We start from the raw sequence: 72,089 nt of genomic DNA, 5'->3' as shown, positions 1-72,089 counted from the left end.
TACCGGTCCTACCAAAAGAGCTTCTTTTGGAAGATGGACAACCAGATGCACCATAACATCAAAAAATGATGGTAAAATTTTTTTTCTAACTTACAAAGAATTAGTACGATATTCTTCTCTGATTTTTCAAGTAAGTTAATCTTCAATTTTTGGCAATATAGTTCTCGAAAGAATACTCCCAGCTCAATCAATGCAGTTTGAATATTACCATCCAAATAGCCATGCATAATCACAGGAAGCAAACGTTGCATCATCATATAAAACTCATGACTGTTTGTGTCGTAGATATTGCCATTGTTGTTCCCAATACACTGTGATATATTTGAAGCATATGCATCAGAAAACTTTACAATTTTGAATCATCTACAGAAATTCTTCTTTTTTTCTCCAAACAGCGAATAACATACGGGTGGTATAAAAAATCTCTCACCTTGACGAACTAAATGCAACTCCAACTGGATTTTCATTTTCTACAAATTAAGATGAGCTTTTGTACCATCTTTTATTTTTTCTGAATATTCAATACAGTGCCGATGATATTATCACAAATATTTTTTTCAATGTGTATTACATCTAGATTATGATGAAGTAGTAGCTGCTTCCAATATGGTAGATCAAAAAAGATGCTTCACTTCATCCAATTCAGCTCAGTTTTAGTACACTTCCGCTTGTGAGTATCCGATATTTTTTTCAAATCAGAGATTTTCAATGACTTCAAGTTATTCTAAAATTTTTGCTCCACTTAACTCCTTGGGTGGTGGACGTTGATCAGACTTATCATCAAAGAATTGGTTATAACGGGTCCTTCAAGAATGATTAGCAGAAAGAAACCATCGATGATCCATGAAATATATTTTTCATTCGTGCTTTAAATGTAAGGTGGATATATCTCTATTGCATATTGGACATGCTAGATATCCTTTGGTGCTCCATCTAGATAAGTTTCCATATGTTGGAAAATTATTATAGTCCATAAAATCGAAGTATGCAACTTAAAATTATTTCAACTCACAGAATTATATGTTTGCACCATTTTTTCTCATAACTCCTTCAGATCATCAATTAAAGATTGTAGATATACATCAATTTCGTTACCTGATACTTTCGGATTCGAAATCAACAGTGACATAAAAATAAATAGTGCTTTCATGCACTTTCAAAATGATATATTATATACAACTAGCATCACAGGCCATATACTGTAAGAGGTACTCATATTGCACTACAACAAAAGAGGTTATTAGCGATGAAAAATTTTCATCACTAATAATAATTAGCGACTAAAATTTCATCGCAAAAAATACCATCGTTGATAATATTTTATGATGAAATTTTTTTTTCATCATAAATAATGATAATTTGCGATGAAATATTTTCATCATAAAAAATAAAAAAACTTATTCATAAAAAATTTAATTTATGATGAAATTAATAGTTGCTAATATAATTAATAGCAATAAAAATATATTCATCGCTATTACTAACTTTGAGCGACAAAAATTTTCATCGCAAAAAATTTTATTTAATAAAAAAATAATAATTAAAAAACTTTAGCAACTAATATTTATGTCATAAATAAATATTTTTTTGATGAAACTTTACGTCGCTAATAATTATTTACAATGAAAAATTTTTCATCACTGTTAATTATATATTTTTTAAAAAATTAAATTATTTTTATAAATTTTTTATGATGAATATTTCATCGATAATAATTTCATCGCTTATTATTTTTTTAAATTTTCAATATATTTTTTAAAGTTATATGTATAATATTTTTTATAAATTAAGAAATTTGAATAAAAAATTTATATAATAAAATGATAAATAAATTTTATTATTTTATTATATTAAATTAAAATTATAAGAGTTTTAAAAAAATACATTAAAGAGCTGTCACATATCGGCATGTGGAGAACGAGGTGGAGATGGAAATTCTCGACGGAACTCGGACCGATGATAGAGCTCGGATCGGTCTGCTGCTGCCTCAGCATCTGGATCATCTGCTTTATCTGTGCCATCCGCTCCATCATGTCGATCTGAAACTACTAATACTGATCGATGCATGCAGTCATCTCCCGAGCTCGCTGCTCAGCCTGCTGTCGATCCTCGACAACCTATCTCTACATCTCCATCAACCAAGCCTGGCACGTTGAATGGATCTCAGCCCTAGATGATCGTGAAGATGAAAGAGCAGTGATCCTATATCCTAAACCTCTAACATAATAGAGTCTCGTACCGAGCACCTGATCACAGATCTCATCATCTGTGGGTGCAGTCGAGCCCTCAGGGATAGGCTGAGATCTCATGTCAGTCATACGATTTTGAAAATAAAAATTAAAGTTATTTTAATTTTCTAATAAAGATCAAATTATGAATAAATAATTAATTAAAAAAACTTACAAAGAGCTCTTGGCTTCCCATCGTCCACTCCTCCGACGTCGCTGGTGGGTCCGCTGGTAGATATCGATCCTACCAAGAAGCTCGCCACTCTCAGCATCTCTCTGTAATTTGAGAATTATTTTAAAAAAATTAAATAATTAAAAAAATATCATAATTAAAAATTTAAAAAATACGTACCATATGCTCCATGTGGCGAGCAAATGATCTCGAACCCGCATAATGCGGCACGGTCTGTCTCGTCCGATTCATCGTATTCTGAGCACAGCGTTTCTGTAAAATTAATAGTAAAATTAGTAGATAACAAATATAATTTAAGAATAAATAATTAATTCATTAAAATTTTAAAAAAAATTTAGATGTGTAACCTGATATGCCGGATCCTTGTAATGCCGGCATATAGTAGTCCAAACGTCGATGGTGTTGCTATCGTAGGGCTGCAGCCATGCTGCCTCCCGCCCATCAGCCTGCACCACCTGGTACCAATGCTGATGCATGCGATCATGATAATCTTTGAAGTGCAAAGATAGATGGGTATCGATCGCTCGCACCACACGATCATCCTCGAAATCGACGATGTCAAATACATCCTACCAATAACAAACATTAGAAGAATACTATGCAAATTAAATATTCGTAATATCATTTATTTTACCTATAAATGGGTGTAGAAAATCTGTCTCTGAGTCGGGACAACATGACGCCAGTCGAAGAGCGTCACCGGGGCATAGCTGCGGCATATGATGTCCAGCTCGGTTTGCCATGGCTCACACCTTCCCCTAATGGGTCTGGTGTAGCCGACCGATATCTCTATCCGGAGATGCTGTCTCGGGTGCTCATGTCTCCAATGCTCTAAAGCGAGGTTCTTCGATGGACCTCGCCCTCGTCTGACCATCGATGTAGACTGATCTGAAACAACAATAAATAAATCATTAGTATGATCCAAATAAAAATCAAACAACATTCTAATAATAATAAAAATCAAATAACGCGACTGCCCTGCCCCGCCTCGACCCGACCCCAATCCGACACGGACTGGACCTGACCCGGCCAAGTCACGGACTCGACCCACCCCAACCCAAACCGACCCAGCCCGACCCGCACCAACCCGGCCAGGCCCAGCACGACCTGAAAACGGCCAGGCCCAGCCCAACCTCATCACGGACCTGGCCCGACCCAATCACGAACCTGACCCAGACCCAGACTCGGACCCAGACCCGGACCCGACAATGGCCACGGCCCGACCCCACAGAACCCATCTCCGGCCAGTCGGTGCTGGACTGCCGTCCCCGGCCCCGACCTGTCGGATCCGACCCGCGGCCCCGGCCAGCAGACCCCATAGCTCCAAACCGCAGGCCCCGTGGCCCCGGACAGCCATCCCCGACCCCGACCAGCCGGCCCTGTCACCGTCCCCATCCCCGGCCCCGGCCCGAACACCCCCCCCAAAAAAAGGAATAAGCTCACCTCGATGGCGGTGCTTGTGACAGCTTTACGGATGGCGAAGGCGACGATGGAGGGAACGGAGACGGCGGTCGGACACGGGGAGAGACGCGGGACGTCGAGGGGGGAGGGAACGTGAGAGAGAGAATGCTGAGTGAGGGCGGGGGGGAAGAAAATGGGTTTCAAATAGGACATGACGGGACGTGGGATATTAGCAACGAAATTTTTCATCATTAATAATTTATTTTTATCACAAATTATTTAAACAAAAAAAATATTTTGCCACAAAAATAAGCTTTTCATCGCTAATAACCTAACTAGTGACGAATAATTTTTCGTCGCTAATATTTCCTGCCAAAAAAAAATTCTTGCATGAATTTTTTTTTTCAAATATATTATTTACAATGAAAATATATATTTTCATCGCTAATAGCCCCAAAATTTTATTTACAATGATTATTTTCGTCGCTAATTACATTATTAGTGATGAAATTTTTTTTCCATCGCTAATAATTACTAAAAAAGATTTTCTCATTTCTAAGTTTTTAATAAGTAATTATATGATGCTCGCATGATAAAATTTTTTCAGATTCAACTGACAAGATAGATGGCAGAACCATATTGACTCACTGAAAGCAATTTCAAGGATATTGACTGCAAACTTTTTAACTCAGGACTTCCTGCGAAATATAATGATATTTGAGAGGTCAAAAAATAGAATTAGGTCTCTTTAGCACCAGAGCCCAGATATAGGGTGCAAAATTTTCCCTTGATCTACTGTCGTATTATTTTTTTTTTCTTTTATTTATTAAGTAAAATAGACGGAAGACCAACCAAAATCGGGCAAAAGCATGATTCAAACTAGAGGTGTCAATGGGTCAAATTGTATTTGGTTTACATGCAGGTTGAAGTAGGTTCAACCCATACTCCACATATATTTTTTCTTCATCCATATCGGGTCATCAACCTTTCTAAATTTTTATTCATTACTTATGTGTATAACTAAGAAATAAAATAAAATGAGGTTTTCAAAGATTACAAGCAATAAAATCAAGATTTATCTTTAAATATGTCATTAGAAATATAATAAATATAAAATTTTGTATATATGATAATTATGAACTAACTAATGATAAAACTAGATAAAATACACTCATATATTCTAAAATATCTTAGCCCACTATGTCCATCATTCTTGTAAACTTTTAATTTTAATATTTATTATTTTTTATAAATTATTTATAATTTTTTTATGATAAAATTTTTTATTATTTTTTTTTTAAAATTATATCTAGCATTTTAAGTATGATTCCAATAATTTTTTAAATTTTTAAAATTTTTAAACCATTAGCGATGAAATTATCCATCGTTAAAAATCATGTTTATAATGGAAAATTCATTTTCTGTCACTAATAGTTTAGTTTTTGAAATTTATTTATTTTTTTATTTTTTAAGTATTGACGACGATCAAAATACATCATAAATAAATAATGATTTTGTGATGTTAATTCATTTTATGGTCATAAATAGTTCATTATTCACGACAAAAAATTTTCATCGTAAATTATCTTTTATTTGTAAATTTTTAAAACATATTTATTTATGATAAAAATTATTTTTTCTATCATAAATAATAATTATTAGCAATGAAATTAGTTTCATCGCAAATATTATGTTATTTTAAATTTTTATTTTTTTTAATTATTTATGACCAAATAATTTGATCGTAAAAAATATCTTATTAGCGATGAAAACTTTTTCTTAGTCACAAATACCTTACTTTTGGAATTTTAAAATTTTTATAAATTTCTTAAATTTTAGTGATGAAAATTTGCATCGTTAATGTCATTTATTAGCGATGAAAAAAATATTCCATCATAAATATTTTAATTATCTATGATATTTATTTTTTTATCATAAATAATCTTTATATTTTAAATTTTTAAATTATCTAACTTTTTAAAGTATTAATGACAAAAATATTTGTCATTAACAAACTTTATTTGCGACACAAGTTTTTTTTATCACAAATAATTAAATTATTTATGATTGCTATTTATGTCATAAATAATCAAGAATATTTAATTTTTTATTTTTCTTTAAATGTTAGTGATAAAAATTTTTAATCATAAATTATAGATATTTGGCGACAGAAATGTTGTTTTCGTCGCAAAAAACTTAACTATTATCGATGAAGCATATATCATCGCTAATAATTGGATATTTATAATTTTAAAAAAAATTATTTATGATAAAAATATTCATAAAAAATAATCAATTAATTATGATAAAATTATTTTTTTTAGCGCTAATAGTTTTTTTACGACAGATTTCTTTAATCATCTTAAATATTTCTTTATTTTCGACAAAAAGTTACTTTCATCATTGATATGGTTAAAAATCACTTTTCTTGTAGTATTGCCAAAGGGATTAAATCCATCTGTTGCTAGACCAAGCCTGATATTGCATGGGTCACTCACAAAGTATGGATACTTTGCATCAAAGTCTTTACATACCAAAGAGTCGGTCGGGTGGCTAAGTATATTCTCCTCCAGAATCTGCCGCTCATAATGCTATCTTATTTCTTTAGCTGTCTTTGTGGACATATACAATCTTTGAAGTCTTGAAATCAATAAAAAAATATCTCAAAATCTTTTGAGGTATCTTCTTTCCTTTTCTATTATCGATTTTGTATCTAGACTCACCGCAATTCGGACATTCAGTTGTTTGTTCGTTATCCTTATAAAATAATATGTAGTTATTTTTGCAAGCATGTATAAGAGTATAGCCAAGTTTCATTTTCCACATATATATTTTTGCTTCAGAATATGATTTCGACAGTCTCTCTCCATCGGGCAGAGCTACTTAAATAAATGTTAAAATTTGGTCAAATGGCTTCCGACTCCATCAGTTCACGATTTTAATATGATGCAATTTTATTAAAAACTCTAACTTGAAAAATTTTATATAATTTGGATAAAGTGGCTCTCATGTATCCCTTACAAGTTTTGCAAACTGTTCAGAGGTCTCTTTTATCTTAAGCTGGATATTATGCTTATGATCAGAATTGCTTTCAGATGCAGCAGTATTCATGCGTACATTCAAACAAGCACCTTGATGTAAATCATCTAATAATTCTCCTATACCACTATGTTCGACAGGTCTATCAGCATCACTATCATCTTCAATATCATCATCGTCGCGCACCACCTCATTCGGATTACCCTTCCTATACCATGTCCAACAAGTATACTTCTTATCCATACCATATTGTAGCAAATACTCCTCAACAAGTGTTATGTGACGATATACCATATTGACACATCTCTTACATGGGCACTTTATCCGACTAGCACTGTCAGTCTTATACCATGCAAAGTCAATAAAATCTCGAACTCCTTTTTGATATTCAGATAAAAAAATATCTCTAGCATTCATCCAACTTTTGTTGATATTCATCTAACAATAAACACAAAATCATTAACAACCAAAAAAAATCCATGATATTCGGGATCCTGATCCGAATTTCGGACTGAATCGTATTCTGAATTTCAGTCAAAATCCCGATCCGGATCCAGATATACAGACTGAACATGCAAAATAACATATATTAAAAAAGACATGCAGATTGAACATTAACAAAGAAAATGTGTGGCCCTATCCCTTTATGAAGTAAAAATGCATGATTCTATCCTTTTCAAATCATTACTAACAGGTGTGGTCCTATCTCTTTCAGAAAAGTAATAATCTCATTCTTGTTATTAGTAGATATTTTATCTCATTTTTATAAAAATTTTGACAGTATCTTTCCATGGTTCTCCAAGTATATGATGTGGATATGATGCCCACGTATCCTATCCACCATATACCCAGAGACAATGGACAGATAACTACTGAATACCACATAATGAAATAAAATATCAACTATTAACAATAATAATATTATTATTTTTTCAAAAAATCTGAATACGAGACATCCAAGTTTCGATCTCGATGAAGATCGAAACTTGAACGAAAATCTATGGCTCAATGTAATTTAAGTACTGTTGTGGCCAACTCCCTCATCGCCTGTTGTCGGGGACGAGCACCTGCAAAATGAAATCCACACTGATCGAAGTTATCTTCGACAGGGACCTTCCGATGCTTAAGTCAGAGAGAGTGACTGGGCAACAGTAGAATAAATGAGAACAGTGACAGAGCTCAGCATGAAAAATGGCTTACCGAAACTTGTTGTCTTATCTCCTTTTTATAGAGTAGATCATCGTAACTGTCGGATATGATCCCGCATTTAGCAACGTAGACTCACAAGACGGTAATCTCGTAGTGGGTTATTAATCTCCATGGATTACGCCACGATATCAGTGGAGTAACCATCCGTGACGGTTATAATATATTTGAATGAGTCGGCCGACTGTACGTCAGGAGTCGGTTGTCGGTTACTAACTCTGAAATACTGACGATCGAAGTAGTTTATTGTTTGTAGAGTCTGAACATCGGTCGCCTACCGATCTTGATTCGATGAAGGGTGTTCGGTTGGTCGGTCGAGAGTAGCGTCAGCCTGTCGAGTTAGTAATCGCTTTCAGGATCGTCTTTGTTTAATGGGCCTGAATCGGGTGTCGAGCAGATTGAGCCGGAGATTGGTCAGCGTATGGAGGTCGATCGGTTTATCTCAATAGTTGCCCCCCACTCCTAAGTCCAACAGCGAGTTATTGCGTGCGTAGCCATGTGATCAGTTGCTTTGGACGAGAGGAGTTGTTACTTATCATGTCGAGTCTTGGTTCTACTGCCACATTCTCCAAAATATGATCGATCATCCACTTTGTCATCCTCGAACTATCGCATCAGCAGGGAGATCTGATGTCAGGCATCATTTGTGGAAGGTGAGCCGGTGCCAGCTGTTACATTGGGAAGGCGAACCGGCATCATTCATTTTAATTCTGGCTTGTGGATTTCTACCACGTGTCGGAGTGTCATTGGGTCGGAGTTGTTCATGTGGATGGAGGTAATGTGGTTTGATCTAGTACAGGTGCGTCGAACCATCCGATCCATGGTTGGTCCAGATGTTGCCACGTGTCATCATCCGATGTGATCTTTAATTCGATCGCTTTCATCTCGATCGTTGAGGGATCCTATATATAGGGTTGCTTTCTGCCAAATCTTCGCTTTTCATTATTTTTTGATGATGGGACTCTGTCGGATTGTTGCTCCAATGCCCAAGGTTGTTGCTCCAGCTCAGGTTAACTTTACTTTGAAGTTTTTGTCTTCTTTAGAGTCATCCTCATGATTAGGGTTTCTCCTTTTCGGGAAGATCAGCCAGAGAATCCAACTGATGAATCCCAATCGAGTCCGAACGTGGAGGCCTCTTCACTTTTGGAACCAAAAGTTGAACGGCTCCGGGGGCAATTTTGTATCCTAAAACAGTTTCAACTTTGAGCTCCTGGGGCCGATGGTCAGGTGAACAACCCGCCATCAGGCCAAGTAGCCTTCTACGTCAAAGATCTCCGGGCGGATCTTTGATTTTCGATTCTAAAATTTATCCAAAATATTTTGGATTACTATGGTCTTTGTCTGGCTTAACTGGCATCGAATTCGGTCTGACTAATAATCAGCTTTATTTTGTTGTGTCAGATGTTGCCGACCGTCCCTCGTCCTTCTCTTTTCTGGGCTTTCTTCATCCTCCGACCTCATCTGAAGGTCCGAGGGTGGTGGTTCTTCAACCTCCGAAAAGGTCTTTCATTTATCACCGATCTTCCATCGTCTATTCATGGATGGAAGAATCAGTTTTTCTTCATCTCTTCTTCTCTTCTTTAGGGTTTTTCTTCTCGTTGAGGCAATCTCCGAACTGATCCCAATGATAACAGCCGAGTAGAAGCCGACGATCAGGAAGACTTTCATCAGCTGAAAGATATGTCGGTCCTGAAGCAAAAAGAGCATGTAACCGAATAGGCCCTTTATGACGCTGGCCTTAGTTCAATTCCTCGCCTAGGTATAGTACGGTTAGTCGGTTACTTTTAATTTTTCTCCTTGCTTGCTGTCTTGCACTGACCTCCGTTGTAATTACAGCTATGCAGTAGAGAGTACGTGTATTGAATACCGACATCCATCAGTATGCTGCCGAGAAGAGGGCAGCATCTGAGGTCGGGCCTTCACGTTCGTCGTAAAGGCACCAAGCTCCAACCCCGATCGATGTTTCAATATCGATCACAGAACCTGACGTCCTATCGATATCGGGTTCCGAACCTGTCTTGGCACTATTGACTTCGATAGTGCTCTCTACTGTGCCGTCCAAGGAGAGGATGGTAAGGGGGACCACCGAAGCAACATTAGTGGTTCCGCCATCGAGAAGGTTCGGGCCGAGGCAAGAGAGCCCGAGCAATCTGCGGCTGCACCAGTTGCTCTTTCAGCTGGGGTGTAGTCGAGCTAAAGTTTTTCCTCACTCTCGAACATGGGGCCACCGATAAGAGATCAGGAGAAAGCTCCGACGGCATCGGCGGATGATGCCGCATCGAGGGCCATGCAGTGCACTTCGACCTCCAAGTGCCTGAGGGTGAATCGATCTTGGCCAATTCTGTATTAGCCAAGCGTTTGTGCCAAACGACCCTTCTTCCAGTTGATCGGGAGCATCGGAGGAAGCGATCAGTGGTCGATATGTTCTCGTCCTTTTGCCTAACAATCATCGAGATAAATTTCTTTGATAAACTTCTTTCTTTCTCTCTCCCCTTTTTTTTTTAACCGACCAATCCTTTGTTTGAAGTTGATCCATGATATGTCTGACTTGGAGACCAGCTACACGAAGTTCGCTGACATCCGGAGTGCGTGGAAGAATAAGGTGACAGCCACTGATGCCGAGAAAGCGGCCGCACTTGAACAACTCAAGTCGGCGGCAGAGCAGGAAGCTAAACTTTTAAAGGAGATTTTCTGACTCACCGACGAATTGGCATCCTTGGGGGCCAAACTTAAGTTGGCTCATGAGGCTATTTTGGCTCTTGATGCGCAGGTCAAGAGTAAGAGGCATTCTCTCCACCGGCTTCAACGAGAGTGAGATGGGTGTATTGAAGAACTCAAAATCGAACGTGGGCGTCATCGGACCAACCTGGAAAGGCTGGCGTTGGTCGAGGAAGAATTATCATCTGCTCGAGCCGATGCTGATTTGGCAAAAATGGAAGCAGAGTCGGCAAGAGAAGCATTGAGTCAGGCAGTCGAAAATTTTCGAGATTTGAAAGAATTTAAGGAAGAGATCTTCAAAAGTGGCTTTGCTTCATACTGCGTCGGGTATGAAGACGGTCATGATGCGGTCGAAAAATTATATCCGGATCTCGATTTGAGCAGCATCGTCCCTTCAAGATTAGAAGATGGAGTTACTGAAGAAGAAGTTGCCCCGACATAGGAAGAAGTACCGACCAGATCTAAAATCATTCAAGTCGATGACGCTACTCCCGAACAAAGGGAGAGGAACGATGACGAAGCCTAGTTGGTATTTTTTATTTTTTTTTTGTAAAGAAAGTCATAATCGGACTTCGATCTAATTTTATAATCTTTTCTTTTTGATAATGAAAGAAGTGCTTTTGTTCAAAAATATTTTACTGTATCGTCGAGTTTGCAATATCTGTTTGTAGGATAATTTCTGAATGTAGATTGTAGATCCGACCATTTCGCAGTCTTTGTAGAATCTACTGGTCGTGTAGTTTCTGACGTATTTAGCTAGGACAACGATAGTAAGTCGAATATCCATTATTCGGATCTTGATCGGGTTTATACGTCGTATTGTCTGATAAACGATGGTAAGCCGAATATCTCTCGACTGACCGTGGCTATGTCGGTATAATTTCAATCCGACCTTGATCATTTTGGTATTTTGCTTTTCTTAGTTGATACTAAGTTGGCAAATTAGTGAGCCACTTCGATGGACAGCTGACTATGGAGGCAATGCGGCTTTTGTAGAGAAGATCTACGTCGCCAGCACTGGACTCCCGTTGAAGTTGATAAGTTGGTTCTGCAAGGGAACCAAAACGTAGTTGGTGTCGAGATAGTCGATTCTCTGGCTTTTACAGTGGAAGCCTTCATTCTTGATGTCGCTTTAAAATTACAGTCGAGACGTTAGTTTTTACAAGAGGACCGAAATATGATCGACATAAATACAGTTGATTCTCCGAGCAGTTGCATTTAGAAGAAAGTTGAGTAGAATAAAATATTCATCATAGTTTTATTAGCTAATTGTCAGAACAATAATAGCCTCATCGTGAGAGATTTGGATTCCCTGAACATCCTCTTCCGAGAAAGTTATTACATTTAGTTGTTGTCGTTTCACTGACTCTTCTTCGGAAGTCGCCTCTCGTTTCGGTCATCCGGAGATCATATTGATGACCCTTACAGTCGGCTGATTATTTATAGCCTCCTCAGTTGGCTGAGGTCGTCGATCGGCAGGATGTTGAGTCGGTGGATCCCTCCGATATTTTCTGAGGTAGCCTCATCGTATCATGGCCTCTATTTCATTCCTGAGCTGGATACATTGTTCGGAGTCATGACTATGATCGCGGTGAAATCGATAATACTTTCTTCGATCACGGTTCCTCATTTTCATCGATGGAGGGTGCCGTAGATATTTCGCCCCTTCAATTTCTGTGAGGATCTGTGCATGAGGAGCGGAGAGAGGGATATAGAAATCATACCTGTTATACGTCGGCCTTGGACTCCATCGTCGGGGTGAGGGTCGCTTATCATACAGAGGCCTATTTGATTCGACCGGAGCCCCACTCTTCTTCTACTTTTTCTTCTAATCTTTGCTTTCTGTCTGGCGCCAGTCAGAAGCTCCTTCGTCCACACGTATGTATTTGTACGCACGCTCTAAGAGTTCAGCATATGTTCGAGGGAGGGTCTTATCCAGTGAGTACATGAATCGAGACCCCCTCAGATCTCTTTTCATGGCCGATATGGCTATGTCTTCATTAAGGTCGCTGACTTCAAGTGTGGCCGTGTTGAATCGGATCACGAAATTCCAAAGTATTTCGATCTCTCCTTGTTTGATCGAAAAGAGACTATCCGAGATTCGTGCCAACCTCCGACTAGTGCTGAAATGGGCCACAAAGGAATGTTCCAGCTATCCGAAGGAGTGAATACTTTTCGACCGAAATCTGGAGTACCAAATCCGAGCAACTTTCCAAAACGTAGCCGGGAAGCCGATGCATAGGAGGGCATCGGTTGCTCCTTAGATTGTCATGAGAGCCTTGTAGCTCTCAAGATGATCGATTGGGTCGGTGGAGTCGTCATAGGACTCCATGTGTGGCATTTTGAACCGAGTCGGGATCAATTTGTCCAGGATTAGTCGGGAGAGAGACTGGGTGGTATGAAAATCGAAGTCATTTGAAGATTTCTGACTGTCCGTCTGGAGCTGGACGAGTCGGTGGTCGATTTCCACGAACTTATGTTCGTAGTCTTCAAGTCGTCGGTGGTGGGAGACTCCAAGAGTTGATCCTCCCGATGAATTAAAGGGAGAGGCAGACGGTGCTCGCGGTCGCTTTTCCTTCTTTGCTCGATCTAACTAGGAAGGAGAAGGGTGCCGTGAATGATGGGTGGCACATCGAGAGTGCCGCGAGTACCACTGCTCATCCCGCTGAGAGAGTCGAGATGGCCATTCTGAGAGAGGCGGCGGAGATCATCGCGGATGGCGGTGGCTGTGTCTGGATGGCATTGAGTGTGCCATCGGTTGCTCCACCGGCAGTTACGGTTGCTGGATTTGCTGTTGTTGGAGGCTTTTAACTACCTCCATGAGTATGTTCATTTGCTGCACGATTGTAGCAATTTGGGCGTCTGTAGTAACCACAGGATATGGAGAACTGGGTTCTGCTACTGAAGGCAGGGGAGGAGCCTCTTTCCGACAGGAAGAGTGTCTCGCCGATTCGATCGCTGCTGATCATTGAGCTCTGATTTTTGTCATTGCGAGTTTCCTTCTAGCTCTCCTCCTTCCTGATGCGCCAATCTGTTGCGGTCAACTCCCTCGTCGCCTGTCGTCAGGGACGAGCACCTACAAAATAAAATCCATACTGATCGGAGTTATCTCCGACAAGGACCCTTCGATGCTTAAGTTAGAGAGAGAGACTGCGCAACAGTAGAATGAATGAGAATGGTGACAGAGCTCAACATGAAAAATGGCTTACTGAAACTTGTTGCCTTATCCCCTTTTTATAGAGTAGATCATCATAACTGTCGGATATAATCCTGCATTTAGTGACGTAGAATCACAGGGCAGTAATCTCGTAGTGGATTATTAATCTCCATGGATTACGCCGTGATATCAGTGGAGTAATCGTCCGTGACGGTTATGATATATTTGAATGAGTCGGTCGACTGTGTGTTGGGAGTCGGTTGTCGATTAATAACTCTGAAATACCAACGGTCGAAGTAGTTTATTGTCTGTAGAGTTCGAACATCGACCGCCTACCGATCTTGATTCGGTGAGGGATGTTCGGTTGGTCGGTTGAGAGTAGCATCGGCCGGTCGAGTTGGTAATCACTTTCAAAGTCGTTTTTGTTTAATGAGCCAGAGTCAGGTGTCGAGCGGATTGAGCCAGAGATTGGTCGGCGTATGGAGGTCAGTCGGTTTATCCCAACAAGTACCATCTTTGAACGTGCATTCGAAGATGGATTTCTAATTTGTCAAAAAGGAATAACTTCGTTTTAAAATTTCTTGATCAGAAATTTCAATAGAATTTTTTCTAAAATAAAAATATCTTTTTTATTTATAATTTCAGCAGAATACAAAACAGCATATAAAATAATTTAATTGTAACAAGTAATAGCAATATGCATTGTGTTAGTAAAAAAATAATTAGTTAAATAATTAACTAACTTCAGTAGTAACCCTAAAAAATAATATGCAACAATTATAATAATTTAAACATCATATTTCATCCCTATGAAGACCTAACCTGACCCGCTCCATCCCGACCCCACCTGCCCCAGCCCGACCCGACGGGGACCCGACCCGACGGGGACCGGACCCGACCTGACCCGACCCGCCCCAGCTCGACCCTACCCGGCTCCACCCGACTCACCCCAGCCTAACCTGACCCGGCCCGACCTGCCCCATCTCGGCCCGAACCGGAGCCGACCCGGCCCGAACCCCACCATCCCCGATCCGCCCCATCCCGACCCGACCCACCCCAACCCGACCCGACCCGGCTCCACCCGACCAGCCCCAACCCGACCTGACCCAGCCCGACCCGCCCTGCCCCGGCTCCGCCATCCCCGGCCCCAACCCGACTCGACCCGGCTCCACCCGACCGCGCCAACCTGACTGGATTCGGCCCGACCGGCCCCATCCAGGCCCGACCCACCCCAATCCGGGCCTAACCCACCCTAACCCATGCGTGCCCGACCCGCAGGCCCCACGGCCCACAGGCCACACATCCCCGGCCCGTAGGCCACGCGTCCCCGGCCCGCCGTCCCCAGCACAGCCGCACCTTGGCTCGCCATTGCTGGCTCCGGCTCTAGCTCGCCAACCCTGGCCCCGACCCCTCCCCGGCCTGCTGTCGTCGGCCCGCAGGCCCTGGCACAGCAGTGACCCGATCCCATCCCGACTCACCATCGCCAGCTCCAGCTCCGGCCCCTCCCCGGCCCGCTATCGCCGGCCCCTATCTCGGCCCCTCCCCGACCCACCGTCATCGGCCCGACTCGCAGGCCCCGGCATGCAGACCCCATGTGGCCGCGGCTTACCTCCCCGGCCCGTCGTCACCGGCCCGCATGCCCTGGCACAGCCGTGACCCGATCCCATCCTGACTCACCGTCGCCAGCTCCAGCTCCGACCCCTCCCCGGCCGGCAGTCGCCGGCCCCTATCTCGGCCCCTCCCCAGCCCGCCGTCGTCGGCCCGGCACGCAGGCCCCACGTGGCCGCGGCTTGCCTTCCCGGCCCAAGCACGCCGTCCCCAGCACACCGACAGTGGCACGCCGGCCCCGTGCTGTTCCCCATCCCCGGCCCGAACCCCCCCCCCCCCGAAAATAAAATGAAGAGTCGATGTCGCCGGCTCCAGCTCGTCGGCCTTGGCCTCGACCCCTCCCCGGCCCATCGTTGCCGGCTCGGCCCGTAGGCCCAACGTGGCCGCTGCCCGTCGGCCCGCAGGGGAGAAGAAGCTGGACTGTCGGGGGGGAATAAGGAAGCTCGCGGGAGGGGGAGAAGAAGCCGGACTGTCGGGGGGGATGAGGAAGAAAAATGAATTTTTGATGGGAGTTGATGGGATGCGGGGTATTAGCGATGTAAATTTTAGTCGCTAATAATAAATTTTCATCACAAATAATCTGAATGAAAAAAATATTTGTGATAAAATAAAAAATTTTATCGCTAATAAGGTTATTAGCGATAGAAATATTTTTCATCGTTAATAGTTTTCGTTAAAAAAAAAATCTCACTAAAAAAATTCACCCCTCAGAAAAATATTATTTACGATAAAAATATAGAATTTCATCACTAATTACATAATTAGCGACGAAAATTTTTTTCCGTCACTAACAATCAATAAAAAATAATTTTTTATTTAAAAAAAAAATCTCCTGACCAAGTCTTGTTCACCGTATTATTTTTTTCCATTCATTTTTCATTCATCTCTTAGCCACAATAATGCAATAATATATGTATATATATGTGTGTGTGTGTGTATATATATATATGTATATATATATATGTGTGTGTGTATATGTATATATATGTATATATATATACATATCTTTTTCAAACTGATTTTAGGTTCAAATTGATTTTACTAAAGAAAAAGGAGTAGCAGTTCCAACCAGATGTAGATTGGATCATGCAAAAAGCATGAACTCCGGTACCCAATGGGCTATCATGGAAAAAGCATAGAAAACTTAATCAATGAGGCCTTATGCATCCCATTAACATGTTCAATACCATTTGTTTGTATGCAATGCACTCTACATAGATACTTAAAGAGGACAAAAAGTATAGAGGATAATTGAACAATACTGTAACAAGATACATAAAAGAATCAAAATCTAATTGCCAACCTGTGAGTGTACTCCTCCTCCTCCTGCATGCTGCCATCTTTGGATCCGAAACAGACTCAAATTTATCATGATGTATATATATATATATATAATAATGCAGACACCCAAAGGTGCAACTCTACCATCCTCTAGGTTTACCATCATCTTTATTCTAGGACTACCCTTCCATCTTCCCATGCCCCAATATTTGCGACAATATAATCTTCATAGGCCATGACTTTTCACGTGCCTTTTATATACACATATCTTAATATTCTACATAACTTTATTTTACACATATTATTTTTTAAAACTATCTTATAATTTTTATAAATATAAAAAAATTTATTATAATATATATCCTTCAATATAAAAGCTTTTTTAAATTTTAAAAAATTTTAAAATATTAGCGATGAAATTTTTCATCGTTAAAAAAATCTTTTAACGACGGAAAGCTCTATATCCGTTGCTAATAGTTTAATTTTTTAAAATTTAATTTTTTTTTATTTTTTTAAATATTAGTGATGAAAAATTTATGTCGTAAATAATTGATGATTTGCGATCATAAAACGATTTATCATCGCAAATAGTTCATTATTTACAATGAATAGTTTCTATCATAAATTATCTTTTATTTTTAAATTTTTAAAATATGCTTATTGGCGATGAAAAATATATTTTCGTCGCTAATAATTGAACTATTAGCGATGGATATGCTTTTGTCGCAAATAGTTTGAAATTTATTTTAGTTTTTTATTTTCTAATTATTTATGATTAAAAATTTTATCATAAAAAATATCTTATTAGCGATGAATATTTTTCTTAAATCGCAAATATTTTATTTTTTAAATTTTTACTTTTTTCATTTCTCAGTTATTAGCGACGAAATATTTCGTCGTAAATTGTCAACATTTTTCGATGAAAAAATATATTTCTGTCATAAATATTCTACTTATCTATGATGTTTTTATTTTCATCATAAATAATTTTTATGTTTTAAATTTTTAATTTATCTAATTTTTAAAGTATTAAAGATGAAAATTTCATCCTTAATAATTCTTATTTGTGACACAAAATCATCTTTCGTTGCAAATAATGAAATTATAATTATTTGCGACGCAAACTTACATCGCAAATAATTAAAAATATCTATTTTTTAATTTTTTTTGACTTATTAGTGATAAAAATTTTTAGTCGTAAATAAAGATTATTTATGATGAAAATACTATTTTCGTCGCAAAAATTTTGACTATTACCAACGAAAATACTTTCATCGCTAATATTTGTAGATTTATAATTTAAAAAATAATTTTTTATTTACGATAAAAATATTCATCGAAAATATTTTATTTATTACGATGGAAGTTATTTTTTCATCGCTAAGTTTTTTTTATTTAAGATAAAAATTTGGATTCATCGTAAATATTTTATTATTATCGATGAAAATTTTTTTACGTCATTGATATTTGTATTTACAGTGAAAATTATTTCCATCGCAAATAAATTCACAGCTAAAAATCCCTTCTCTTGTAGTGGAGATTTAAATTTTTTTTTTCCAAAAGTGATAGTTGCATCATCTAAAAATTGTTAATAACAAATATGCAATCCTTGTAATAGACAGAACCAGATGTGCTTTCTTGAAGCATTATATGTGTTTAGCATGAACCGGGTATTTCATAACCGATGAGGCGCCGTCATTTAGAACATTCCTAAACAGACCTAAAGCATGAGTTGATGAAATAATTCAATTCTATTTTGGCCCATCATTCTCCACATGATGTCAAAATTCTCCGATTAGGCTAGCTTTTTGCAGACCTCATCGCATAAGTAGCAATCCCATATATATCAAAATATGGTCGCTTATGGCGACGAATGACATCGGATGTTGAAAGAATACCGTTTCTAGAAATGTTACAACAACTAAAATTAGAAATGTCCAATATGCTTCCAATCATGATCATGGCTTGAGAAGAATGACCACACGCAAGGTCCATCTTGGATGTAAAAGTAGTTACCAAGCTTCCAAGTTCTCGTCAACCTTGCCACATCATATGATTCGTGGAAATAACCTTTGGTTTCTAGCAATGAAACCGCTGGAACGTGCATGTCATGTTAGCAAGTGAAAAGGACAGGATATGGTTTCCCATGAATTCCCGCTCGCTTCAACCCCTAATCTTATTTTTTGGATCAAAAGGTTGGACAAAAAAATTGAATTTTTTGGATAATGAGATGATGACGGCATAAAATTTGACGATTCTTGAAAAAAACTACGTGAGACACCAAGCAATCTACATCACTAAAAAAAACATGAACTTCAGCAGCAGAGCAACACGGGAAAACTCTTTATTAGAGGATTGGATATTAGTCTCAAGTATTTTTCCAGTTCTATGTGATCATATGATTGCTCCGGATCTTTTGCATCACCATTTGATCCTTGGCTCACTAAAAGTTAGATCCGAAAGAGCTATAAAAACACCTAGTTTACCTGTTGATGTTTTGGAGCCTTATCTTTTGAGCTGCATCAAGCTGAACATAGGCTAGTTGAGCCTAGCTTGTACTCAGCATGTTTAGTTTCGGAACTCAGGCTCAAAATTCCGGCCCCAGCTGAAACCATCTATAAAATGAGCGAGCTAGCATGAAGCTAGATTTCAAGGCTAACACGAGCTATCATTCGCAACACGCTCATTCATTTGACAACCCTAGGCTTTGCTTCATAAAATTAAGGTGGTCGATACTATTAATTATGAGGAGGGATAAATTACAGGGCTTGAAACAAGGACTCTTTTCATTTGGCATCTTAGACTTAGATTTATTCGTAGGCCACGGTCTCATTCATGGGATTGGGCTTATGGATGAGCGGAATCTGGCCTGAGCCATTGCTTTCCATAGTTGGTCCTGATTTAAATTCAGTGGGCCATAAGCCCAAAGAGGATCGACCCTTGTACGGCCCATTATCAGCCCTAGCGACGGTAGGGATCTTTCCTTCTTTCATCGGAGTTGAGCGTTCGACCAGGCGACGACGGAATCCATCCTGTGGTTTCAAATGGTGGCATCCCCTTTTGTCAGAGATCTGGGTTCCATGTTGGTGGTGCAATCGAGGTACTAAATAGAGGACATGCAGATCTTCGTTTGGTATCGGTGGTCTACCCAAGATTAAGGATGATGTGGATGAAAGCAACGAGATCACCATATTTGATTATACCATGATGATCCTATGTGACAGTGATTTTAAATCACTCCCAAATTCAGTGATGGGATATCGGAATCCAACATCACCCCTAGATACTGATATTGGACTAAAAATATAGAGACAAAAATATCCCTCAATCTAGTAAAAAGTTGATATATTAATATACCATTAATATATTATACCACCATTATATATATAATATTATATTATATTTGATATTATGTGTTATATTTATGATATATATATTACATGATAATATATTATTAATCATATTATTGTCATATTATGATTCAATAATAATTTTAAATTAGAATAAAAAAATCTTATTATAGTTTATGTTTATATATTAAAATATTTAATATATTACTTCAATTTGCTTTATTTTTCTAACCAAAATAAATATTCATACTAATAAATAATATATTATAAGTATAAATAAAAATATTAATTCTATAATAATAATAAATATATTTTTATAGGATTAATAATTTATAAGACTAAAAAATATATTTTTATGAAATATATTATGGATAATTTTGGTATTATATAATTAGTGATTTTGGATTCTCATGGATTAGCAAATAGGTTACTCATGGATACTCGAAGATTTTAAATCACTAGATCATGACCTACCAAAATAGTGATCTGAAATCACTAATGATTAGATCACCACAAGATTTAGATCATCGGTAATCTCATTTGGGTCATCAAATGCTACCAAAAGAGTTATGCTCCATAATTCATGTTAATTTATTGTAAAAAGAGTTAATGATTTTAAAATGAATAGAATATCCATCAAATTCAAGATCTAAATAATTGAAAATGATCTACACTGAAAAGAAGATCAACATTTATATATTTGGATGATCTCTAATACATGCATATGTTCGATATGAAAATGAATGGTAATAATTGTACTGATGTAGTAAAGTGTATGATAGGGCAAATAAATTATAATATACTCTATGGATCATGATCTATATATCCTAAAATATGAATGTACATTTAAATTTACTAATTTTGATGGTTAAATTATAGTAAAACATAGTATTATGCTATTGAAGTCGTTCATTTTTATACCTAATCAATAGTAATATTTGAGACCAATAAAATATATGAATTTTATTTTCTAAATATATTTTTTATACTATAGATCTTATTTATAATTTAAATCTTGATTTAGATATTTTATTGTTGATTTTAGATTTTTTTTCTTTGAGAAGTTGATGTAAAACAAATGGTCCAACTTAAAATAAAAATTAAATTTTCTTTTGTCCAATGCCTTTGAGGAGGAAAGAAATGAAAAGAACAATAAAAAATAATAAGATTTATCATGTAATCAAGTGAGCAAAGGGAGAGAGGTTTCTAAAGTGAAAAAATATTGATGGCATTTGATGAACTAAATGAGATTACTAAAATAGTTTGAGATCATTAATAATTCTTATCTGAGATAATATGATCACAGAATATCTAAGATCATTATATTTGATACGTTATGTTCTAATAATTAAATATTTTTGGCTTCCACGATTAACTTGTTTGATATGGTATGGAAATCTCAGATTAATGATCATATAATATCAAAACCATCCCAAATCTATTCCATAAAATATATTTATTAATCATACAAATTACTATTATTAATTATTAATATATTTATTTATATATTGATTATTATTATGTTCCTTAAAAAATTATGAATCATATAAAAATAAATTAATTGTTATTACATAATTAATTAATGTTTTCATTTATAATCATATATTATTATTTAATACTACTATTTATTTTGATTAAAAATAAGATTGAAAGAAATAATATAATAAATAATTTTATAATATAAATATAAAAACAATAATATATGTCTATTTAATTTATAAAAATATAGCTGAATAAAAATATGATTAATAATATAATATAATACATTATGAATACGTAATATCAATATAATATAATATATAATATTCGATATAATATATTAATAATATATTAATATATTATTTTTTATTGGATTAAGGAGATTTTTTATCTTTAAATTTTAGTCCAAGATCACTCTGTTATCATTATCGGGTTGGATAGTGACTTAAGAAGTGAGAGTGCCACGTGGTAAAATTGAATATAATTTTTTTTTAAAAAAATATGTATTCTTATTGTCTCCACCTATAGGGTTGATCATCCATATAAATTTATTTGGATTAGTTATGCTTTTAGTTTCTGAAGTTATCCTTGTTTTAAATGTCTATAAAATTCAAAAATCTAAAATTTAGTCCATCTAATTTGCAAACCATTTTAATATAATCCTTATCCTATACTTCATTGATTTTTTCTTATCATAAATACTAACTAGAGATAATCGATGCTTACATTGTGATAATAAATATTTAGATAGTAAAATTTATCTAAACAAAGATGTTGTGGCATTAATAGAGATGATATGGCAAAAGTGATGATGTGGCATGTGTTGTAGAATTTTCTGCTCAAAAACGATCGATCACTGAGTGATATGTCAGCATCCATATACTATATCATCACTCATATACCACATTATCATCCATATAATATAAATTATATTTTTGACCCTCTAAATTTTATAAATATAAATAAATATTTTTAAACATATTTTATACTTCAAAAAATTTTAATTAGGTTCTTTGATTTTTAAGTTTAATTTAATTTAATTTTTATTAGCCTGATGGTCGGATAGGTGATGATTCTAATGTCGGGTGAGTTACTGCATGTGTTTAAAAAGTTAAAGATGACAACAATATTCAAAATAGAAAAGTTGGGTCTGGACTCGGAGATGGTCCCGATGTAGATCAGGTTTGAGGATTTGAAGATCACTACTATGGTCATAGTGACAACAGTTAAGAAGTACACATGTTCGGTATTTTTAGTTTCATCATTGCTGAGCTCTTCTTATTGCTGCTAAGTTTCTCCTTGAAAATGAATGGGTCGGTAATCATGAATTATGCAACTAAAGATCTCAGGTGTTTGCTTCCATTAAAGTATAATAGGCAAATTAAGAGAATAAACGAAACACAAGTAAAAATTATTTTCTTTCTCTTTTATTTATGCTCTTTTTGCTCTTCAAGAGTAGAAAAGTTTTATAAGCCATCATTGATTTTTATGATTCCAAGCTGAAGCAATGGAGACATTATGCTTTAAAACTCTTTCATACAACACAAATATTGAAGCTAGGAGGATTTGGCCATGCAAGTATCCTTCTAGAATCTAATTGTTTTATCATTTTTAAGGTTGAAGGAGGTACAAGTCCGAAATACATTCATATTTTTGCTAGTGTCTCTCCAAAGAGGTGAAATCCTCATAAACATTCTCCTCACTTGAATGTCAAATCTCTTCGTAAATTTTTTACATCGGATTCATTTATTCTCTTAGCCTATCCTTTTTACTATAGTCGAGCAAATTTTCGAGATTCTTAGTTGGCATAGTATCGATCTTTTTTTTCAAGAAAAAAAATTCTATAGTGGCAACAAATTTGGCAACAGCAAAATTGAGAATGCCGAGCCTACGTACTTCTCCAATGTTGCCGCTATGGCCACAATGGTGGTCTTCAAATTTTTGAACCGATCTACGTTGGGACTATATTTGGATCCGAATTTAGCCTCCCTACTTTGAATATTGCCACTATCTCTGATTTTTTAAATGCATATAGTAAGTTGCCTCTTCGTTAGAATTATCACCTATTTTACCATCAGGCCGAAAAACTAAATCACACTTGAAAATCAAAAGATCTAATTAGAAATTTTTTAAACTACAAGGTTCATGTAAAAATATTTGTGAAACTTATAGGATCAAAAATATAACTCATAGTATATGGATGATAACATAGCATATGGTTGATAATGTAGTATATGAATGCTAATGTATCATAATAATTGATCATTCAGATATTAAATTTTATAGCACATGCCATGACTGCTATTCTTGCCACGCCATCAAATAAAAATTTTTATCTGTTATGTCATATCATCGTTAATATGCCATATCATCTATGCCATGTTATTTTGATTAACGCCACGTTTTCATTTAGACATGTTGTGCTACTTAAGTATTTATTTTTGCTATATAAATATATCCTGTTGGAATTTCTGATGAGAGAAAATAATGAGAATATAGAGAAAGGATCTTATTAGAATAGTTCATAAATCATGTAGACTAAATTTTAGATTTTTAAATTTAAAAGAAGAGAAAACTAATGAGAAATACCTAATTGATTTTAAACTTAAAAGTAGCTACCCGCTTAAGTTTCAAGTAAAAGATCCTTCTCATTTAAAATATAACTTAAAAGCAACTATCCAAATGAGATGAAATGATCTAATTGCCTTTGCAGTTATAAAGCAATACTACACTATTATAAAGTAATGCTATACTGTTATAAAATAATACTGTACTATAATAAAAATAATACTAGACTATTATAAAGTAATACTACACTATTATAAAATATTACTGCATTATTGTAAAGTAATACTATAATAAAAGAATACTACACTATGATAATATAATATAATATTATTGTAAAAGAATACTACATTAATATAATACAATAAAATAATACTGTATTATTATAAAAAAATATTATATTAATATAATGTAATACTATCTTATTGTAAAGGAATAGTATACAAATATAATATAATAAAGCAATACTTCATTATTATAAAAGAATACTATACTAATATAATGTAACACAATCTTATTGTAAAGAAATACTGCACTATGATAATGTAATATTGCAGTATTTTAAAGGATATAAAGATATAAAGATATAAAAATAATTTCAGATAAAATGGATTATTACTTTTAACTTATGTTTTGAATGGATAGTTACTTTTATATAAAACTCATATGGAAAATATTTTTAAATTAAAAATAAAGCTAGAGATTTATCTATAATTTCACGATTAAGATAGTATTTGGTAGCTCTTTTAATATTTCTGAAATAGAAATATGAATTTTTAGAGAATCTATTCACTACGTCTATTCTAAATTTCTATTTGGTTAGAAATTTACTATTCCATCGAAAATAAGATGTAATTAATGTAAATAACTAAGATGTAATTAATTTTTATTAAAGATCGGTTTTAGAATATATTATTTTATGATTCAATATGGAATAGCTTATTTAAAGTAGTGGAGAATAAAATATAATTAATATATAATTAATATAGATTGATTAGGATTGATATTTTTATGGGCCTATTATCATTTTGAAAAGTGTTTAAGGAAATAAGATAAAATAAACCCTTATTCCACCTAAAATAAGGGCAATCAAACGCTACCTAAAACTATAATTAACCCAATTTGTCTCTTACTTGCGATCTGTTTACGTAAGTATCGTCCCGAATTCTACCTGTTCCCTCTGCCTACTTCCGCCGCCCTATGCTCCTCCCCCAACCCCCTTGAAAACCCTAGTGAAGCTGTCTCTAGGGTTTATTTCTCCTCGAAGCTGTCTCCCTCGCCATGGAGGGCCTCGAGATGGAGGGCGAGATGCCCTACCTCCCAGAAGACGAAGCCGCTGGAGAAGACCTCGCCACCGGCGTCCTCGCCCGGTTCCACAGCTCTACTAGGGACGACCACCAGCACCTCTGCGCCGCCGTCGGCACCATGGTCCAGGCGCTGAAGGATCAGGGTATTCCCCTCACCCCCGTCGCTTACTTCGGCGCCACCGCCTCTTCCCTCGACCGCCTGTCCCGCGACCCCGCCTCCGGCTCCGACCCCGTCGCCACCGCGCTGCTCTCCTTTTTCTCCATTGGTCTCCCCAAGGTCTCTTCCGCCGTCCTGAGGAGTAAAGGGGCCTCGGTTGCCGAGATACTGGTTCGGATTCTAGGGTTTGGGTCGCTGCCGGAGGGTGGCGTGAAGGCTGGATTGAAGTGCGTCTCTCATCTCCTCGTGGTTGGAGACAAGGGGAACTGGCCGAGCGTGTCCACTCTCTATGGAGTGCTTATTGGGTTTGTCACGGATCACCGGCCGAAGGTACTTTGAAAACTTTATTGCTTTTTGATATATAAGTACCGAGTTCCGAGTTGTGTATTTCTTTCTGATCCTACGATTGTTGTATTGAAAAGCTCCCACCCTTTTGTGCTTGTTTGATTTTTTGTGGTTTCCATGTATTAAAAGTTTTTTTTTCCCAATATTTTATGTTCTTTAGTGTACAAAACAACAAATTTATCATGCTTTATTTGCCTATGATAAGAAATCTGATATTTCTTGAAAAGTTTCAAAAAAATACGCAACCTATGTGTTAGTTTCATGAATTCATTTTGAGATGTAATAAGTTGGAATATTGAGATTTTTTTTGAATTTAGCAGTGTAAGCCTGTCATCAGTATCTAGCTTATTCACTCTTTCTACTCAATAATTTATTGAAAATTTCTGTTTACATGATGCTTGTGGTCTTTGTGGGACTAGGAGTATAGTTGATGTTGGTTTAACAAATTTCCTACATGTTTTAGATGTCTCTTATTTGGTTTTTCATGACGAACTTCTTTACAAGCCAAATGGCATCAGAAGTTACGAACTTGTGCACTCATATCTGTAAACAATATCATGTTGGGTCGTTGGATTATGTAATTGACGGATAGAGGATTCCTTTGACCTGTTATCCTATTAATCTTTCTTGTTTTATTCTTCTGTAAATTTAACAAGGAAATTAAATGATTGTATCATTTTTATTTTGATTACCTGGCTCTCTGGTACTCCCTATTATTTTCTTTCTGCTTACTACTAATAAATATTTTTAAGATCATTTTATTGTCATTGTATTCTGTTGGGTGGCCAATGCAAATGACTTATTTTTCATTAAAAAAAAGGCTACTTGCACCAAGTTAATATCAAAAGGTTGTCACTGGTGGTGTATTACTTTGTTACTTTTTCTAAGGGCACAGCATAACATGGGTAAATGTTAAATGGATGAACTACAGGTTAGAAAGCAGTCTCATGTATGTCTGCGGGTTGTACTTCAAAGTTTCCAGGGGCTGTCAGTTCTGGTGTCGGCAAGTGAAGGAATCATGGCCATTTTTGAGAGGTTTCTTCTGCTTGCTGGTGGATCTAATCCTATGAGTTCAGCTGCAGAGAGAGAAGGGCCTAGGGGAGCTATGGAGGTCCTATATATTTTGAATGCTTTGAAGGACTGTATCCCTCTAATGTCAATGAAGTCTACAAATGTTATTCTAAAATACTGCAAGCCATTGTTGGATCTGCGGCAGTCAGTTGTTACAAGGAGTATATTGGAGATTTTGCAGTCTCTCTGCAGCAGTCCAACTTCAGAGGTTGCTCCTGAAGTGGTGCTAGATCTGCTGTGTTCATTGGCATTATCCATTACTGATAAGGAAAAATCGGCAGATGGGATGGCATCAACAGCGCGCTTGCTCAATGTTGGTATAAAGAAGGTTTACCAGCTAAACAGGCATATATGCATCGTGAAGCTTCCTATCACATTTAATGCCCTTGGAGGTTGGTTTAGCTTTCAGCAGTTCATGATTTTGGATCTTGACTAGATTATTTGGTAAATAAAATGATCAATTTGTTATTCTATCATCTGACAGAGATCTTAGCGAGTGAGTATGAGGAAGCCATATTTGCTGCTACAGAGGCTTTAAAGGGTTTGATTGGCTATTGCCTTGATGAAAGCCTGGTCCAGCAGGGTGTTGATCAAATCAAGACTAGTGATGGAGGGACAAGAAAATCTGGGCCAACAATCATTGAAAAGATATGTGCCATAATTGAAGGCTTCCTTGGTTATCGCTATAATGCAGTCTGGGACATGTCTTTTCAAGTTCTTTCAACAGCCTTTGATCAATTAGGTAGCCTTTTTAATCGGTATTTTCTTCTGCATGCAAGCCTTCAATGAACGCAGCTGCTAAATCAATTAAATTAGTGGAACTCATAATACTTATGTCCTTTGTCATTTAATAGAAAGTAGAGGCATGCCTTGTATAGAATCTGACATAAGTTTTGCTATGAATAATTGACTAAGCGGTTGCTAGTGGTAGTGGCTTCAGATGCACTTGAAACGGAGTTCCAATTTAGTCACCATGGATCAAGTAACTAATAACATCTATTTCTACATATGCATCAGAATATTAACTTTGGTTGTCAAAATTCATCTAATTAAATTTTGAGTCAGCTTCAACCTTCTTCACCTTCTCCATCTTGATGTGCAGCTAGTTGTCTATGAATGTGTGTTGCATGCTTATCACATTTTTGAATTTGCTATTAAAATCATGCACATAAGTGGAGAACAGTACAAATTACTTCAAAATAAATAGACTACATTCCTAGAGAAACATCAATGTACTTATGAAATTGCACACTGTAAGCTTGAACAAGTTTGAGTAGACTTGCTCTTAGATCAGTAAGTTTTAAAAATCATACTTACAGGATGGTTCATATTAGTTATGACTCTAAACAGCCAAATTTTGCTCCATCTGGCCATGAGAATTATTCTTTGATTTGACCTGGATTTTTTCCTTGTGGTCAAACTAGTTTCATCCAATTATAGCTGGTGATTATCAAAGGTTTTTAAGCGATCTTAGTTTTTATTTTTTAACGAACATGATTAGATGAACAAGGGAGATGACGCGAGCTGCAACAAGGAAAATGGGAAGAAAGGGTTTTTTTCGGGGGGGGGGGGGAGTTTATCATGTCAACTGGATGAATTAATATTGCATTGTGTAGTTTTAACTTAATTTTTGTGTTTTGTACATGCATGTATCTACATATTCATGCATGCATATGGTAACCACATGCAATATTGCACATAAACATACATCTATCTATACTAGAAACAACAGTTTTGAATTTGGAGAATATTTCCTTCTGATTCTATCCATCATTTTTTCGACCAAATATACCCTTACATTATAATGCATAACTAATTGCTAGTTAAATGTTCCAGGGCATTCAATTATAAAAAGAGAATAAAAAGAGAATACTGAAATCCTAGCTGTGAAAAAGGGGAAAAGATAATTGTATGCTGATCACTATTTTTAGGATGCAAGTTTATAGTGCTTTCTCTTCCTCTTTAAACAAACCTAGGTCCATGCTAATTCATTTGTTTTAAAGGGTGACAACACAATTTAAAAAGAGAGCTTCCACTATTCTTTTTAACTCTTATATATGATATAATTTAAAGCTTTATACTTATTTTGTTCAGGATGTTCATTGCATGTGTTTGGTTGGTAGGATATTAAAGTAAAACTTGAGATTGGTACTTTTTGAATCATATATTTTTTTTCTAACATGTTTTCCTCTTTGGCCCTTAGTAAGACTGCTTGGTGCATGAGAATCCATAAAGCTGATCCCAATTAGTTGTGCCAAGGCTGGATTATTATATCTAGGGTATCATTATGAACAGATGCAATTCTGAGATGCATGATTGAATTTTTATAAATTTGTCTAAAAACTATTATATCTTATAATATATGTTGGCAAAATATTACATGTTAGTGTTGTACTTGAATTATGTATAATATATTGAAAAAAGTACTTGGGTCCTATGCAAAATGGTAGTGACAAGATGGTTAGGCAAACACCTCAGTAGCTGCATAGAAAATTGAGGTCAAGGTGGATACCTACTAGATTTACAATTATCTAGGTAGGTTGCAGGCCTAGATGGTTTGTAGCTTACCACCTTGGCAGTGAAGCATGAAATCTCTCTAAGAATGTTGGTGCTCTTTCTATGTGCACCAAGGTAAACTGCTTGAGCACTTTCTCAATGCCCATGATAACACTGAGCATAAGTGGTGGGTCCTCTCAAAGCACTTAGGCAAGCTAATTTTCGGAGAGGACCCTTTCCTAGTTGGTTGGGCATCTGTTTCTCTGTCACAATTGTAGGTACAAGTGTTTGAAGCTTTGTTTTAGTAGATTCAGTTAACATTTTGTGGGGTAAAATCAGTAACTGTTTTTGTACCTCAATATTGTTTCTTAAATCAATTTTTCTGTGGCAGGTGATTGATTAACCTGGTCTGTATATGGAGGGGAAGACTTTTCTGTGTTTTAGAGATTGATTCAGTCATTAAATTCCCCTGTAGACTCCAAAATGTTCATTCAAGTTATCCTCTTTATATTCTGATTCCCTTTTTTCCCCCTTCATCAACTTCAATTTTTCTATCGCCAATCAGTTAGGATCCCTATTCTGTAAGAGAAAATTACCATTTGGTATCAAAGAAATCTACTTTATTGTTTTCAGTTTCCACACAGGATGATTTTCATGATACTAAATTCATGGCTCTATAGGATATGCTGATGATCTCTTTTCGCTAACTATGAAGAGATCTGTTTTTCTAGTACTTCCTCTTTGCTTCTCATTTATTTATCTTTGTAATGTGAGCCATGTGAAGAAGCATGCATGTTGAAGATTTTAAACAAAAATGGTCTTGATCATTACTAAGATCCCATGTAAGACGACATCCATTTGGCACTTGTGGATAAGGATTGGAAAAATCTTCTCATCCCATTGTCATGAGGCAAAGAAAGATGCTTCCTTATGCTGAATATCTTGATCACTGTTGTTTAGCATTTCAAGATTTTCATTACGGTTAATGGTTCATTAGGAATGATTTCATTCTAGACCTTCTTTAGAATGCTGCTCGACTTATTTTTAACCTATCATTCTTAATGGGGAACATTCAGGAGAATCTTCATATTATCTGATGGCCGGAGCGGTTAGGAGCCTTGCAGATATGCAGAAGTTGTCGGATGAAGACTTTCCTTACAGAAAGCAGGTAGTTTTTCCCCATCCATTGCATTTGCTAATGTCCATTGTTTCTTTCTTCTCTCTGTTGTTTTAGAGAAACATTGTTTCTTTCTTCTTAAAATTGAGGTGTTGCACTATAACAATTCTAGATGTTTATGTTGTCTCTTTAATGCCAAAACTGTTTAAACTTCGGATGGTCAAAGTTCGCTATGGATTGTAGCTACACAAGGTGGCAAAAAAACTAATAGTTTAATATTCTTAGATTTTATCTGTATCAGTATAATTATGCTTGCACATGATATAGATCTAAGGGAGTCAAGTCTTGATGGATTTGTGAAAATGTCGGAGGATAATTTTGAAAATTGCTATTCCAAGTCTGGAGTTTGAACCAACTTGTAACTTAAAAGAAGGTTGCTGATGCCTTTCAAAGACGTCAGGGAAGATGAAAGTAGTCTGTTTTATAAGCAACTTCAACTGTTATGTAAGGATTAATGCTATAAATAATTCTTCATTTTACATATTAATTAGTTGTCAAATTGTACACATAATGAAGTAAGCTGAAATGGGTATGCAATCTTATCCTCTTGACCTACAATGTTGGTGCATTGGATGGACAGATTTTTGTTGACATCCCATTTGTCCACTACTAGGTGGTTCCTTACTGATTGTTAGCATTGAAAGTGCAAATCTCGGAACAAAAATAAAAAAGAAGAAGAAGAAGAAGAAGAAAGCATTCATATGCCTGCACAAACTTCCATTATGTATACACTTATACAGTGAGAAATAAGGTCCACAAATCGTGGTATGGGTACTATATTGGTACCTTACTGGTTCAGTAGGTATGGTATGCATTTATATTGAAACAGCTCTCTAGCCATTATTCATAATTTTTATCTCGGTATGCATTGGTATCGGTTGGTATGCTTTTGTACAGATTGGTATAGGGTGGTACATCTTGGTACAATGCCTGTACCTTCTCAAACTTGAGTTTTGTATTGGTTTCTTCTCGGTATATAGTGTATGGTATGCCCCATGCTGAGCGGTGCATTAGACCATGGTGAGGAACAAACTTGGCTGCATTTGACTTGAGGGCAAAGTTGGTTGTGTCAAGGTGAACAACAAAGAACCAGTTTGAAGTTTCCCTATTGTAGAAAATGGCCTTTAGGAGGTGTTTCGTTGGGGGGAGTTGGGGCCTGGAAGGGGAATGGGTATAGGTATTGGTGACTTCCATTCCAGCCCTTTGGTTGGGGGAACGGTCCAATCCCCCCAAAATCTAATCCCAACTCCCTCTCAAGGATTCAAAACTCATTCCGCCACACATCACACCTGTGCCTCACACCCAATGCATCACATGACCATGCATCACACCGCACGCACAGTTTCCAGCAATGTCATCCCAGACTTCTCGCATAGGTGAAGACCCCCCAACCTCGATCACTGGCCTTGCATCTCCGATCGGCTTCAATCGGTGCTCCTTATGGTTGATCAACCGGCTCTTGGTCAGATCGATGGTCACGATGTCCCCGATGGTGCACTCCTAGATTTTTGTCTCCTCAGACTTCAAGGTGTAGATCTCGCCAGTGGCTATGATGCCTAGGGGGATGAAGGGGACTGGGTAGGCAGTGGAGGGGAGGCCGGAGAGGGCGAAGGAGCCAAACTTGTGTTTCTCGTCAAGCTTGGAGGGGACTAGGGTCAGGTGCTCCGCTGGCTGCTTCTACTCATGATGCTTCTTTAGTCCTATCCTCTCAGCTTTGCCAGCTCCTGCTTTGTGGTTAAACTCATTCAAAGCTGTTGGTCTGTCAGAGTTATTTGTGCTCCACACCCCTCCAGTATTTATCTTTTAGTAGAATATAATTTGGGGTGCTAGCTGATGCATATCTGGAATATATTAGATCTGTAATCAAATCTGCAGAATTGATATCTTTTCATTATTATTCATTAATCTGGTTTGATGAAAATGAACTGGAATCTGGAATATAACACTAATTTGAAGGAACTATGAGAAGAGGGTGAAGTTAATGCATTGAGAGTTAAGATGGCATCTGCTGGGCCCATAATTGTTTGCCTATCTGGAGACGTTCAATGGAAAATATTTGCCTTTACATGTAATGCTTATCAATTCATTTAATATTGTATTGTATAATTAGATGCGACTTTAAAAATATACTTAAAATATCAAATCCAGATGACTATCTTGTTTCTGTTTTGTGTGGTTACTTTGTCAACATGCAGCTTCATGAGTGTGTCGGTTCAGCCCTTGGTGCCTTGGGACCTCATGCGTTTTTATGCCTTTTGCCTCTCAATCTGGATGCTGAAGATATATCTGATGCTAATGTTTGGTTGCTTCCTTTATTGAAGCATTACATAGTTGGCGCCCATTTAAGATATTTTACAGAAAAGATTTTGGAAACTGTCAGAAGACTACAGCAGAAATCCCTGAAGGTACAAATCTTTTCATGTAATAAGTTGACGTCTTTTTTCTAGGCAGCCCTATAATAATGAAAATTTGTTATGCTACAGCTTGAAAAGGAGGGACGGGTATATTCAGCTAGGAGTGCAGAAGGCCTTGTATATTCACTGTGGTCTTTGTTGCCTGCCTTTTGCAACTATCCTGTTGATACTAGCAGTAGCTTTAAAATTCTTCAGAAAGTGTTATGTGATGCACTTCGTCAAGAGACTAGTCTGCGTGGCATAATATGTTCCAGCTTGCAGGTCTCATGTTCATGATCCAGATTCGAATACTTTATACCGATTCGAATACTGTAACGGTATAAAATGTGGCTTCTTATCTTGTTTCTTTTTCTGTTTATTTGCATTTGTAGATTCTGATTCAACAGAACAAGGACATACTATCTGGAAACTCTGTTGTGTCTGATGATGAGATATCCAAACCTGAAAGAAAAGCAAGAGATCACTGTACACTTGATGTAGCGGACAAAAATTTGAAGGCAATACAGTCATTTTCTTCAGAGTTTTTATCAGTTTTATCTGAAGTCTTCTTGACATCTTCAAAGGAAAGTGGTGGATGCTTGCAGGTACATTGTTTTCTTACTTTCCCAATTAATATCATATGAGATCTCGCATTTGGCATTGAGTGCAATTAAGATGCTTGTTTTTTCTTTTCAGTATAATATATGGGTATCCATCCATTAATAGCATCATCAGAATTTGTTGTAATCTGTTTTTGCCACCTAGAATTTTACAGATCCCTTGTGCTTTTAGATGTGCATGTCAGAAACTGGTCATGTGAATGGGCCGTATGGATTTATCTTGATCTATATTACCCATATCTACTTTCCAGTTCTGGGTAGACCACCATTTATATTGATGCAAGATGTTCAAGACAATAGTGTACTATGAGAGGTGCCTTTGTTTAATAGCTGGCAAGGTTTTACGTCCCAGCGAACTAGGAGGCATCCTGGCCTTCCCGTCCCATTTTTGTGAGAAAACGGGACCGGGATAGGGTTGGGACTTTGAAACTCATTCACATAGGGAGAGAAGAATAAAGAGGAAAGAAAAAAGGGAAAGATAAAGAAAAGAAAAAAGTGAAAGGAAAGAAGAAGAAGAAAAAAGAAAGAAAGAAATGAAAAGAGAAGAAAAAGAAAGGAAGGAAGAAGAAAAAGGAAAGAAGAAAGAAATGAAGGGATAAGAAAATAAAGAAAAAGGAAAGGGAAGAAAGGAAGGTAGAAGAAAAAGAAAGCAAAAAAAAAAGAAAGAAAAAAATTAGGATAGAGAGATGGAGGATATCTACCAGGTTGTATGATCGAAACCGCTGTCCGGATAGGATGGGATAGTCGAGCGTCCTGTTCCATGGGGAAACCGGGACACTTTTGTCCCATGGGATTTATAACCTTAATAGCCTGTAATTGGTCTATAAGCATTGCCTTTTTTTTCTGTTTCTTGAAGCTGTAAAAATAGCTTTTGAACTCTCCAATTGCGGCTTCTTTAGAAATAGGACATTCATGCCATCCAGTCTTAAAAATAGTATATGCCATATTTGTGTTCCTGCTTGTTGTGCTTGTGGTATGTTAACTTTCGGAAAGTGAATTTTGTGTTTCCCTACCTTCCAGTGTGCAATCCATGAGTTTGCTTCCATATCAGATGAAAGGGTAGTCAAGAAATTCTTCATGACTACCATGCATAAGCTGTTGAAGGTGACTCAGGAAGTGATTAAAATGAAGCAAGATAGCAATTCTAACTCAATGCAAATTGACAGTTCATCTGACAAAGTATCACTCTCACATTCAAGGTATTGACTTACTATGTTTATTTTTAGAAGCTTGCTGAAAACTACTTCATGAAAACCTTAATTGCATTTGTGCAATATTTGATGCTGTACCTGTCATCTCATTGCAGGGCCCTCTTATTGGACTTGGCAGCCGCACTTCTGCCAGGTCTGGGTAAGCAAGAGATTGGTTTATTATTTAGTGCTATCAAGCCTGCATTCCAGGTGCATCAATGTTTGAATACTAGTTTGCTTGTTTGATCTCCAGATTATATGCTTGTAATGACGTTGAGTAATATTTAATTAATTCCAGGATGAAGAAGGGCTAATCCAAAAAAAAGCATATAAAATTCTTTCAGTCATACTCAAGGTTTGACTTTGTTCTCAACATCTGAAATAAAAAGCATTTTCCAAACTTGCCAAGATATCATTAGTTATATTTGATTTGTGATTGCTAAAAAAAAAAACTAATTATATCAATTGATATTCGTGTCAATATGTGTGGTCAGGAATGTGATGGATTTCTTTCAAGTAATCTGGATGAACTACTTGGATTGATGATAGCGGCATTGCCTTCTTGTCATTTTTCAGCTAAACGTCACAGACTTGAGAGTTTATATTTTCTGATTGTCCATATTTCAAAGGTTGGTGATGATAATATTTATGTTTTGATCATTCTGAATTTAAATGCATGTTGATAATTATAGATTCATCATCTTGGAATTTATTTGACTGTGTTATCATAAGAAGCACTAGAAACTGAATAATTACTTTGTTTGCAGGATCCATCAGAACAAAGGAAGAGGGACATTATCAGCTCCTTCCTCACTGAAATTTTACTTGCTTTAAAAGAGGTATTAATAAATCCCCTTACAGGAAACATATCCTCATCTTGTCATCGTCATCATTATTTTAATGTCTGGATTCCGGTTTGCAGTATCTAAATATGTAAACAAACCCAACTGATTTTTCTGCCATTGGCCGAATGCACTGGCACATACTCAGTACTTACAAAGTCCTCTTAAGAACAGTAGGGAGGTTTCTAGATTGTCACAAGTCATTCGTCTGTTTATTTTGATCTAGTATCTACCTGATACCACTGTTTAAGCATGTAAGGGTTATCCATGCATCAAATGTGGGATAACTATATGCTTGACCAACAATTGTTGGTTCTTATTCAAACATTAAGAGCTGCGTGAGGGTCTTAACTCCTTAAATATATTAAACCATGCCACCGTATATTGCATACTTGGGGTGCCTTGTTGATTTTAAAGAATGATCGTTTGCTTAAGAGCATGCACAATATTGAGATGAAGGTACAGAAATATTGCCTTTTCAGACTATAGGTATTTGCAAATTTTGTAGGGATTTTTCTATTTTTTAGAACTGTTGATGCATATTCTACTCTTCATTCTCTTCATGTTATTTCAATTTAGATGTTTGATTCCAATATCCAAATTTGAAAGCTTCTTCAATGGTTACCTGACCAGATGCCATTCTCTTCTTTTCTGATGCTTTCTAGGATCAAATTTGTATTGGTGAGCATGCAATTTTGCAAGTAATTTGATCCATATAACATATTATACAGAAACACAACAGATAAATTGAAAAATTGCTTATAAAAATTTTGAAGCTCTTACTAGCATTGCAGCTGGGATAAATTCAATTGCATGGGAACCTTATTGGACTTTTTTGGGGTAGTTTGGTGATTTATCTTTGCAGTGGAATTTTAGAGACAACTTACTAATTTGAGAATGAGAAGAGGAGTATACTTCCTTGCTAGCCATATAAAGTCTGGATTCCAAATTTGTAAGTACAAGAGTTATTAGGTTCTTAAGGTTAAAACATAACTTGTAGTGTTTAATACACTGAAAAGTCCCTTCTGAAACTTAAACACACACTTGCATTTGATATTGTATGGGTGGAGCTGGCTAGTGGGAATTTCTTGTGTTAGGTGATCGATCTTTTTCAGAAAATGGAGGCAATTTTCATTGTTTTGTTTATTGGCTTGACATCAATTTGCATATTGATTGATCTTAATTGGTCGGTAGTTAGATTTTCCAGGATGTTTTCTTTGTTATATTTCCTGGGTTTAATTGGGCGCTTTTGGTGCTTACCGGTACTGTGGATTGCTAAATGGAGCCGGTGCTATGGCTTTATTGCCATGGCTTGCAATCACCCATTGCTGTCAAGCATTTGTTGGTTACCATAGGGTCTTGCCTGTGGGGTTTCTTTTTCGCTTTATGTGAGTGCATGATTGTTTCTTGCTGTGACTGGACTTTCTTCCCTGCAGCTGCTGGACCTGCTTGCTTGTTGCAGGTTTGGTTAGCCTTTTTCTGATCTTCCTTAATTTATTTTCCAGTTCCTTCATGCTGGCCAGACTAATAATGTGATAGTGCACCACCTTAAGTAAATTTATTTAGGCTGTATGGGTGTATGGATAGTTCAGAACAAGGTATGCTGAATCAGGTACCGCCGGCCGGCCGTGTATCGGCCGGCCGACGGTACAGATCGATACGGTTTCATACCGTACCGAACCGACAAAGGCAAGTGGACCCGAATCGGAAGAAAAAAAGAGAGAGAGAGAGAAATAGAGAGAGAGAAAGAGGAAGAAAGAAAAAGAGAGGGGAAAGAGCCGGCGGGGCCGTCGAACAGCCTCCGGCTGGCCGCCGTGGTTGTCGGAGGGTGTAGTCCATGCGGTGCCGCGGACGTGAAACATGGGCATCGCCCCTGTTTCACAAATTTTTTTAAAAAACCTAGTTTTAAGTGAAGCCGGCAAATAGTTTGCCGGCTTCACGATTTTTGTATTTTTAAATCCCTTAAGTCGGCAACTAGGTTGCCGACTTCATAAGTTTAAAACAAAAAAAAAAATCGAAACAGACGGTCATCTGTTTCGAAAAAGAAGAAGAGACGGCTCCGCCCGCTCGACCGCCCTCAGGCCGTCGGCGTTGGCTCACCGGCCACCGGGGCCCTTGCGACGGAGTCGCCATCCGTCTGGTAGGTCCCTCGCTCCCCTCTGAGCGCTCTCTCTCTCTTTCTCGCTCTCTTGAAAGTCCTATCGGGCGATACGGGGCTCGGAAGCCCTCCGGCGGCCGCAGTCGGCCACCGTCGGCCTCCGACAGCTCCCACCTCCCTCCCTCTCTTCCTCTTTCTCTCTTTCTCACTTTCTCTCTTTTTTTCTTTCGTACCGTCCGTGTACTGAATTTACTGGTCGAATCATGCCGGTTCCCCGCCGGTCCGGTATGATACGGGGTATACGGGCCGGTTCAGCACGGTATGAAAAATCTTGGTTCAGAAGGCTATAATGTTTGAAGTATATATTGAGCGAATAGAGATGTTGACTTCATAGCCACCTGTCAGGCAATGTATCTGCGCACAAGCTCTTGGATAAACTTTCTGTGGAAATTTGGGTCCAATCATGTCCCTGCACTTAGTAAAATGCATAGTGTGTGCATGCACACGTGTACTCTCCGAATTTTCTGTTTGCATGTACATCTCTTTTCTAATGTTACATATTTCCTTTTTATTGTTAGGTTACATGTCTGAGCTGTCCCTGACCACTCCTTATGGATGATATGCAATGTGTATGCTCTTTTTTAGTTGATTGTGGATTCTCTATGCAGGTTAACAAAAAAACAAGAAATAGGGCATATGACTTGCTCGTTGAAATTGGCCATGCATGTGGAGATGAGGACAGGGGCGGGAAAAAAGAAAATCTACAACAATTTTTTAACATGGTACAGTCATTCAGATGCCTTTTCCTTGAATATATGTGCCCAATGGGGAGAACACATAGTTTATCAAGCAGTGGAAGTGTTAAAGCTATTTTTATTATGCTGGTAATTGTCCTGATCTCCCTCTATGGACTCAGATTGCTGGAGGTCTTGCTGGTGAAACACCACATATGATCAGTGCTGCAGTAAAAGGGTTGGCACGCTTGGCATATGAGTTCTCAGATCTCATCAGTGTAGCTTACAATTTGCTCCCATCTGCTTTTCTCCTCCAGCATAGAAAGAATCGTGAGATAATCAAGGTACCTTTCTTTTCCCACATGATTTTTGAGTACTCAATAGGAATCTGGCTACTTCTCTGATGATTATTTCTGGTTCTAACCACATACCATTTTCCCTCTTCTTTGCTTCTCCAGTAGTCGGCTGAGCTTAATATCTGTTATACTGACTGCAGGCTAATTTAGGTCTCATAAAAGTTCTGATTGCCAACTCTAAAGTGGACGGGTTGCAAATGCACTTGAGGGAGATGGTTGAAGGACTATTTAAGTGGGACGATGACACCAAGACCCATTTTAAAGCCAAGGTATCTCTGTTTAAACATGTCTAGATGTCAGTTTTGTTAATGACACCTGAAGTCTATGAATACTGATCTCATACACATGGTCCTTATCTGGGATATCCACAGGGGCTGCACAGTTCTGAGTCACTTTGCCCTGTTTGTCCGATCGATGATTAATTTTTTATGGGTAGCACCAAAGTATTTATGTAGTTGTTTACCCTGGTCCTTTAAAATAGTTAGATTTTCTGGTTTTGTTGTTTGATACACATTGTTGACTCCTGTGTCAGTTCCATACTTTGCATAAATCTGTCTCATAAGGAAATAATCAATTAATCATATTTAGATGATTCTTCCTTCGACTTCATGTTGGATCTGCATGCCTGAGCCAAGTGACTATGCGAAACCAATATTGGAGAACTTGTGACTTGGACTTTACTCACGCTCTACTAATTTTGACTCGGACAAATCAGCTCGGTGACTCTCATATGTATACATACACACGCATATGCATATGCATACACATATGTAAACCTCCTATAGATAACTAAAAAATATATTTAATTGATCTAAACATTCATAATCAATTTGAATTTAATATAATCTAATACTCTAAGAATAAGGATGAATTTATAGATATTATAGATTCAGTAGTAAGGTCATGTCTAAGTTATCAAGTTAGTGTACAAACTTCAAATTAACACAAAAAAAGAAAACATTGAAGTCTTCGTCTTCTTGCTCCTTGCTTGCCATTTAATAGACTTTTAGAATGCGAAAAATCAGTCATTTCAAGTTGTGTTCACAGATGAGTAGGACCTCATTTTCATCACTTTCTTGGCTGTCAACTCCCACAACCATGTCTTCGTGCTCTTGTTTGTTATCCGTATTGTTGTCATCCTCTACTCAGCAATGGCTCGGTGTGACATCTGACTTGGTGATGATTTGGTCTAACTTGGCAACTACTCTATCTAGCCTGGCCGAGTTAAGGTCTTGCGAAAACAAAAATTAAGAACATGATGGCAGCCTTTTTTTTTTTTTTTTTTTTTTGATTTGTTCATTTAAACGAGTTATCAAGACTCGGGCAGGTTTTGTTCATTTCTTAATATCAGTCTAGTTTTCTTGACTTTTGACTTGGTATCCTTATTATTTGACTTGACTTGGCCGAGTCCTGAGTTGACTCACTGTGTTTTCCAACCTTGTGCTGAGCTGACTGACTGGTCGACTTTAAATTTCATATACCTTTTTGAGCAAAATCCCTTTTGGCAAATTTATAAGTGAACCACTTGTGCTAATCAACTGAAACATCAAGGTCACTTGATGGATGCATGTGCCATGCAGACATCAAGATATTCTATTATCTCAATGAGTTATAATCAGTTGTCTGTTTCCTTTTTGAGGAAAATCAGTTCTGTTCCTGGAATTTTATGTTAGTATGCTATTTTCTCTATGATGTTGATTGCACATTGTAGAGGGATTACATTATTAACCACCTCTGAAGGATGAGAAAAATGGGGAATCAACTCCAACTTAGCATGTCATAACACTCACTTCTGTTTCATGTTGTCAGGTTAAGTTACTCATTGAAATGCTGGTGAGAAAATGTGGTTTAGATGCTGTTAAGGCAGTGATGCCCGAAGAACATTTGAAATTGCTGACCAACATTAGGAAGGTATAATTTCTTTGGCTTAATGATGCTCCTATTCTGATTATTGCAGTATACTTTCCTTGATTTTAAATATAAATGACAGACTAAGGAGCGGAAGGAACGAAAAGCCAGATCCGAGGCAGATTCAGAATCACTTCATTCAAGAACGACTATGTCCAGGTAGCATCTCTTAGATGGCAGCTTTTAATTGCAGTTGTCTAGGTTTGTTGTACTGGTTGGTACTGAATCGGACAAACCTAATTGTATTGGTACTGAACTGGTGTATGGTACCATACCATACTAACACTCCATGCTGAACCTTACCGTACTATACTGCATACCGACAGTGTAATAGGATGGTGCCGGTATAGAGTCGGGTACTGAGATGGCAAACCTTAGCTGTTGTATTTAGTGATGATATAGACCAACAAAATTGACTAGACAATCCTCACCCTTATAAAAGACAGCTAACAGAAAATTAAGGGCTTCAATAAAAAAATAACTATGGACTAAAATTTCATTCTTGAACAACAGAAACAGAGGTAGAAATGAAGTTACTGGTCAATTTCATATAAGAATTTGGCAAGGAAAAATTGTAGCAATCCTACTTTCATTGGATGCTAGAAATTTAAGCAGTAATGGATATGTTACTAAGTTTATATCCTGTTACATTTTATAAGTGGGTCCGTTGTGATTGGGGCAACCATATTTTCATAAAATCGTGCATTTGGAACGTTAACTACCCTCATTGATTCCATGTCATATTTTTGTTTGTTGTATGATGCTACTATTCTGTAACAGATACTTTACTAATGTATGGATATGTTCGGTTAATTGTTTTCCTGTTTTCAGGCAAAGTGGATGGAACCATACTCATATTTTCTCTGATTTTGGAGATGAGGATGGGCAAGATGATAGTGATGGAGAACTTGGGGTAGCCAGTGCTTTTTCTAGCCGATGGACCAAGGCTTCCTCTCTTCAAGGCTCAAAAGCTGCTTCTTTGAGGTAAAGAACTATATTCATCTTTTACTCTTTTTTAAAAAAATGCTATAGATTAAACTTGTGCCACACAAGGGAGAGAGTGATGGACCTGGATCCTGAGTTTTATTTAGGAAAATGCTTTATCTCCTGTAAAGCTTCCACGAAAAGACTGCAACTCACAATTTTTATGAACTGCCAAGGGCAAAATTTGGCAATTCAGCCCCAACTTGACAACCGAACCCCTTGTGTCACACTAAAAACTGGGTTTGGACCCCTTAAACGGAGGTTGTTGGGGAAACATAGCAGCAATGTTTTCTTTAGTATGAGGCAGAATTTGTTTGTCAAATGTGTTGAATTGGTTGCGAATCAATGGTATTGTTATGAGTACTTGTATGCGACTTCAAGAGTACAGAGTTGGATTTGCACAATTTAATGGAAAACAAATCATAATCATTATTGACACTGTTCTGTCATGGTCAATTGGTATCTGTATAGGTCAAGCCGAATGCGTCTGGCAGCTAAGAGCTTGCCAGAAGATTTGCTCAACCATTTAGAGGCTGATCCACTCGACTTGCTAGATCGACAAAAGACTAGATCAGCGCTCCAATCATCAACACACCTCAAAAGGAAGCAAGCATCTTATGATGAGCCAGAGATAGACCCTGATGGCCGTCTTGTTGTTCATGAGGATGGTTACAGACCTAAAAAGGAGAAGAGCCTTTCATCAGATCCTGACTCGGATACAAGAAGCTATATTGGCAGCCAATCAATGGTAAGTTCTTCAACAAGAACGCAGAAGAAGCGTCGGAAAACAATGGACACTGGGTGGGCTTACACGGGCAGTGAGTATACCAATAAGAAGGGCGGTGGGGATGCCAAGAAGAAGGATAAACTTGAACCATATGCATATTGGCCTCTTGATCGAAAGCTGCTTAACCGTAGGGCAGAGCGCAAGGCAACTGCACGGAAGGCTATGGTAAGTGTTATGAAGCTCACAAAGAAGCTAGAAGGGAAGAGTGCTTCTAGGATACTTTCTCGCAAGAGGATGAAGCTCAAAAAATAACAAAAAAAGGGAAGCAAGAGCAGGTGAGGTGTTAATACTCACGGTGATTACGATGAACGGATGTAGCCTTGCTTGTGCGGAGGTGTACTCAAAGAGGTCAGTTTATGGTGGATGACCTACAATACTCGAACTTTGATTGTTATACATTTGTTCAACTTAGTGCAGAAAGAGTTGTTCGTGGAAAAATTACATGGGCAACGTGAGTTCTGGAGATAAGTTGAGGTTGTATTTTTTTTAGATTATTATTTTTTTCATTTTTATAGTTTTGAGGAGTGTATCATGACCTTTTAAGTGTTTTAAATTTTGGAGAAGAGTCGTTCATTGCTTCTATTGGTAATATGAGGCTATTTTATATTTCATCAAAAGATCCTGGAAGACACTTCTTGACTGCTTTGCTATGCGATTTTAGTTTGGGGCAAAAAAACAGGGGGAGGGGTGAATTCGACTGGTTTTTGATTGATCTTTGCGCGGAATTTAAATGCATGTTGAGCCTTTGAGGCAGAAACAGTTGTTGAGTCATGCAAAGCTTTCTTTTTCCCCAGTGATCATGTTAATGCTAAGCGACACTTTTATTGTGAAGTGTTCCTTTTTTTTTTTTTGGTAAAATACCCAAAAGATGTCAAAGCAATGCAAAATGCACCCTAAGTATTCCATTCACTAATGATGCTCCAGCACGGAATGTAAAGTGCAAAATTTGGGTTCTGGAAGCCATGCAAATGCTGTTCACAGTTGTCTTTAAGATTTGTGCATCACATGTAGGGCTCACAACGCAGCACAAATTACAAGATAGTTGTGAACAGCATCAGCATGCAAAGAAGCACTTGGTTTCCGTGGGTGCAGTGGGAACGCTATTTCTGCAGTCCAGTACATTAAACCACAGTTGCGGTTCATGCTGTGTGTAGATAATCTTCACTTACGAGGGTGTATCAATATTCATTTATGATAGATAATGGTGTACGCATATATTTGTATCGAACCGCATATAAGCATGGGACTTTAAGGGAAATGTCTGGAACTTGAACTGGTAATCAATACCATCATCAGGCAATTTTTATTCTTTGATTTTTGTTTCCTAGAAAAGGGTGAAATTATAGGTAAAATTCAAACCAAGATCAAGAGCACCACCTTTACCATTTACCGACTTGACAAACTGACACTTACATTAGGGAACATGTAATTTTTAGGTTGCATTTGATAGTTAGCAATCTATCCACATTATCGGTAATTTAAAGTGGGTCTATTGGATTATTGTGTTTAGTATACTTTTTGGATGGTAATCTAAATTATTTGGACAATTTGCATTGTCTCCCATAAGGGATAAGGGATAGCTTTAGAAAGGGGTGCCTATCCAGATTATCATATTTTTGGCAGTGTTGCAATAAAAATTTTAGACAAAATTATCCTTCTAAAAAATCATACAAAATCTGTCGTCCAATCCTCCCTCGTCCCTCCCTCGGCGCCACCCGCGGCTCCTTCACGTACGCCCCCTACCCGTGGCTTTTTCATCTCTCTCTATTTGCTCGTGGCTCCTCCATCTCCTCCCCCATTGTAACTTGCGGCTCATCCACCCCCTCACATGCTCACGGCTCTTCTGCCCTCATTCTCCACCACCCCCCTCGGCTTCTTTATGCCTCCATAGCTCTTCAGTGCACGCCCCCGTATCTGTCTGTGGCTCTTCCGCCCTCATCTCCTACCACCCCCTGTGGCTTCTCCACGCTCGTCTCCATTCCCCTTCGTGCCTACGGTTCTCCATACATTCTGACCCATTACTTCTCTGCGCCACCATCACACCGCATCACTCCCGTCGCTTCTTATTAGGAAAAAAGAAGAGTACCAAGATAAAATTACTGGAGATATTTTGAAAATTTGATTTCGTATTACTGATAATCTGATTGTTATACCAAATATATCAATCAAAATTTCTAGTAATTTTACTGCAACATCACCTGTATGTACCAAATATAGTAATTAATATTACTTATAATTTAATTTATGAGTAATTTATATTATCTTCCAAGATTACTTCTACTATAATCTGATATTATTGATTAAAATATAAAAATAATTTCTCCGCATGTGGAGGTAAGACTCTGTTCATTTGATCTTCCGCATTGGGATGTTCTTTTCTAAATACACGATACAAATTGCTTGAGAGATAGCTGGTTCTAGGAACATGATCTTATGATAGCTTCCATCTTTCTTGGAATCATTCTAGCTTAACCGGGTTGCATTTTCGGGCCTCACATAGCCTTTGTCATGATCTCGCACGCATTGCAGGAAATATTTGGATTTGATAATAATCAGCAGTTTCTTCTGTCTACATTCCATCGTCAATTTTGTAGTGCTTTGAGATTAAGTAAACTTGGTTGTTTGATCCAGATGATGAAACACGGTCCGTTCTTGCTGAGGCAGAGCAGTTCCTGTGCAGCGAAAAGTACTTTCCAATTGAATCCGAATGGGAGCTTCTATTGGTCATCGTCAGCAAGCACGAGTCACCATTACTTGTTTTAGGTACACAATGAAGTAGACATGGCGTGGGAAATCGTTCAAGTATCGGGGAGGTCAAAGCTTTTGTTTTGTTTTGTTTTGTTTTGGAGTGCCAACGATTCTTCTTAACGACCATGTTGGTCAGAAGCATGGAAAACAAAATGTACATGTCGAGGCTTCTGGGAGAGCCGTAGGTCATGGATGTTGGAAGCAGGTACTCTTTTTGCCAAACACATATTTCATGCATCGAGAGAGCAAGTAAAGATCGCAGTTGTTCTTGCATGCTCTGGAGGATGGTGAAAATCCAGAGTTGAAGTAACGGTTTGATAGCATTTGGTGGAATCCAATGTTTTTGGGGGAGCGTGTTGGGAGTTTGGACCCCGCGAGGATCAAAATCTCTCTCCCCCTCTCTCTCAATTACGAGAAATGGACAAATGCAAGAATTTAGGTTGTCATTGGCGTCCTTTTCAATTTTCATGAAATTTAAAATCATTTTTATGTTTTTGTAAATGAAATCAAAACTTATTTGATAATTACTTGAGTTTGGATGATGGTGCTGGTATTTGGCGACGGCGATTGGTGATGGTGGCTAGTAGTTGCGCTGATGGTTGACAAGTGGTTGCAGTGGTAGCCGCTAGAATGATAGTGATGGTAATTATGGATGATTTTATTTTTTTTAAAAAATAAATAATGAAAATTATTTTTTGCCTTTAGTTCTCACAATTTTTTAGAAATCAATAGGACTTTTAAGAAAATTGAAAATCATAACCAGATTATTAGAAGCGTTACTATATTAGCATTCAAAAAATAGAAACTAACAGTGATAGCAAAAGGGTTTTACATTTTCATGCATTTCTTGATCTTGCTTTGTTTATTCTTATGGCAGCAAATGCCCAAGGCCATGTGGTGTGACCAAATTTGTCCAGCTCATAATCTATGTGATGACTCAAGTACAATAAAAAATTTTTCAAGACATTCTAACCCGGACCCCTTAATCGATCTGAAAGCTAGGGCGAGGATACTAGAAGCAACCAACCTCCAAAATTGAAGTCTCTCAGTTCGGTCTGATGACTAGTTCACTCAACAGCTAACCTGGGTTGGATAGAACCTTCTTGTGATAGAGATAACTCAACCTTTTGCCTAGATACATATGAGGTCCCGACAATTCTATCATATACCAAGTAATTATCGCACATCCATAAGCTATTACATCACATCAGAAGGTTGTTACGCTACGTCAAAAATTGCTATAGCATGGCCCTGAGTTTGTTCGAATATGATTCACCGAAGATTTCAGATCCCAGCTATAAATCAAGTTGGAGCAACCTCCATAAAGGGCAACCCCTGAATAAGCAGAAAAACCCTAGTTTAATGACATTCCATCTCTTTGATTTTTTTCTTCCTCCTCTCATTTCCCACCAAACAACTTCTCTAACTTAAATATCGGATGGCCACCCGGTGCCAGTGATCTTTCGAGCTCTTTGATCTTATTTGTTGTCTTGCAGATCCATGGAAGCAACCTATGTCAAAGGTCCAAAATCGGCAGCAACATCTATAAACATGAGGTATGTAAGTAGTAATGTACTAAATTCTGAAAAACCAGATGGATCTCTGGCTTAACATAGGTGATTTCTTTCCAGTAACGTACTCTATTGAATGTAGTTAAGATTTCATGATGACTTCTTATCATCTACCTGACTGGTGCCATGGAGTATAATCATGATATGAGGTGTAGGATTTCTTCTTTCCAATTTCATGGGCATATTCAATTGGAAGAACGCTCTGGTGATCAGTTGGAGTATGCTAGACTTGGTGAGATCTTGAAGCATATATATCCACTGAGTTTCTTATATTTTGGGGTAAGCTGTAGACCGGGGCTACATTTATCTAGAAATTATCAATTACAAATACCTTCCGAAAGCCAAGGTTTACATCAAGCTTGGTTCCAAAGGCAGTGATTTGCTACCGATAATCTTACCAAATGGTCTTGGCAGGTTCCAACATCTTGTGTCCCTCATCAGATATTGCTTCAGGACTCGGATTCTCGGCTTTTGCTGGGATGCCCCTTCTTTGGAAGAATCTTCAATTCTTTGTGGCCAAGGTCAAATGTCTCTTGTACCGCGTTAGGCTTTTTGGAGATTAAAATAAAAATATCCAAAATTTAGAACTAGTTGGGATATGTTATTTGCAATTATTTGGTGGAAAATTTGGATGAAGGGAAGTGTCAAAACTTTCGAAGTACTTTGATAGAACCAGGAACTCTTGGTCATTTTCATTTTACAATACTTAAGGCCCATCTGGCTGTCTGGGCCCAAAATCCTATACAATTCATAGGATTGAACCCTGCACAACTGAGAAAATCAATCTGAGCTATTACGCTTGTTTAGACAAGAATCCAGGAGCCTATGGAGTAGGCCGGCCCAAATCTCATAGAGAGAGAACAAAGCCCTATTGAGATTTAGGCTAGCCCACTCCAAAGACCTCTGGATTTTAGTCTAAAGAAGCCTAATCTAGATTGATTTTTTAGTTGTGTTGGCTCAATCTCATGAATTCTATAGAATTTTAGGCCCAAACAGCTAAACAAGCCTTTGTAGAAAAAATTATACCTTATACCGCATGCGTCACATGATCATGCACACACCAATCACCTTATTTCTTTTCTATTAGCTTCATTTATTATGCGTTTATTCTGGTAATTGGCCTCTAGATAGGAGACAAGATGATTGGCATGGTGTAAGGCCATGTTGGCGTATGCATTGTAGGGTATAATTGGGAGGTTGATAGGTGAATATTTGTCAACCCATCTGAAATGTCTTGGCTTGGTCTTCTTTGAAGTGTTTTATCTCAGTAATAGCTAAAGTGCAGGTTTGATCGAACTGAGCAATGGAGAAATGCCATTTGTCATATTAAAGACCATTTATAGGCGGTTAATATTCATTAAGAATGCAACTATTATCGTGACTAAAGTAGTTATTATTACATGCGTGATATGAAAAATTGTTACTTTGTAGTTATTGCACATTATGAAGAGTCATTACTATACGATTATTGCATGCATGCTCTGTTAGTCTCGATAACAAATTAACATTGCCCCACCGGAGGACCTTCAGATACATAATTCTTTCTACTTTATTTTCTCTCTATAGAAACTCTCTTTTTTTATTGTTTTCTTAAAGTTCAATTGACTTGATCGTTGAGGGTCCATTGCTAGACAAATTTCAGTAAAAAAATTTTACTTTCAGATCGATCCGATATTCTGTAAGTTTGGTGAAGCACGACATCTACATCTCATTAGTCAGCATTCAATATCCCATTCATCAGCCCCAACATTCCAACTTAAAGCAAAGCCAGCCGACCTCAGTGACCTACCGACCTCAACATTCACCTTAGGTTCTAGAGATGATAGAGAGTGAAAATGAAAAGGATTATATTGTGTTTCTCACATATCAATTACATGAATATAATCCTACATATACATTAAGGTGGAAAGACAACTATAGTAGCTATACAATTATATCCAAACAAATATGGCAGTTAGACAATTGTCCAATAATCACAATCAAGTAAATATGGTAGGTTTGATCTTGGAATCTCTATAGTCATGCGACCATAATAGTCATGATATTTTGATCCTGAAATTTCTATAGTCATGCAACCGTAATAGTCATGATATTGACAGCTCATAGTAATGTTTACATTCTCCTCAAACTCAAGATGGGTGACTGGAAGCAAGCTTGAGTCTAGATATTAGGAGATGAAAATAACATGGAGGATAAGTTTTGTTAAAAATATCAGCAAGTTGATTTGCAAAAGAAATAGAGCAAAGATGTAAAGTTTCATGAAGTACATGATGGCGTATAAAGTGACAATTAATCTCAAAATGCTTAGTTTGTTCATAGAAAATATCATTATCAGCTATCTTAATTGCACTTTGATTGTCACAGTATAATGGAGTAGGAGTAGTGCATAGAACACCCATGTCTTGTAATAACCAACACAACCATACTATTCAATATGGTATGTATAGCACGATATTCAATTTTAGTACTTGATTGGATAACTACTATTTGTTTCTTGTTTCTTCAAGAAATAAGTAAATTTCTAAGCAAGAAATAATATTCAATTATTGACTGACGATCGATTGGATCACTTGCACATTCGGCATTAGAAAAAGCATATAGTTCAAGGATTGACTGAGTTGAGAAATATAAGCCATAAAACATTATCTCCTTTATATACCATAGGATACGAATCACTGCTGCATAATGCATGGAGTGGTGCATATAAAAATAGACTCACCAGATGTACTGCATTAGAAACATCTGATCTAATAATAATGAGATAAATCAAACTATCAACCAACTATCGATGAAGAGTAGGATTAGTCAGTAGCTCTCCATTCATAGCAAAGAGTTTGGTATTAGTCTCAATGAGAGCATCAACTATTTTGTTATAGATCAATCTTGCTCGAGCAAAATGATTAGAAGTATATTTGACTTATGAGAGATAAAGTCTATCATCAGATGTTGAGACTTCAAGATCTAGAAAGTAATGAAGAGAATCTAGGTCTTTCCTCTCAAATTGTTGATCGAGAGAATGCTTTAAATCATAGAGACCTCCTGTATCATCTTCAGTAATGATTATATCATCCATATGAAGTAGAAGTAAAATGAGTCTACTAGAAGCCTTGCAAGTAAAAAGTGCCGAATCATGAACACTAGCAGTAAAGTCAAATTGAGCAATAGTGGAGCCTATTTAAGACTGTATAATGCTCGATGCAGTCGATAAATAGTTTTAGGAGGATGAGGATACCTAGAAGGAGATTGCATATAAATCTTTTCTTCTAGATCATTATTGAGAAAAATATTTTTAACATTCATTTGAAAGAGAGATCATTTTCTAATAATAGCAATAGCTAACAAAAAACGGACCGATGTTAGTTTAGCAACATAAGCAAAAGTCTCTTTATAAGCAATTCTATAATCTTGGATAAATCCTTTTGCTACTAGACATTGTAACACTCAACTGTACCATCTGATCAAGTTTTGATCTTATATACTCATTTACATCCTATCATAGACTTGCCAGGTGATAACTCAACTAGGTCCCACATGTAAGTTTTAATGAGAGCATCAAGCTCCTTAGTCATAACTTTCTGTCCAAGAGGATTAAAAGAGGTCTTACAGAATGATCGAAGTTTATGTAAAGTAGCTAATACAAAATAACAATGGTAATCATTAAGATGTAAGGGTAGCGATCTTACTCGAGTGGAACGACGAGGTATAGCTTGTGGGCCCAAGAGTGTCAATATGATCTACTTACTGTTCAGATGCAATGGCATTGGCTGAGATAGTGGAAAGAGGAGATATCTCTTCATTACTTATAGAATACTCAAAAAAAAAATCAAAATAGAGTCGGTGAAGAAGGATAAATGGAAAGTATTTATGTGAAACTCAAAAAGAAATATAAATGATTTATGTTTCCAAAAAATCATATGTGAAATGCAAAGATGTTTAGATATTGGATCATAGCACCTATATCCCTTATGTTCAATCCCATACCTGAGAAAACAACGAAGATGAGAGTACATTCACGAGATTGGAGCAAAATAAAATAATCACAGTCAAAAACTTTTAGATGAGAGTAGTCGGGACCAGAACCATAAAGACACTCATATGGGGATTGATTATGAATGATCAATGAGGGAACATGATTTATAATATAGATTGCAGTCAAAATGGTCACCCCTAGAACTGTCCTAGAGTTGAAGCAAAAATGAGTAAAGCTCTAGTGGTACAATAATATGTTTAAGTTTGCACTCGGCAAGACCATTTTGTTGGGAGGTGCCATGATATGAAAAATGAGAGAAAGTTCCTTTGTTTCTAAGTAATGCAAACATAGACTCTAACTTATATTCTTGTGCATTATCAAATTGAAAAATTTTGATGGTTCGAGAAAATTAGGTGTGAATCATTTTTATAAATTCTTGATAAATATCATAAAGCTCAGACCTATGTCTCATTCAATAAACCCAAATATAATAGAAAAAAATCATCAATAAAAATTATAAAGTAACGAGAGGTGCCACTCATAGTAGGAATAGGGGCAGGTCCTTATATGTCAGAATAAACCAAGTCAAAAGGTGCTATTATAATGGATTCACTTTTATTAGAAGGCAATGCATGCTATTTTTCAAGTTGATAGCCAACACAATCAAAATTTTCAAAAATAATATTAGACCTTAATTAGCCACTAGAAACTAAAGATTGTGAATGAGATAAAGATGCACAACCTAAATGAGAGTGCCACAATTTTAAAGGAATGGATGAGCTATTAGAGGCTACAGAGAAGGAATGGCTTGGCATATGAAGTGATGAGAGTTCAAACATTCATCTAATTCTACAGCTTGTCCCAATGACCTATCCTATCTGTGGGTCCTGTATGGTACAATCATAAAAAGAAAAGAGTAAGTCAAACCTATGTTCAATAGAAAGCATGTTTCAGGGAAGCTTGGGAACATGGTAGACATTAGGAAGAGAAATGCTATTAGTAGAAATGGATCCTAAACTAGTGACAAACATGGTTGAACCATCAGCAGCACGAATAGTCGGTCCATTAGAAATAGAAGATATAGTGGAAAAATATGTGGGATTAGGGGTCATATGGTTAAAACAGGTTGAATCAATAAATTAGGAAGTGTTACCTAATGTTACTGGGATGGTAGAAGATGATCGAGTGTTATTACGAGATAGAACTTATAAAATAAGTGCCTTATAATCAAATATGGTGAGAGAAGCAAGCAGAGTATGCTCAAACCTATACTCCTTAGATGGAGTTGAAGTAGGTACAGAACCTCTAGGAGAATCAGCAACTATAGTAGTGTGTTGAGAAGAGTTGGATTTATTGAGCTTTCTACAAAAGTCAATAATATGCTCTCGAGTATGACAATATGCATAGAAATGGTTAGATTTGTTAGCACGTCGATTATTCGGATGATCTATTTTAGTAGAGTTGTCTAATTTTCTGTTCTATGCTAAGGAAGTTGTGACTAGAATATTTTTTTGCTTTCAAAAATGCATAGTATGAAGGTGTGTTTTCTTAGATTTCAACTCTTCAAGAGTGGTATCAATGGATGGTAAAGGAGTTCGATGCATGATAGATGCCTTAACAGGCTCAAAATCATCTTTGAATGTCATAAAAAATTGAGTAAGTTGAATAGAATCATGATAAATGTTGAGGATAATATTTTTAGAATGGGATAATTTTAGCTTAAGTAGGGCCAACTGGTCCTAGATAAAAGATATTTGAACATGAAACTCTGTAATAAATTATCCCAGTTCTTGTCTCATATGCAGCAAATCACTCATAGTTAATTTTGAGAAGCAAAATTAGAAGATCCCAGTTCTTGTCTCATATGCAGCAAATCACTCATAGTTGATTTTGAAAAGCAAAATTAGAGGAAACATATCATTTTGCCAAGAAGACTCAAACCTCTTTTGTAGTATCAAAAATACCGAATTGCATATTAATAGATGGGATAGAGGTATTAGTAAATTATGTGATAATTTTGAAATTGATTCCTTCTTAATCCTTGAGTCCAGCATGAAAGATTTTTTCATCCTCATCCTTGTCCTTTTCAGATACTTTAAGATCATCATTAATATATTTTCAAAGTTTTCATCTGCACAAAAAATTATGCATGCTCTTAAGCCCAATAAAAATAATTATTGCCATTAAGAATAACTTGAATAGATTGAGAGATGTCATTTTGTATTAAAAGGTAAGTCAAAGTTTAAGCCAGGAGATGAAAACAAAAAACAAACAAAAACGGGTTGAAAAAGAGATGAATTGAGAAATGTGCACGGATGACACTATAACAAAAATGGACATAATAGGTCACTATTGTGATGTTGCATGGTGGCACATGGAGACAACCGATAGCGAGGGTGATGATGATGTCGAGGGATTAAATCTCCAAGACGCCGTGATGGAATGTTATTCAAACCACGATCTTTGAGAAAATTTTATCACACCAAAATTGCAAAAGTAGCAAAAAGAGACCACAGAAATCTTATGGCTCTGATATCATAAAAATAGAAATGATTATATTGTATTTCTCACATCTCAGTTATATGAATACAGTCCTATATATACACTAAAGTGAAAAAATAGCTATGGTAGCTATATAATTATATCCAATAATTATAATTAAATAAATATAATAAATTCGACTCTAAAATCTTTATAGCCATGCGATCATGACAATCATGACATTGACAGCTCGTAATAATATTCACCAAGAAAATCCTCCTGCCAAGCAGGACCCATCCTACTGTCACGCTAGGCTCAAGGTGGTGAACACTAAACATCACTCCTCACCCTGACCACTCTCAGCAGTGACTGATCAGGAAGGTGGCTACATCAATCCAGCATCCATGACCACTATTATGGCCTCTTTTGCGTCCAAAAGTTTCATTCTTTCTCCTCCTCTTGCTACTCCTCTCTTCTATCTTGTATAGCTTTAGTTTTGTTGGTGTAGAAGGTTGCGGGTGTCAAGAACCTGTTCAACGGGCCAAAAACGGGGTTATTTGTTTGGCCCAACGGTTTGGTCCCAAGCCTGTTAATATTTTGGGATGGTTCGACCGTTAGACCTATTATTGGAAATCAGATAAGAAGTTTAGCCAACAGCTAGGGCTGTTAGGTACCTCCGTTTCCTCGTCTCAAAGGTTTTATGCGTTCATGGGAAGTAAAATTTTACTCTAGAGTAGACCGCATGCTTGCAAACTAGGAGTCGGTGGCATTATTTTTTTGTGCATGACCCATCCTGTGGACCATAGATATCTTTAATGCCATGACTCTAGCTTTGTAATCTTCTACCAGACCATTACAAACTAGCATCTCCTATCGTTTTCGATCTTAAATGTGCTCTTGCCAGATCTGGATTCATTCTTTAATGGTTGGGTTTGGTGGGTTGCGTCTTCCTTCAGGCATCTTCCATGAGACCACATGGGATGTTCATAGAAGACAAAGTAAGAAAAGGAGAATTATTATTGGTGAAAATGTTCCTTCACTTATTGGTGGAAAAGTCAACGCGTTGTTCCTGTTAGGAAAAGACTCTTTTAAGTTGTGTCTGCTTCCTTTCTCTGCTAAAAGGATGTTCTTTGCTAGCACCACCTCATTCATAGCACTACGTAGATACAAAGCTAGAAAGGAGAAGAATTGCAGGTATATTAAAAACCAGCTTCTATGTTTTTAGTATTCATATAAGTAATCAGACTGTATACATGTGTGGCTATAAAATTAATCATTGAGAAAGCTTCTAGGCCCTCTCTTTGTCAAAGCAAACTCTATGACTTTCCTTTTCTATGATTTATATAAGGCATGCTATATACATTTACAAGTGGACATGGGGTTGTTTCCCTTCTGTCACTTTTAGAGAAGTAACACAAAAATTTGATCCCCTTGTATCTACCGTCCTATCGGGGAAACTAGAAGTACTCCTTGTGGAAGTGGAAGCGCGTCGTAGTTTTTTGGCTCAGCTCATGTGATAATCTTTTTAGCTCTTTGGCTAATATGGGTGTGCCACAGTAGAATACACCTGCATGAACGATAAACCTTCATGAGATACTATTTTTTTTAAAAAGTAAAATAATAATGGATTAAATGTTTGTTTCTATTTCATTGAAGGTTGTTTCATGTTTCCTAGAGTAGGTAGTGATTGGATGGATAATTGATGCAGCCGATAGATGTAACAGTGGAGACCAGAATAGCAGATCGAATTACACATCTTGTTATCTTTCTGACAAAAATATACCTCTTGTTTTCTTTTTTCTATTTTTTTTGAAGGACTTTATACCACTTGTTATCATCCCTTGAGTAGATTTTCTTTGTTATTTGCTTACAAATATGAAATCATCCTCTTAAGAAGGTTCTCAATTGATGGGTGAAATTTATTACCTACTGTGGCACCAGGATGCTTTGAAGCTATTTTAGCGAATACTTCTTTCCAGTTTGGCCTTGCAAAGTGCGTTCTCACCTGCCAAATGATGAATTCAGCAATCCTAAGTTAGACCAAATAGAATAACAAACTCTGATTGCTAAGTAAAGCCCATACAGACAGATCCAGTTACTTCATCCATTGAGATTTGTCTGACTTCATAATATGCATTCTGGTTTAGCCACTTTGTTAAAATGCCGGAGTTGATTTTGTTTATAAAAATTCAGGAATCAGGTTTTAGAAGAAAAAAAAAAATCTTATTTTTAGGAGCATAAGATGATCTAGTTGGTGGAATATAGCTGCAAATATAAGAACCAAACTTTTAAACAGGGATCATTAGAAGATATTTACTCTAAGTGAATATATACAACTAGTTGAACTTTCTTAAATAGAAAAAGCACTTGAGCTTTCTAAACCCTGATTAAAAGTCTGATTTTGGAAGAGTTGTAATAACCTTGAATGCCGGTAGAGCTCGACCATCTTGTCCAAAAAAATATTCAAATCCATTAGTGATCAATGGTGTCTTTTTTGTTCTTGTTAGCAATCCTTTCTAAATTTTCTATTATCATATCGATATTAATTTTGTTCTGGAAAAGAATGTTACCCGGGTTCCTGAGACGATGTCAACACCATGCTTAGCATGATTTAGGGCCTGCACCATTGTAAGTAGAGTTGTCCTGGCATCACCCTCCTCATAAACACTCGTCAAATAGTTATGCAACTCAATCACACCCTGTTTCAACCACACAAAAAAGAAAGTGTCAATCTCTTCTCAGCGTCTCTTTCTTGAAATAGAACTTCTTCAATAATTTAATTAATTTACAGTTCTAACTTAGAGAAGTTATTCAGACAAAAGAAAAAAAACCACCTTTCTCTGGCAGTGCAAACATGAAATAGTGAGAAAAAGAGAAGTGTTACCTTTTTATCCATTTCAGCAACATCATTCATTACGCCTTTGAACCATTCAAAAGATCCTGGCTCTCTTGTAACCCAGTAGAAATAGGCCCTGGTAGTCCTATATGGTCTTTTCTTGCTGCTACTGGATGTAGAGAAGCTGAAGCTATTGCTGCTGTCCTCTGATCTGCTAGTCTCCATTGCTAAATCCTAACAATTTCACAGAAACACAAATATCATTGATAACAATCTCCTATAAGAAATTCCGATTCAATTTTTCAAAATCATCTTCAGATCCTTTTCGCACAAAACATGGGTGCAGCCACAAAGCACAATCTTAAGTTGAAAGAGCTCAATCTACAGGAAAAGCTGCAAAAAAACTAAATGAAAGTATTGAACAAATTTTATGATTGGCTATCAACTTTACACTGACGCTATAGACATTAGTGTTCGATTCCTGGACAAGACAATTAATTTATGCAAAAAGGGAGCCATTAAGGAAATCTATCTCATATACGAAAAACTAAATCATGTAAGAAATGAACAGACCCTCCAAAAAACCTGGAAATAGTCAAGATTCATATCCAAAGCGTATATTTGCCAATATTCAAAACATTGTTCTATGTTCATAGAAAACATAATAGGAGTACTGGAAGTTCACCATTAGTTCCTCTGCAAGTTTAATGTTGTTGAGTAGGTCTCTGAGTATGCTTATGAAAGGTGTAGCTCCAATTCCAAGCCCCACCAGAAGTAGAACATCATAGTTCCGAAAGTCCTGTGCCGGGGCACCATATGGGCCATCCACTAGCAATCTTGGCAAGCTGCATGAAATTTAGAATTCTGTCATCATATGACTAGCCAGAGAGTAATGAAGATCCTTGCATGTCATCGTATTACAGACTAGCTAACCTTCTTTGGTCCACTGACCCTAACTCGTTAAATGTGGCTCTTCCTATTGAACGTGGTGAGAAGTAGTTCTCTAGGAAGATGCGCTTGAGCTCCTGCGTCCAGTCGCCACTGGTTCGGATGTGGACACTGAGGTAATCATCCCCAGGAGCTGAAGTGATGGAAAAAGGGTGCCTGTTGTGGTGCAAAGTTAGCATGGTGAGTTTCTTAGCATGTTATGAATTCCAACTTGAGCAGAGATAGAGAAACTGGTGGAGGTACAAACCATTCAAATGGGGAGATTGTGGGACATTGGAGGAATATGTATTGCCCACTTCTATAGCGAAATCCATGTGGCTTTGACATCGTCAATGTCAAGACACTTCCTGGCAGTAACGATACCTGCATGGAACAATTGGTATATAACGAAATGGAAATTTGAAAACATAAATGTTAGTTTTAATTTTTCAGAAATTTTTTCGAGCAACGAGTAGTTTTAAACATTTGAATTTACTGAATATATGGAGAAAAATAGAAATAATGGCAGAAATATTTAAAAATTTATATAATAAATGAAAAATAATAAAGAGTTTTTTTGTAGTGATTTTACATCATGACTATATTGGTAATGCTGGTCAAATTAAACTACCAAAAAAGATAAATGAGATAAACTTAATAAGTTAGTGATGAGAGGAACGATACCTTTAAAATCTTAACAGAATAAGCCTTGGAACGGAAGGCTCGTAGAACACGCTCTCCTACATACAGCAGCAAGGGAACTGAGAGGTACATCCATGTCTGCCAAAACAGTAAATCTCATTCTTAGCTGTCCAAATAATTAGCCTAACTAATATCAACAAGCAGTATAGGCCCCATGGAACACAAAATATGTGGATATGAAGGCCAAAGTAAGATTAGTCTCCTCAGTTATTGTAGCATGTAGGTGTATTTATAGATGACAACCGATTTATTAGACATTTTTGAGAGAAATTTATATGACCTACAAACAAACCATACTTTAGTTACTTTCCAGGCATTATTTTTAATACTTCTAGCAGTGAAGGAGACATTTCCTACGATTGTCATCTTAAAATATTTCATATTTTTGAGATGCTCTCTTCCAGTCTTTTAGTACATCCACTCAAGAAAGTTTAATCAGGTCTATGTTCAATGGGCGACATACGAAGACGCGGTGGGCCATCATCCACCTTCAAAAAGGCTTCTCACATAAACTAATATCTAGCTAGATTCCAGCTCATGTGAATGATGGCCGAAGGTCTAGAGGGAGCTTTAGTAGTCACTAAAAATATTGGAGTCGGGCCACCCAACATGTGATGAGCAATCCTTGTCAAAGAATACAAGTGGTTGATCATGTGGATCACTAACGGGTTCAGGTTGTATCTTTCGTATGAAAGAATGATTGATCTTCTTCCACGACATCAACTATTGGATTGCATTTTGCACAAATCTCAAAACACTATGACCGTTCCTTGCATAGATTTTAAAGCAGCTATGTCGCCGTCCAACAGTTACCTCGCAAAAGAAGGTGAATCATGGCCATTCAAAGGCGATACAATCCAAACCCATCACTATTATAAAGCTGTGGACAAGCCATAACAATTCAAAGTTTGTTGAAACTAACTTTTCAAATGTCATCTCATTCCAGAAAACGTGACTGTTTATTTTGCTGCATCTGGGCCATCTGCAGGTCCAGCTGCAGCGATTAGGCTTACATGATGCTCCTATCATGTGGTCCAGAAAGAACAACTCTCATCACAAAGTGGAAATCCATGCATTAAAACATGTTTTATATACTATTTTACAAAAAAAAAAAAACATGTTTTATATCACTTGTTGACCAACCAGCCTGCTGGTTGACTGGCAGCTAGCTTTTATCAACGGAATATACACCTCGGGTTATAGGATGTCCATATTACCTAATTCAAACTCCACTATTGTATATTATTACACCAGAATTTCTAAGCGATGTATAATATTAGTTCGTCCCAGCTAACATGATACCATGTCATACGCCAAAGTCAGAGGTCGCAGGCTGTCAAGCTGGCTGGCTGCTAATTTTATGCTTATTTTCAAACAAGAGACCATGTCTTGTACCAAAGTCAGAGGTCGCAGGCTTAATTCAGCTGGCTGTTAATCTTATGCTTACTTTCAGCGTCACTCGAAGATCTTCAGCTTCCAAACAATAAACTAGTGAAGAGAAGACAACAGTTTAGATGACTCAGTTTTAAGGAGAACCAATACCCTACTGCATGTGCACCACGCCAATCACATCGATCGTCTCCTTCCTATGGGCCATAGGAAGTCACCAACGAGACTTGAGGTGATTGATGTGGCGCACCGCCACGTGGTGAGAGTATAATTTCTCCAGATTTAGGCCCACCTCTAAGCCGAAAGAGACGTGCCAACCTCATCGATCTGTTTTTATCTAAAATTGTTATATACTGTTGTAATAAAGATAACAGTGTCATTTCTGCTGTTATTAAAGCAGAGATATCATAGAACAGTATCTGAAGTTTGGGTTGTTATCATGAGAGCTCACCGTTCTCTGGTACCATTTGTGGACGAGGAACATGTAGTAGCCGTGGACGACGAGGAGGCCGTAAGCGACGGCGAGGAGGTGGTGGGAGTACCAGAAGGCGTTGAACCCGGTCAGCCGGTTCAGCGGGAACGGCAGCCTCCCCCCGTTCTTCCTGAACCGGTGGGTCGCCAGCGTGAACGACACCGCCATAAGCACCACCATCCCGATACCCGTCACGCCCTCCACCCCGGTCAGGAGGCCGCTGTACGTGGGCTTCACCGGCCCGAAGTCACGTGCCACCAGCCTGTACTTCTCCGGGGAAGCCCCGATCACGCGTGGGAAGTCGCACGCCAGATGGTTCCCCGCGTGCAGCAGCATCCCGATCACTATTGCCGTCGCGATCATCTAATCATTTGACAAATTTGAATAAATCGAAACGGGAAAATAAAGTTAATTCAAACATCAGCCGCCGTCGTGCGACCAAGAATCAACGGTGGGTGATTGGATGGTAGGATTGGGAGTGTAAGTGGGACCCACGCACGGCTCGGTCACCTACCGCTGATTTTGGAGACCCACCTTAGCGGACGGTAGGAAGCAGAGACGCCTCCGACGTCCCACCAACCACGACGCCGGTGACGCTAGATCGGGTGTACCATATAGATCAGCACACAGCGGGTGGAGACTATCTGGGGCTGGCATATCTGTGGGACCCACAGTAATTTTCAGGGCGCGCCGGTCAGAGAGCCTCAACGGCGTAGCGACTATTTGCGAACACTCTTATTTGCTGGTATCACGCATTCACAGCAAAAAAGTGGGATTCGAGGCCCACCTGATGGGCTGGATTCCACTTGGCAGAGCCACCTCTTGGACCAATCACAGCATGCCACATCAGCTAATAGGATACTAAAAAGTTTGTCTTGTTGCGACTTTGCGCGGCTGAGACACAGTCCCAGTTTTCTACTGCTCATGGCGTTTCCATGGGTAAGGCAAGAAGGCTGGGGTAAATTGAAGAACAGATGGAGTAGCGTAGAATCCAGGGTAGTAGTTGGGATCTACCTTGTGGAAGGTGATGCTGTCGTCGAAGGGAACGAAGAGGCGGGCCCGAGTGGAGCGGAGCCAGGTGAGGGTATTGCGGCAGACGGGGAGAAGCACGAGGGCCATATTGAGCTTGAGCGTCTCCGCGGCCCCCTTCGCCGTCGTGAGGCAGTAACCCATCACATGGAACGCTGCCCGCCGCCGGTACTGCACGAATTTCCACACGAATAGCCCCGCCATCGCTGCCACCCACAGCGCCACCACCCACGCCCTCCGCCAGTTCTCCTGCACCGCCAGCCTCGCCGCCAACGCCATTCTTCGCCAGCCGCAGCTCCTCCGGTGGCCCCTCAGCCCCCCGCTGGTGATGTTCTGGCTCCACCCGGCGCCGCTTGCCGTGCTCAGCGGACGGCTGTAGTTCATGTAGTTGTCCCTCTGGAGCAGCAACGCCTCCAGCTGCCATAGCTATCAAAGAATAATAAAACAGGGAACAGCAACAAGCAGCCAATCAGCACCCGACACGGCTCATGATTGGTAGCCCATGTAGATCATGTTTAACCCATGTTTGGTTCGGTCCTTCCAGTATCCAGCTGGGTTAAATCGAAGGGTTGGAAGAAACAGGAATTGTAGCGGTTCCGAACCCGTTATGCCTTCGGCTTGTAATTTGATGGTTTTCTAGACCTATTTTAGGCTTACCTCGATGTACCCAAGGTTTTCTGGATCCAGCTCCTCCATGATCAGCGCAGCGTACTCCTCCGCCTGTTCCTTAAGCTTCGACAGTTTGTTCGCCGAGGCGCTGAGAACTATCAACTGAAACCGCAACAATCGCCCATAGAAACCACCAACAATTACCAAAAAAAAATTTGAATTCTACTAATATTATTGTCATCAGAATTAACTCACCTCCTGTACTTCCTTTCTGGTTATTCTTCCATCCACGTTGGTGTCCACTCTATAATAACAGAAGAAATTATTTATATTTTATTTTTTTTAAAGGAATTTTATTATCGTAAGTGGCACTTTTTTCTTTTTTCCTTATATATATATATATATATATATTTAAAAAAAAAGGAAAAGAAACAGAATGAGGCGTTCATACATGTCGAAAAAGATTTGGAGTCGGGCATCGAAGCTTTGATCAGATATCTGGACCCAGAAATCGTACAATTCCTCCTTGGTTATTCTCTCCAGAGTTTGCCGCCGCCGTCGCGCCAACGCGTCGAATAACCCTACGGCGAACTCCTTTGAGTCGACCATCCCTGTCAACCAAATCACCGCTCCCACGGGTTATCCCCCGCTTCCGTCACTGGGCGGTCACCCGACCCCATTTCTCAAACGAAGAATAACGAATCGAGAGAGTGAGAGAGAAGAAAGAAAAGACCTATACACTCCCCGAAGTCGTCACGGGAGAGCAAACCGTCCTTGGCGAGCGACGCGAACCGCTCCTCCACCCGTCGCCAGAGCTCCGCCGCTCCGACCGACCCCGTTGTCCGGCTTATAAACCGGAGCCCCTTCAGAGCCCGCTGCGCCCCAGACCTCGTCCGATCCAGCCGCGCCTGCCTCCGCCGCGCGTCCCGCGCCGCTAGGGCGGCCACGGCCGACTCCTTCGCCGGCAACGGTGACGGCGATGGCGACCGCCGCGGCGATGGCGACTTCAGCCACGCGAACTTCCGCCGGATCCGCGACGCCGTCGACGAGCTCCGGCTCAGGCTCACCGCGGGGTCCTGATCGGCCACGGCGGCAGCGCCGCCGTATGTCGGTGTGACGCTCCGGACCACCATCGACTCCTCGTCCAGCTCCAGCATCACTTCAACCAGCTCGCTCTGGTCGTTGAGGAAGATCGGCAGCATTCCGCCGCCAGTCGCTGGGGAGAAGAGCTCGTCGCCGGAGTCTTGATCCTCGGCGAGGAAGTCGGCGATCCGGCGGTGGCCGGACCGCCGGGAGCTGCTCCCCCCGGACGACGGTGTCTTCATCGATATCTCAGGTACGATCAATTAATTCACTTCCGTCTCTCACTCTCTCTCAATTATTGGCAGGTTTCTCCTTCGTCTTCTTCTTAAAACGAACTCCACACCACGAATTCAACGCTTTGGCGATGAGCTCCCACAGAGTGGTTGGGATTCGTTGTAGAAAATCTGAGTAAAAGAAAGAAAATGGTAAAAATTCCATAAAATATGCAAGAAAACGGAGAATAGATTAAATATAAAATATTAAACCAGGAAAATTGGAACCCCATGCACACATCCAATCTCCGCTGTAATTTTTCGATCTAATGGCTGCAGATCGATAAATCGAGGGACGTTTTGGTAGTGTAGGAAGAAGATAAATTTGGGGGGAGGATCCTATTTTTTATTTTTATGTTTCTTTTCTTTTTTTGTTTTAATTTGAGAGAAAGTGGGTACGTATACCTCATGCGCAAGCCTCGATTGCTCCGTTCTAGAGATCTACGGAGGAAATTCTGACACGTGCCTATAAAGAGCGGCGAGAGAGCAGGTGGTGGGGTGGTGATTCGTTTGTATTTTGGACGTTATGGTTTGGAGAGGTCACCGGCCGATGGCGGAGGTATTTATAAAGGGAGGTCAACCGCGGGTTGGCGGGAGGAGGGGTGGTCACCGGTGGTACCGGAAACCGCCGGTGACCTTCAAGCGGTGGTAGCGTAAGCTTTTCCTTTGGACAACATAAACCCTGGAATGAAGGGAATATTCTGCCATAATGCGATGCGGTAGAAGAACTCTCTGGGGCATTTTTGTCATTTCAGCAGTGCTCGAGAAGTGGGTGGCAGTCGAGGCCTGAAGGGTGGTGGTGGGGGTGCTTCTAGACAATGTGGTCGGCAATTTGAGGAGTCTATTCTGGAGTCGGCTCATATTAGATCAAGGGTAATTTAGTCATCATGTTAATTTGCGTTGCTGTCTTCGTGAGCAATCAGTTAGTTTAGTCACGGTTTTCTGACCCTCGCCATCCTTGAAATCCAAAGGAGGTAAAAAAAAAAAATAAATAAAAATTGAAGAATGTTCTAGAAACTTCTTAAACTTGTCTATTGTTTTATTATATGTATTTTCTATAAAATTTAAACGTGTAAATGGTTGAATTGTGAATAATACGCCATGACCAATTAAGATGGGCTTTGGATAGGGTAGTTCTCAAAATTCTAATCATCAGGTATAGTTGGAAGGGCCCTCTAACGTTTCATTAGTTTCAATTGCCACCATAGGTAAGTTGACATGACCAATGTGCTTATCAATTAACAAAAAACTAACTTTTAGAAGTTTTTAGATCATGTTGTATTACCAAGCTAAAACTATATGAAAATTAAGGTAATCTCATGATCACCAGTATTAATTATATATACATGTTAACATCTTGGTTGAGGTCAAGTTTTATATATGGAGTTGGTTAATACAAGTATTTAGTTCTCGTTGTTATATCATTAATTGTGAGCCATAGTTTACAATAATCCAAACTATGGAACGAGATTTGGAGTTTTACCCTTTTTTTTTTCAAAAAAAAAAAAAAAAAAAAAAAACCAGTTTTTGTATCATGCAATGGACAAGGATACAGCACCCTACATAAATCCTAGTTACTTGTGCCAATGTAGCACTTTCTGTGTCATGCTATGATTCGACTACCTTCTTGTAAATTGCACTATCCCCTTTTGCAGTGCTAGCAAAGGAACGAAGATAAGAGTTGGACGTACTCATAAAATTTGGTCTTGCAACTTATCTTTCATAAGGATTGCAGAGTCTCTTATCATCCATGCGGCATCTATATTTCCCACACTAATAGTGCTAGTTGGCTGTATGAGGGCACAAAACGTATCCAATGATGGTAGGATATGTAGTTTTGACTAGACCTCTCACAACTTGGTTATCTTGGAGAAATATATTCCATTGTCAGAAGGAAAAGGTTTTCTTGTATCTCGTTTATATGAAGAGGTGGGAATGCAATCAGCAATGGATTTTGATTGAGGATTTGCAAAGACAAGGGAATAGTAGGCAAGCTCACCTGCACCATAGCTGCAAGAAAATGTGTGCAGAGACAGTTGGGACTTGAGCGATGAAGAATGAGATGGTAGGACAAAAAAAGGAGTGTGGGGCTAGTGGAGGGCTCTGAGCATTCAGAGATAAAGGATGGAAGGTTCAACCCTCGTTATGAGAAAGAAGGGCAGAAGGCCTCTGGCTTTAACGTAATGCTAAAGGATACATAGAAGGTTGACCTCATTGATTTGCGAGCCCAAACAAATACAGCAACGGCAATAAAAACTCATTTCATCCGCTAACTTTATATAAGAGTAAATAAATGAATAAAAGAAGTATGTACACATGTGATATAGTGTTAGCTAAGAGTATTCATGTGCATCAAAATTAGAAATGGTAGATACTAATTGGTTTGTAGGAGTTAAAAATAGATATTTAGATAAATCAACGAAAAAATGTGATGAAACTGATCACTGTTACTTTCTCTCTCTCTCTCTCTCTCTCTCTCTCTCTCTCTCTCTCTCTCTCTCTTTTAATATAAAGTAGCTAAATATTTAATGGTACAAGATTTCTAGATGAACAACTTCTATGTAAGAAGAACCGGAAAAAAAAAAAAAAAAGATCTTGTATACCATCCTAACAAAATGGAATGCCTTGCGGTGGTTGTCGGTCACATATGAAGTTCGCAGGCCATCTTCTGCTGGCATGAGAATTTCTGGCTCTACATTCGCTAAATATCACATCAATTTCGAAAAGTCACAACAACCATCTGATATCATGCGGTAGGAGAAAATTTTTGTATGATTGAATAGGGAATCCCTATCAACAATTATCTGATATCATGCGGTAGGAAAAAAAATTTGTTTGATTGAATGGGTAATCCCTATTATAATTACTGAAACAAAATTTAACTAGTTTCATGTTGCAGGTTACCTATTTGGGTGGCAATATGAGTGATACATCTTGATCTAGGAAAGCATGCATTTGAGAGGTCACATCCTTCCTTGATTGAGAATGACATGAATCCTTTGTCTCCATGACCTTTATAGCGATCGTAGTCAAAAAAACAAACCTACCTATTTTTTGGTAAATTAAATAGTACAATATTTGTTACTTAAATCAGTGATGAGTAGTACTACCATCCAACGTTTCTAGTACGAATTTTGTTTATCGGCAAATGAGACTTTACTAAGAATTGAAAGTACCTGCAGTCTAAGCTGTTTGTGCGTATGTTAGTTTTTTTTTTTTTTTTTGACTAAATTACAAAACCTTTCTTTAAATTTATGTATATTACACTTGCAGCTAATAGTTTATAAAATCTATATTTACATTCAATTAAATTAGCGGTGTTAGTAAAACTATTTATCTCATGTGATCGGTCAAAATTATTGTTTGGTGGAGAAGAGGATGCGTACATTTTCTTATGTCCTTAGATTGTTATTATATCACTTAAAATTATTTTTATTATTTTTAAAATTTTTTTTGGTATGATATTTGGGTCTCATTTAAGGTTAATAATTTGACCAATGTTCTATTAAGTTATGAGTTAAGCATTGGATGTGTAATTTGTGTCTAATCTCAGAGGTTTTTTTTGTAATTTATCCTTTATTTTTTCTTTATATTTTGTTGGTGATAGTTTTGTTTACCAATACCACCGAACTTTGATTTTCTTAGCAGTTTAGGGTGGGTCTATGATTCTACTAGGGCATCAGCCTAATTATATTAAATCGCAGTTGTGGGAGAAGTGGCTTGATCCATTGCTGGCCTAGGTGGTACAATATAGAAGGTAGGGAATAGCCCCTCTTAATCTAAATTATACCGGTGCCTTTTCTGAAAAAATCACAAGGGCAGTGAGGGGTTTTCTTTCTCCTAATGGTTGCAGTTAAGCTATTCCATGGACGTAGAGGACAGTGGATGAAGCTATAGAAAAATTATCAAAAAAATAAAATAAGGAGGCAGGCAGCAGCCATGTCTTCTCTCAGCGTGGAAGCACGATCTGAATGCAATGCTTGGCACAAATGAAAAAGGAACTATACCCTTTTTTGGCCTACACGGTCCAATCAAAAATTTAACCAAGATGAAATTTGATCTAGACTCTAGATTAAAACAAGATTTTTTTTTTTTCCAGCAAACTAATTGGTACCTTAAAATCGATCACCTTCGTGACATCATAATTTTATGTAACGTTTATTTAGACAAGACAATTACTCTCTATCGTAATTGCTTGAGCACTGTAATCCTACGATATTATTTTCTGAATAAAATTTTTGTAGTCGGATCGACTATGAAAAGAATTATGATCGGACATATTTTGAGAATATCTATCAAAAGATGGGTGGCCACGTGTGTTACGTCCGTGTTAAAATACTAAGAAAAGAGGAATAGATAAACCTTAGGGATATTTGAATAGTTTAGATAAATATCTCATAACTGTTTATTTTTTGATGGATGTCCCGATATATGTACGTGACAGACGATGATAGTCCGATCATAATTTCTTTCATGATCGATCCGATTATAAAATTTTATCCTTATTTCTCATTCGTTATAATAGACAATATCAGCCAACAGCAAGTATAGCAGTTTTTTTTTTTTTTTTCGTTTCAAATATTCTTGTTAGCGGTGCATTAGAATAACAGCCATTATTTTCAAAATCTTTTTATTATAACTGTACACAATAGTTTGAAGCTTTTCCATTTGGTACAGGGGATAAGGAATGGAGTAAGTAATATTCCGGCAAACATTTCAAAAGTATCCGGGAATAGGTTTATTTGGAGAAGTGCAAAAGTAGTAGATAGAAGAGATAGTTATCATAGACAACAGAGGAAACTTATCTCTCCAATTACTATTTTGCCTCAATCATTTCAAAAGCATCCAAGAATAGATTTGTTCGGAAAAGTACAAAAGTAATTGATTGAAGAGATAATTCATTCCCCCATTTAGAGGGAATAGAGTTATCATAGAGAATAAAGGAAACTTACCTCTCCAATTACTATTTTGCCTGAATCCACTCTTTAAACACATCAGAGAAATGAAAGGGAATTTTTTGCATGGTGATAAAATTTAGATCGTTGCCAAAATAAATGCACTCATATATTCCTACATTTATCCTTTTAACCAAACATCGGAATAAGGCTAATTCAATGCAGTATCCTATATCTTTTACAATATGATGGATATTCTCTCAAAGCTTATCCCTTCTAGCAAAGGCAGCTTTTAGGCCTATTCCATTGCAAAATAAGTGAGGATGCCCGCAAAATAAGTGAGGGATATGCCCCTAAAAGCGGGGGCATCCTTGCCCAACACCAAGTGGGGCGTAAAGCAAAAAAAAGCATGAGGGTATAAGTGGACCAATTCGGTTAAATAATCCTACACCATAGAATAGGCTTTCCTTTATGCCCACCAATTATTTTTCTTGCCCTTATCCCTACTATAAATGTATATAAAAAATGAGAAGAAAATTTTGTCTTTTGCAATAGCCCAAGATGTGGTAGTACTTGAGATATGTTTGCTTAGATTGTATTTATTTGGAAGTTTTTAGGATAATAAAGGCCATTGGATAGCTTACCTTTTATTAGCACTGTCAACACAACACATTATTATATTAGTAAAGTTGCACAATTTAATAAATCATCCATTTATTTGATGGGATGGTCAAGAGATTATCTATCGTTAAACATTTTAGATCTTATCGATTTCTAATGCATATTGGATGCTTCTATTTCTGCACTTAAACCTTTGAGAACAAAAAGACAAAAGGCTTATCTTCTGCACGGTAAGTCTATCCCTCCATGATCTCAAAAAGAGTCTATCCCTCTATCATTAGAAGGAACGTCATTTCCAAAATCTGTCAAATGCTGCCTTAGTAGTTTCCTCTTCACATAACCTTGGTGAGTAAGGCAAAATGTCGGTGGTCCCTTCTTTCCATGAAGGACTAGCTAGAAGACAGAGAAGTGCCACTTCAAATGTAACGGGATAGTTCCAAGAGTTTAGTTACCATCTGATGTACTGGATCCCATGCGGGCTAGCTCCTATTCTTTGCATCATTTTAAGCCAGTGCAAGATGGCCATGCATGTTGTTGAAACACATCCACTTTTAGACACACCAAAAAGTGAGAGGACAATATTATCGCCGTGCGATAAAATTAAATTATTGCAAAAAAATTGATGCACTCATACATTTTCTGTACTTATTCCTCCAACAAAACATCAAAGAAGATATGTTCTTTGAATACCTTATCCTTTCTACAGTACAAGTGATATCTCTCTGGAACTTATCCCCCTACCAAATGCAACTTTAAAGCCTGTGTGGTTGCGAACATTTCCTCGCCAAATGCCAACAAAGGGGATAGAATAGGGGCTTACAGGCTATGGGATATAAGTGGGCTCACACTCCATATCTACATAAAACAGTGGAAAGGTAATCTCATTTTTGTGATAAAATTTAAAGCATCTTAAATCTCAATGCTCTGTACCAACTTTCCAACCAAAAGTCAAAACAATCCTACTCTAAGTTACCTCTCCAATATTCAGGGGATGTCCCTTCTAGAAATTACTCAGCTACCAAGGCTATCTCAGTAGCTTTCTCTTCACAAAAGTTGGATGGCTAAAGAAAGATCTTAAACTGGAAGCTTGTTTCCTGGAATCCTTTAAGTAACCATGTGCGGTACAATTTCCACTTTAGATGGAACCATGTACTTCCAACAATTTCCCTTCCTATTAGATGTACTAACTCCTCCTTCTTGCATCACTTTAAGCATGTCTAAGACGCCATGCATGCTGCTGAAACATATAATATCAGGTGAGCAGGTAGATAGAATAATAGGTTTTGATAGGTTTACTAAGCACCTAAAAAACTACCAGATTCCTGTGCCAAAGATGAAAATGATCTAAACAAGCTTATTGGTCATGATCGGTAGTTGGTACAGCATTCAACATGTGAAATTTGTGAGCTTGCCAACTTCTTGATCCATATTTTTTTGTATCCACCTTCCCTTGTGTGACCATAATGATTAAGATTTACTCTACAGGAGTTGACCTAAATTTTGGTATGTCTTCTGCTAGGAGCCTGATGTTTTCTAGCTGAGGCACATAGATGTGTCTAAAAACCAGTCTGGTCTTTGGGATTAATTAGCTAGACCGAATATGTATTGCCTTCAGGTGCACACCAGTTTCAAAGTAAGATTGACCCCTTTGATCTTTTTGGTGGAAGAGAGCAAGAAAGTTAAGAGTCACTTGAGTATGGCAGTTCATCCACAGCAGACCTAGTTGGAGAATTAGGTTTAGGTTTCAGACTCAAATTAGACTTAGAAAAACAGGGTCTAGATTCGGGTAGGCCACCTGAAACATGATGCTCATGGTTTTTTTTTTTTTCTTTTCTCCTATTTGAGAATAGAGGTGGCAGTGGCCCCAATCATCCAAAGAAATGAATGTAGAATTACCTGCGCAGACACCTGGGATACAACTCTTAAAATTTGAGGACACCAACCCCTCCAAATAGAGTAGAACAATTATTGGACTGTAAACCGGTTTGCAGAACAAAACATTTATTATTCTCAAACATGGATAGTTATGTCATCATCAACAAATTATACACTACAAATTATTTGGATACTTCCACCTCTAGATAGGCTGGCCATTAGTTTATAACAACTCATTTTTAAACTTAGGAAGCCATTACCGTATGAACGGCGAAATGCGTTAAATATGTGGAAATAGCAAGCAATGAGTGGAGAAAATCAGAAGTAACGGCATCATTATAATTTAGGTCAGCAATTGTGAATCTTAATCATCAACATCAATCTCATCAGCCATGAGTTGAAGAAGGCAATTGGTGTACTTTCCAAGTCTCGACCTAAAATGAACAACTTCTTCCTATCCAAGCAAAATTAACTCTAGAGTAAGTAGGGCAGTCCTTTCAGCCTATATAAGTAGTTGTACGGAGTTGCGTTTTGGTGTCCCTGAGAAAATTTTTGTGGTATGCTTTTATTTTCTAATCACCAGTTTATGATAGCAATAGGCATAGAAAGGATTAAAATTTACGTTTGTTGAAGACTTTGTAAAGATCTCAGATAGCTGCAGGCCACGGGCTCCCTTTGTCATCCTCTAGAAGGAGAGCATCCAACAAATAAAATAAAAGGAAAGTGCGGTAAGGATAGACCTATTCAAATGATTTCTAACTACCTTGCCTTTGAAAGGTGATGTAGTTTGTTCGTATGAATTTTGTCATAGAATATATTTATTGCTGTCATACTCATGGTGGTAGGTAGCTGGGCATGGGTCATGACAGGATCCCTTAATAACAAGTTGTCATCCATCACAAGTGGTAGACCCTTCCTACTTCTCTAGATATAATACATTCTCGGACCAAGAGTAAGCAATATAAATTGGTATTAAGAGATTGTTTTCTACAGCATTTTAGTGCAGACTAAGATCTTATTTTGTCTTCATTCGGTAATCTATCCTTCAACTCATTAACACTGGCAAGCTATGATGCACCACTCATTCAAGCATGCCGTGTTCATCTGGCCACTTACCAAACACCTGCTATATAATACACAAGGGCTGCCGACCGATCTGGTTCGGAAATTTCTAGGGCTATCTTGATAGGTTGTTTTCATTTTCCTTATTCTAGGAAGCAAGAGTGCTACAACATGATGCCTGACCTCAAGATTGATAGACTAAGGTGGCAATGGCTCTACTTGTGCAAGGTAACCAAATTGACCATCTTCTCAGATTGGTCCGGTGCCAAGCAGCTCCAAATAAGCTCGATCAGGTCAGGTTGGTCAAGTTTATTTGTGTCAGATCTAGTTTTGCAACATCCAGTCATAGGCATAGAACGGACGTAGGCTAGATCAAAACTGTAGGTGATCAGCATTTCTAACCCTTGCACTACTATTAAGACAGTAGAATACCACTGGTGTACAAATACGGGATTCATGTTTGAAGGGTTGGAGTCCATAGTAGCTATACACGTAGGAATATCATGCATCATTAGTTTTAGTTGGAAAAAAAAGCATTAGTTTTCTACTTTGATGGCGCCAAATTAAGCTAGCTAGCTTGCTTCTTCCTCCCTTTCAAGAGAGTAGATAAGCATCGCTCTCAAATCCCTTTTAAATCATTGATAGGAATGCGTTCGACCATATTGCTCCATATTGTTATATATCATTATGTGGACATCGAAATAGAAAGAGACTACTGTTGAGAATCTAAAGGGGCTGGCAAATGGACAATAGCACATAATGATCTATGAAAAAACTTGAGGAAAAAAAAGTAAGGAAAAGATGAGATCCTTTTCTCAATTTTTTTTTTTTTCAAAAACTTGAGAAAGAGATGTCAG

At 37.8% G+C, this 72,089-nt stretch overlaps 2 protein-coding genes across 5 annotated transcripts; one reads left to right on the top strand and one right to left on the bottom strand.

Annotated features, from left to right (window-relative positions):
- The first annotated feature begins 25,370 nt into the window (after positions 1 to 25,370).
- LOC105042005 (uncharacterized) lies at positions 25,371 to 43,279 on the top strand. The gene is made up of 19 exons (XM_010919102.3): positions 25,371 to 26,019; positions 26,966 to 27,497; positions 27,590 to 27,847; positions 30,678 to 30,769; positions 32,974 to 33,183; positions 33,262 to 33,453; positions 33,564 to 33,776; positions 34,812 to 34,990; positions 35,098 to 35,191; positions 35,280 to 35,336; positions 35,476 to 35,610; positions 35,749 to 35,820; positions 38,590 to 38,703; positions 38,838 to 38,999; positions 39,152 to 39,280; positions 40,821 to 40,922; positions 41,002 to 41,078; positions 41,751 to 41,903; positions 42,375 to 43,279. Exons 1-19 carry the CDS (start codon positions 25,507 to 25,509, stop codon positions 42,940 to 42,942), a joined length of 3,852 nt encoding a protein of 1,283 aa, XP_010917404.1. The 5' UTR covers positions 25,371 to 25,506; the 3' UTR covers positions 42,943 to 43,279.
- An 11,376-nt stretch (positions 43,280 to 54,655) lies between these two features.
- Positions 54,656 to 63,537, bottom strand: LOC105042006 (respiratory burst oxidase homolog protein E). 4 transcript variants are annotated; one of them, XM_019849595.3, is made up of 15 exons: positions 63,185 to 63,537; positions 62,158 to 62,911; positions 61,876 to 62,035; positions 61,680 to 61,728; positions 61,473 to 61,586; positions 60,801 to 61,232; positions 59,766 to 60,149; positions 57,908 to 58,003; positions 57,492 to 57,607; positions 57,230 to 57,400; positions 56,982 to 57,141; positions 56,345 to 56,530; positions 56,031 to 56,159; positions 55,387 to 55,465; positions 54,656 to 55,027 (listed from the first exon to the last, which is right to left on the bottom strand). In XM_019849595.3, exons 2-15 carry the CDS (start codon positions 62,747 to 62,749, stop codon positions 54,918 to 54,920), a joined length of 2,778 nt encoding a protein of 925 aa, XP_019705154.1. In that variant the 5' UTR covers positions 62,750 to 62,911; positions 63,185 to 63,537; the 3' UTR covers positions 54,656 to 54,917. The 4 variants fall into 4 exon arrangements, with proteins under 4 accessions (XP_019705154.1, XP_010917405.1, XP_010917406.1 ...); XM_010919103.4 differs by having other exon boundaries at positions 60,801 to 61,241; positions 63,185 to 63,535; XM_010919104.4 differs by lacking the exon at positions 63,185 to 63,537 and adding an exon at positions 63,019 to 63,142 and having other exon boundaries at positions 60,801 to 61,241.
- Between the last annotated feature and the right edge of the window lie 8,552 nt (positions 63,538 to 72,089).

The sequence above is a fragment of the Elaeis guineensis genome, chromosome 3 (genome assembly GCF_000442705.2).
Source record: "Elaeis guineensis isolate ETL-2024a chromosome 3, EG11, whole genome shotgun sequence".
Taxonomy (NCBI): domain Eukaryota; kingdom Viridiplantae; phylum Streptophyta; class Magnoliopsida; order Arecales; family Arecaceae; genus Elaeis; species Elaeis guineensis.
The sequence above is the reverse complement of the archived record's forward strand: the minus strand, read 5'-3'. Positions and strand labels throughout refer to the sequence as shown.

What these genes read in the sequence shown, in the direction of transcription:
- LOC105042006 (XM_010919103.4), bottom strand. Translation starts at nt 62,749, where the DNA reads ATGAAGACACCGTCGTCCGGGGGGAGCAGCTCCCGGCGGTCCGGCCAC. An exon ending in ATTCTGTTAAGATTTTAAAG is followed by an intron (nt 57,608 to 57,907) that starts GTATCGTTCCTC and finishes TGTTCCATGCAG; the next exon opens with GTATCGTTACTGCCAGGAAG. An exon ending in ACATCGTCTCAGGAACCCGG is followed by an intron (nt 55,466 to 56,030) that starts GTAACATTCTTT and finishes ATCATTTGGCAG; the next exon opens with GTGAGAACGCACTTTGCAAG.
- LOC105042005 (XM_010919102.3), top strand. Translation starts at nt 25,507, where the DNA reads ATGGAGGGCCTCGAGATGGAGGGCGAGATGCCCTACCTCCCAGAAGAC. An exon ending in CTATCAAGCCTGCATTCCAG is followed by an intron (nt 35,192 to 35,279) that starts GTGCATCAATGT and finishes AATTAATTCCAG; the next exon opens with GATGAAGAAGGGCTAATCCA. An exon ending in AGACCCATTTTAAAGCCAAG is followed by an intron (nt 39,281 to 40,820) that starts GTATCTCTGTTT and finishes TCATGTTGTCAG; the next exon opens with GTTAAGTTACTCATTGAAAT.